Source organism: Papio anubis, chromosome 8 (assembly GCF_008728515.1).
Source record: "Papio anubis isolate 15944 chromosome 8, Panubis1.0, whole genome shotgun sequence".
Lineage (NCBI taxonomy): Eukaryota > Metazoa > Chordata > Mammalia > Primates > Cercopithecidae > Papio > Papio anubis.
The window spans coordinates 8,282,868-8,333,786 of record NC_044983.1 but is presented as its reverse complement, the minus strand read 5'-3'; the positions used below and the strand labels follow the sequence as shown (position 1 = coordinate 8,333,786).

Sequence of the window (50,919 nt, the reverse complement as noted above, 5' to 3'; positions counted from 1 at the left end):
CTGGTCTGAGGAACCCAGTCTGGGCCATGGATCTCTGTTCACTTGCCCTTGGAACCACCGATCTCCCCTAAGCCTCAGTTTCTCCACCAGAAAACTGGGACAGGAGACTGGCACTTGCCCGGCCGCTGGGGGTATGTTATTACCATAAAAAGAGCAGACCCTGGTTTGATTTTGTGGCCCTTCCATGACTTCATCTGTCTGGGTCCAGTCTCTTCTGCAGAAATGGGCCCAGGATGCCAGCCTTGACGCTGGGTAGAGAAAATTCAGTGACCTCATTTATAGGAACCTTCCACGCCCCTTCCTTGCCACTCTCTCTTTTTTGCCCTGGATCTTCAGAGATTCTTGAAGTCTGGGTCCTCTAAGAAGCAAACTGGACCTCTCCCCAGAATCTGCTCCCACCCCAGCCGACCCCACCCTGCAGGAGTCAAGGGGCAGCGGCCCACCTCTCCCTCCTCTCCAAGAGCCCCAAGAACTCCTCGGGAGGGATTTCTCCCTCTCTGGCTCCGGCGACTGCATTGCTCACCCTCCAGGTCCAGGTGGGAGAACCAGACAGGCTGTGATACTAACATCCTGTAAATCAACGAGCAGAAACCTGAAACTCCACTGCGCCGTGTTTAAACATGATCTGCTCCCAAACAGCCCAGCAGGCCTTGCAGAAGAGACCCGATCTTGCGTCACCACAAGCATCCTGTTCAAGACATCCCTCCCAGGCTCTCAGGCTGAAACGCCTCCCCACTTGCTGCGACTTCCCAGAGCCAAGGCGCTCTGCCCCTCGGGTGGCTGGCTGACCCCGTGGGACACAGGCAGCTGCTGACTCACCGTCCTCCAGGGAGAGCAAGGGCATGGCTCAGCTCCCCCGAGCCCCTAAGCCTCAGGGGGACGTCCTTCGGAGGAAAGTCAGGCCAATGTGGACACCGCCTCCTTCCCTGCCACTGGCTCAGCCACCCTGGGCTGCAGGGCTGGCCACCCTCCTCCGGACAGTCCTCGGGGCCACTCTCCTTGGCCTGAGAGCCTGAGGCCCCAGTCCCTTGGGCAGGAGCCCAGCCTCCTGAGCTCCAACAGATGGTCCATTTGCACAGAGACCTGCCACCCTGGCCACTCTCCCCAGAGGGAGCTGGATTACGGCAAACCCAAGAGGATTAGTGCGGGAGGCCATCTGCAGAGAGGATAATTAGCTTAGTGGGGTTACACGGATTGTTCCTGGCCCTCTGCCCAAGGGTACACTTGTCAAGACTGTTAAACACAGCCTGGGGGCTTGCAGAGGAGCCCTCTGAGCACCAGCAAGTCCCACCGTGTTCCAGCCATCTGGGTGGGCCATGACAGGCCTGCAGGACTGGGAGAGCGCCCCGCCACCATGGTACTGGGCAGGAACTCCAGGTCCTGAGTGGGGGACACCAGGGAAAAGGTGGGGAACTGTTTTCCGTCTCCCAGAAGAAAGCAGAGAAGGAAACACGATGATATTGCGTCGGACAGGAGGCAGCACATGAAGGCCTAAAAGAAGCAGCTGAGAAGTCAACCCATCCTCAGCTGTTTTCTCCGCCAAAGTCGAACAGCAGCTTCCCCTCGGAGGGCCCTCCTTCTTCATTTCAGACAACAGGGATCATTTTGGTTTTAGGTTGGCAGCGCCTCTGGGGAACCACGGGAGCCTGGAATTTTCAAATCAACTCTCTTGAAGGGCTGGAAATTTGTTTTTTGTTTGTTTAGAATACACGTGTTTAGGTGCAGGGCTGCCTGGAGGCAGGGGACAAACTGTGACTTCCAGTCTGGCAGTTTCCTCTTTCCTCCCTAGAAATTAACTAGGTGGAAGGGCAGCCTGTGGAAGTTGTGGGGACTCAGGATGTGTTGCCATCAAGAGGCAAAGATTTAGTGTATGTGTTGTCCGCATTGAACTGATCGGTTCCACAAATGAAATCACTTAAGGCTGGCTTCTGGCCAACAGACACAGCAAGTCATTCCCAGTGATCAGATGTGCGTGGATGTGGGCTCTGGGGTGCAGACCACACTGTAGGTGAAAGATAGGCTTGCCCAGGTAATTGTAATAAGTTAGCACAAGCATCGTCAAACACAGTAGTGATCAGCTGAAGTCCAGATGCTTCATGCAGAGCACGGAATACAAGCAGCGTAAAGGCATTTCAGATGATGTATGTTTGGTTCACACGTATTGAGCACCTACCTGCAAAGTGTACAGCAGTCATTGCTATTCAGTAAATGCCAGTTCATCCAAATCCATGAACAAGCATAGAGTGGCAATAAAACATTTCACTAGCTTCTTTTCCCCAAGGGAATGTGGGGAAACATTGTAAGTAAAGGGAAAATATAATTTGTTCACTGTCCACACTTATAAAGTAAGGAGAGTATACTTAGTGGCCTCAAAGTGGGGTTACAGCGTATTTTATCAGCTAAACTAAGGCACTTTGGGGGAGTGAAACAGGACATTATCAATTTCATCTGGAAGACAGGAGTAAACTGCGACTGTCCCCAGGCAATCAGGACCCAGGGTTACCTTACCTCCAAGAATGACCAAGTGTAATATCTCTGATTTTGTGGGTTGCATGGTCAAATAGCCTTTGTACTACAGAGAACCTACTTCAATGATTCAAAGCTGCAAGACAGTAGCTAGAACTTTTGAACCTGAGCCTCAGAGGTCTTTGTACCAACCAATAAGAGATTCATGGCTCTATGTTTCCCAAACACCTACTATGTTCCACCTGCCCTCTTAGCCACTACTGAATAGGCAAAGAAACCTCAGAGAAGCCAACATCAAATTGGAGCTGCAAGAGATAAGCCAGCAAGTCAAATACCAGTCCTAGACTTTGACAACCCTTCTGAGTGGCTGAAAGCAGAACATGTAAACTGACTATTATTGACAGTAAGTGCTATAAATATTCCAAAGCTGGAAAGCCTGTCATGATTGGAAGGAGGACACCATTCTTGAAGGATGATAAGGAGAGGGCATTCTGATCCAGATGAAGCAGCGTATCTGTGCATGAATTTACACCCTCTGCTCCAATTTCATAGCCATGAGGGACCAAATGAAACAAAGGAACAACAAAAAGATATAACTAGGGTTTCCCCCTACACTCCCCAAAAGGCAAACATCTCTATTGCCCAAAATTAGAAGAAAAGCACAAAGCAGTGAGTAGGGCTGAGACCACAGGCTGGTTGGGCTCCTGCATACCTTTCGGACACAGAAGCTGTAAAAGGGAATGCTGACCCCTGTGTGGGGCATGGCTTTATGATACTAGATGTCTGCTGGTGGATCGCGGTTGCCCACGGGTCACGTGGCAATGGTTGAAGACATTTTTGGTTGTTTCAGCTGGAAGGGGGAGTGATACGAACATCCAGTGGATAGAGGCCAGGGACACCGCTAAACACTCTGCAATACACAGGACAACCCTCTGTATAACAAAGGATTACCCAGCCCCAAATGTCAGCAGTGATGAGATTGAGAAACCCTGGTTTCTAGGAAGCCATTGGTATAATACACACAAACTATCTGAAATATACTTGTGCTACTCATAATCTGGGCTCTGCATGAAGAATCAGGACTTCAGCTGAAAACTACTGGGTTTGATAACCTTTATTCTAACTTATAAAAATTACCTGGTTTCTAAGAAGCCACTGGTATTATAAGTAAGAGGAATCAAAAAGATTCAGCCGCATGGCTGGTGACCGGGTCTAGAATATCCCCCAATATATTTGCAGAAGAAAAACTCCCAAAATGTCACTAGGAGACTCGATTCTGACTAGGGAACTGCATGAGGGCTTGCCACAAAACTACTACCCAGGGAGGGTAGCAGACAGAGGGGGAGAGAAAACAGAACGAAAGCAAACCCCCTACTGTAGGTGGGCCTGAAACCAACATTTAAAATCACATGACAAACGTGATGTAAAGAAAGACAGTCAACAAAATCAGCAATGAGAACATGAATTCACTCCAAATGAAACTAATTTCATGGGATGGTCTGACAAAGACTTAAAATGTGCCTTATCTGGAGATAGAGAGGGGTAGACAGGAGTGCTCTGGAGGAGAAAGGCTTCATAATTATCATACAGCAGCCACTGTCTAGAGTTTCAAAAACTGTAGGCGGTAGGTATTATTATACCACTTTCTATGTGAGGAAACCGAGTCATGGAAATGAGAACTAATTTCCCAGGGTCATTTGGCTGGTATGTGGCGGAGCCAGAATTTGGGTCTAGGCAGTTTGGCAATGGCCTCCACGGATCTCATCAATACACTGTGCTTTGGGTAGAGAGAACAGTATAGCCCCAAGAAGGGATTTTATTAAAGATATAAGAAAGAGAATGAAGCATCAAAAAGGGAATGAAGAGAGAAGAGTCAAGAAGTAGGAGGGTACAGCAGTGTGAAAACAGGCTAAGCGTGTTTGCAGGGTGCGGGAATGGTAACCCAGCCATGGTTGCTGAGACACCCAGGAGAAGAAAAGGGAAATGGCACCAGTTCTTGGCAGTGCAGGGAGCCCTGGTGGCCTTCAAGAGAGCTGTTCAGTTGAGAGGAGAGGGCAGAAGAGAGACTACAGGTGAGAAGGTGGTGGGGAAATAGAGGCAGGAATTACAAACCTTTTGTTTGGGAAGTAGCCAATGCAAGGCGGGAAAGAAACAAGATGGTAGCCAGAGCAGGCAGCCTGCGCCTGCCTAGGGACAGAAGGAAGTGGCCAGTGATGGGGAGAGACTGAGGATGCAGGAGGGAGGGGACAATGCAGGTCCTAAAAAGGTGAGAGGAGGAGCCACAGCTTGTCACTGGGGCTTGGTTCCCGGGACCGGTATGTAAACCCAGCCACGGGGCATTTACGCACTGAGTAAGAACTACAGTGGGCTCCACATCACCTGGCACAGCCCAGGACAGTGCAGCCTCTGGACCGTCACTTCCTCGGCTGTTCTCAAGGGAATTCTGCCACCACAGGCCCTCCTAGGGATGGGCTGGTTTTCCACAAACTGCCGCTGCCAGGCCATCATTCTCACACGTGGGCACAGCCCCTCCTTCCTTCAAAGGGCACACCCCCCTGTCAGGTTCCACCACCATTGGCAGCTCCTTGCTGCTGTTGTCCTCGGACCTCATGGACTCACTCCCTCATTCATGAGGAGTTTGGCACCTGGCCGTGCAGAATCTCCCTTTCCACTTTAGAAATGCCACTGTTCCTTGATGCCCCTATGTCTGTGTGGCACCCAGCCCACAACCTGGCCTCAGATCCCCTCAACCCAACACCCTCCATCCACACTCCAGCTCACCAACTCACTCCCCATCTGTTCCCCAGGCTTTATCACCCAGATGTGACCAGCTCTAGAAGCCTGAACTCAAAGAGCTCAGTCTCAGGCCACAGTCTCCTATGCATACAGCTCTCTCCTCTCCCGCTCTCAGCACAGGACTGCCCGGTAGCCTTTCAGCCATGCTGCTCCCGTGCTTTCTCCTGCTTCCCGGCTCTACCGAGGCTCTCTGCCTAGCCCCATTCTCATGGGACACACTTCATACACTCTCTTGCAGATCAATGCAACGACCTACCTTCCTCTCCTCCACTGCACCAGTTGGAAGCTTCTGGAAGAATTTGCTCACTTCTGTGGATTTAAGTTACTTCAAATTCACGGTCTCAGCATTAACTGAGACTTTGATTCATTTCCTCCATGTTTTTCTCATTCCCTGGTTCAGTCTTTGATGCTCTTTTCAAGGTTTCTCTCATTCTCTGGTCAGGTCCAGCCCTCACAGTTGCTACTCCAAATCTTCACCAGCTTCCCCGAGTCACCGTCTCCATGGACCTTTGGGCAGGATAATAGGAGGTGAGCTATTATTAACATTGTTCCTCTGCTAGTTGCAGAGGAATAGCAAATCTCCCTGAAAGAAGCTGCTCTGTGTCCCGTTATAGTTCTGTCTCTATGATTGCCTTTACCCAGACACCACAGTAAGCAACATTCTGCAGTCACGTGAGCTCAGATTGACTTCAACAGGAAATCCACCAAGTCTTTACTGCAGAGCTGAGGTGGCTGCTGTGGTTGGATTAGGAGTTTTGTCTTCTTGTTGCCATCTGGATTCTTCTCTTTCCTCCCCTTCCACACCCCTCTTTACTCCTGGATGGGAAAGATGCTCATTTTTCTCCTCCTTACTTTTGAGAAAGCTCCCAGCTGCAGGCAGCCAGGCCATGCATGAGTGGCCTCTACAGGGCACCATCAATGGGGGTGTGGCTCACAGGACCCCTCGGAGCTCCCCGCTGGACACGGCTCCCCAAGTGTCTGATCTCTAAGGCCAGACCAATCCTGGAATGAGTGGCAGGGCTTTAGAACAGTGCTTCTAGAAGGAATTGCAGCTAACAGTGAGTTGTGGGCAGTTTGTTACCTACACAAAATGGGATAAGGACAGACATCGTGGGTATGCATTGAGAAACTTAGAACAATTTGACTTTGTGGTGATATCCAAGTGCAAGGACGCTTGGCTCACATTTTGTGTGTCTAATACATTTTTAATAATTCCTTTCATTGTATTCTTTTAAGTACTGACCGACAATAGATTCACCATTTTTAAACCCAACAAATAGGTTCTTCTTTCCCAGGCGTCATTGGAGAAGCACATATCTGCCCTGGGAGCCATCATGTCTTTCCCCTTTCTTTGGAGGGAGCCACCAACCTGGCTCACACCTTTACAAGGCTGGCACCCACACTGCAGTCGGCTTCGGCTCCCATAACACAGGACCACAGACCGGGGGCTTAGATAGCAGAAACGTATTTCCTCACAGTTCTGGAGTCTGGAAGTCCGACTTTAGGGTGTTGGCAGGGCTGGTTTCTCCGGGAACCTCGCTCCTGTCCTGTAGACGGCCGTCTTCTCCCTGCGTCCTCACATGGCTGTCCTTCTGTGAGTGTCTGTTTCCTAATCTCCTCTCTTTGTAAGGACATCAGTCCTATGGGATTAGGGCCCTTCCCATATGACCTCATTTTACCTTATTTACTTCGTTAAAGACTCTATCTCCAAATACAGTCACATTCTGAGGAATGGGGGTTAGGACTCCAACATGTAAGTTTGGGAGGACATGATTCCCCCCTCACACCATGAGTTCACAAGCCCCGTCCTCCCAGCTTTTCATCCTCTCTGTGCGACTCCCACGGTCCCCAGCAGCTCAGCTCTCCCCTTTCAACAGAACCACAGGTAAGAGCGGACGCGAGAACCTGGGCTCATTTCCGAAGTGCCCGACCAGTTGTAAACTGGTAAACCCCCAGGGCTGCTGCTGGCCAAATTACTATCATCAGGGGATTCTTTCTTTCATTAATTCAACAAATATGGATCTGGTTTTTGCTTATGTGTCTGACACTGTTCTAGGCACAAGAGATACCAAATAAACATGCAGTGCTCTCACGGGCTAAGGTTCTGGGTCTCCAGTTCTTCCTTTCACCTCTCAGGCTCCCAGGATCGCTCCCTCCTTTCCAAAGGCTGCTTCAGGCCAACCCTCCCCAGCCACTGACCTCCCAGCCACAGCCTCCCCTCCAGGAGAGGCCTTGACCAGAACTCCTCCAGCCAGTGTGCCAGCTCTCCCAGGCATACAGAGGACAGGCTTCGATGAAATTACGTTTCCACGTGGGTCTGAGTACTGCAGGGCCACTCTTGGAATCACTGGTGTCCTGTTCTCTATAGATGAACCTCCAAACCTCTGTAGACCCACCCCCGCCTCCACAGTGACATCATCTCTGCTCTGTTTTGTAAAGTGGAAATCAGACTGAGGTCTCTCTCTTTTCAGAGATTCAGGTAAACAGGCTCCAGCCCCATCTTACTGGATAGGGAACTTGGCATCTCTCTGCAGATCCATGGGGGCATTTGGGGGTTAACGCTTTCACCTAGTTAGAACCAAGTCTGGTTTACTATGGCCAAATTTCTCGTCTATCATCTGTTGGGATTAGGAAAGGCAGCTGAGGTTAGCTCACAGCCCTGCAACGGAGGACCTTTGGGGGTGACCAGTATGCAGCCCTGCACACCAAGCCCTCAGGCTCAACGCTCCGTGCATTGAGGAGTGTCCTGGTAGCATCTTTCCTAAAACTCCCTACTGCCTCCACTTCACTCTTGCCTCCAACCTCTTCACTAAGAACCCTAATTCCCCACCTCTCCTACCCTCCTAGTGTCCTGCCACATCTCTTTTCCAACCAACATTTCCTTATCCCCAGGCAGAAGGTCGATGCCACTGTGGCAGAGGGTGTTGGCTGTCCATGTGACTTCTCTACCTCCTTCCTGACTGGAGAAGCTACTTCTGTCCAGATATTGGAGCCTCACCCCTTCTTACATAGAGCCCTGAGCCAGCACTGGCTCCAGGAATCACCCATAGCCATCCTTCCCCAACCAAAGAAGCTATTAAAAACAAACTAAAAACCAAAGCTATTAAAACAAGCCATTAAAAAGAAACTATTAAAAACAAAAGACTCTCGCCGGGGTGCATGCCCTAGCGCTAAAGCTCACTTCCACACTGCACTTTCCCACACTAAAGTGAGGGTGGTGCTAGGGATGGCTCCTCTCAACCTTCTCCCACCGCCCACCTCTTTGCCCACCTCACCATTGGTCCCATCACCCTCCCACTTGCCCTGACTCCGGGCACAGTGATCCCCAGCCAGGCCCAGGTAGCTCATCTCCTCTCTCTCTGCCAGACCCTCAGTCCCCAGTTAGTCCTGCTCTATGTCAGGTGCAGAGTCACCTTTTGCAGCCAGCTGTCACATCTGGGTCAGGGCCCACCTCTCCTCCATCCCAGTCCCCTGAGGGTTCTGTCTTCACATTCCAGGTGCAGGCTGGTGACATGGTGTACTCCTCCCTTGTCCTGGGAGCTCTGGACACCTGCCTGGGTGCTTTCATTCGACAAATACATTGGAAGGGTCAACTCCATGCCAGGCACTGCTCTGGGCACAGGTCCCCGCAGGGAGCAAAGCCAGGACCCTGCTTTCCTAAGTAACACCCTAGTGGGGAAGACAGACACAAAGTAAACCAGTCCAGGGCCAGGGGTACCCTGCTGGGGAGGAGGATGAAGCTGGATGGGGAGGTGAGAGGAAGGGGAGCTGTTGCAGAGGCGTGCTCAGAGGATGCAATCTGAGGATGTGACATTGGATGAAGGCTTGGCCAAAGTGAGCTGGCCAAGCAAGCACCAGTGTTCTGGACAGGAGAAAAAGGCACAAATGCATGAGCAGGAGCACGCCCACAGCATGGAAAGTCCAGCAGTGGGGATTCAGCAGAGGAGATCACGCCAGATGGTGCCGGAAGTCAGGGCAGCGTCATATAAGCCCTCACAGGCCATCTCTGTAGCTCATGCTCTTAGCAGTGTGGCTACTGTTAAGGGCTCAATAAACATTTGTTGAGTGAGTGAATGAATGAACGCCTGCTTTGAAGCATGCTTAGGTTGACTGTGTCCTGAAAATGGCCTTTCTGGACTGTTTATCTTCCCCTTGCCACCTCCAGGGGCCTGGGCTTATGGTAACCTGGGAGCAAGGCCTATGTTCTGGCTGCTCCTTCCCCAGAGAAATGAAGGTTGCCGACCTGTCTAACAAGCTGCGAGCTCACAAGTCCAAATTGATGTTCTGAGAAAGTGTCCACCATGGGGTAGACTCGAGTTTCAGCATGATGATTTGTCCCTGATGGGAGTTCCTTTTACGTTAATGAGAAGGCTTCCCAGCCCCCACCCCCATGCTCCCACCCTCCCCCAGTCCTGGAAAAGTCTCCCAAGATGACGGCCTGACTGTCCCTTTCTCAGGGATCTGAGAGGAAGTAGGAGGTGCAGCTCACATGGGTGACAAAAGGAGACATCCTGAGGCCTCAACGCCCCCACTTCCTGGCTCTGGCAAATCACTTTACTTCTGTGAACGAGAGCCCCTTGCTGCCTGGGCCACCTCACAACCTCATTTGACCCAACCTGAGCCAAAGCAATTCAGGCCTATAGCACCTAGTGCAGTCATGTGGAAACCTAAGCCCAAGCAACAGCGGCTCAACCCAAATGTGGGTGCTTCCTTCTCATACATCATGGAAAGTCCAAGAGTTAGGAATCAGTGACCAGTGCAGCAAGCCTTGGCTGTCACCAGGGACCCCGGGATGGGATGCCCATTCATGTGCTTGCAACATGACTGCCAGAGCTCCAGCAATCATCCCAGCATTCCCTGCTGTAGGAAAGAAAGGGATAAAGGGTAAATGGGCTTCCCAAAGCCCAGAAAAGTTGTCAAGGATCATGTCACATGACTAGTCCAATCTGCAAGGGAGGCACCGAAATGTCATTTTTTTTTTAACAGTGTACATTGCTGTTGGCACCGCCCCACACGCACACAAAATGGGAATTCTCTTGTAAAAGGACTAGGAGAGAACAATACTGGATGGATCACAAGCAGTGTCTGCCACAATCCACCCTCTGGAGTGACCCTTCAGCCATAAACATCTTTTTCATATTCACCTACAATTGGCCCTTCCACTAAGGAATAGACAGGGTCTCTGGGAAGGCTCTCCTCTCTATCAAGTCTAGATATGGTCCTTGTAGTTCTAAAAAGTCAAAATCGAAGAGTCTGTGCCTAGCATGTCCCACACACAATGGCAGAAAAGGAAGGGAACTGTAGTAAAAACTTCCTTCAAGAAAAGAGAACTGGCCAGGCATGGTGGTTCACACCTGTAATCCCTGCACTTTTGGAGGCCAAGGCAGGCAGATCAACTGAGGTCAGGAGTTTGAAACCAGCCTGGCGAAAACCCCATCTCTACTAAAACTACAAAAATTAGCTGGTCGTGGTGGCAGGTGCCTCTAATCCCAGCTACTTGGGAGGCTGAGGCAGGAGAATCGCTTAAACCTGAGACGCAGAAATTACAGTGAGTGGAGATTACACCACTGCACTCCAGCCTGAATGACAGAGTCAGACTCCATTTCAAAAACCAAAACAACAACAACTATTAAAAAAAAGAGAGAGAGAGAGAGAATAATGGGAAACACTCAGTAGTCACTGGGCCATGACAATTATCAAATACTCTTGAACAGAAATAATGAGGGATCTCTGTCTTGGCAATGGATTACATTCTTTGGTTAAAACCAACCTGGCCAATTTGGCTCCAGCTTCTGGGTGAATCTCCCTTAAGCATTAGTCCTCCATTGCTTTTTCTCTGGAAGGTTCCTCTTGGTCTATTATAAAGCTAGCCCGGTCTTCCTAGTTTTGTCTCAGAAGAGTGTTTGGGAGGATAACCTTCTTTATAAATGCACAGCTTTTAAAGCCTACCTCTTATTCATTTGGGTTTCAAGGTTCTCAAATAGTTTCAGAGATTTAAGAGTTAAAGGATGTTGAGGGTCAGGTTGGGCTTTCTATAGTGAAATGGTTCTCTCAAAACTTAGTTCACTTTAGTTGTAATTGCTTCCAGTTGATTTCATGCAAGTAACACGTGGAACCAAAGATCTTATCCAGGCATAATTTTTAGGGCTGAAGCTGCTTGTCTTTTACTTATTGGACATAGCCACTGTGCAATCCCCCATTCCCTAGCACTTAAAATATAGCTACCAACTTGAGGTAATTTCTAAACCAATAAGCTCAAGCTAGAAGGTTAAAGCCTATCTTTGCCAGAAGACCATTGCTTTGTCTGATGAGATAGCTCCTTTATCCCACTGTGGCTGCCATTTTGAAATCACTACTTACACATTGTTCAATTTGGGGTATAGAAGCAGTTGGGTTGCGTTGATCCTGCAGGACTCCAAATTGTAGTGTTCTCCTCTGTACACTTAGGTTTATAGAAGCTTATGCACAATAGCTAAAAGGTGGAAGCAACCCAAGTGTCCGTTGATGGAGAGGTGGATAAACATAATGTGGTAAATACATACAATGAAATATCATCCAACCTTTAAAAAGTAGACAATTCTGACACATGCCACAGCATGGATGGACCTCGAAGACATGATACTAAGTGAAATAAGCCAGTCACAGAAGGACAAATGCTGCATGATGTGTGAGTACTGCAAGCACTCACTTATATGAGGTCCCTACAGTAGTCACATTTATACAGACAGAAAGTAAAATGGGAATTGCCAGAGAATTGGGAGTTAGTGTTCAATGGGTACAGAGTTCTAGTTTGGGAAACTGAAAAGAGCTCTGAAGATGGGTGATGGTGATGGTTGCACAACAATGTGAACGTACTTAATGCTATAATACAGCACATGTAAAATGGTTTAAATGGTACATTTTATGCTATATTTATTTTGTCACAATTTTTAAAAGTCATCTTAAACAACATATGAACAACAAAAATTGTAGTGATTTCAGTCAATATAGATTACAGATCACAGGTAGAGGATGTGTCTTCTAGAAAAGCAGTATTTGGCCAGGCATGGTAGCTCGTACCTGTAATTTCAACACTTTGGGAGGCTGAGGTGGGAGGATCACATGAACTCAGGAGCTCCAGACCAGCCTAGGCAACAAAGTGAGACCTCATCTCCACAAAAAACAGAAAATTTAAAAACATCAGCCAGGTTTGGTGTCATGCTTGTGTGGTCCCAGCTACATGGAAGGCTGAGGCAGGAGGATTGCTTGAGTCCAGGAGGTTCAGGCTGCAGTGAGCCATAATTGCACTACTGCACTCTAGCCTGGACAACAGAGCAAGATCTTGTCAAAAAAAAAAGAAAGAAAGAAAGAAAGAAAAGGAAGGAAGGAAGGAAGGAAGGAAGGAAGGAAGGAAGGAAGGATGGATTTCTATCTATTTCTGCTTGCAGACTGTCCCACCCTAGTCCAGATTTATTTATCTGTCTCTGAACTTAACTGCTAGCAATCTGGATTCTTCCTACCATATTCTGCAATGCTACAGCCTTGGCTAGTGTGTGGTACATGATCCAAGGTACAGCAGGTGACACAGTTTTTAAAAATGTTTTCAAATGCATCACAAGGTCACTAGCTTTTAGTCTGTAATGTTTGATATATTAATATCTCTCTACCTACCTTCTTCATTCAGTCCCCGTCAAATATTAGCTTCTTTCACTTATGGCACCCCACTTCTGGTACCATAGTCATAACTTAGGAGATGTTAGAGCTGTGAGTACCATGACTTAAGTATGGTGGTTTAAACATGAAAGGGTTAGTTTTTGTCATCTGATGAGAAGTCCAAGTATAGTCACTGCTGGTATTGGCTCAGTGTCCCATGGTGTCAAGGTCAAGTCCTCTCTGATTAGATTGGTCTTTTCCCTTATGATCCTAAATATGTGCTGAGGCCTCAGCTATAGTGCCCATGTCCCAAGTAGGAAGAGAAGCAGAAAAAAAGGCAAAAATGTGTGTCCCAGCTGGGAATACTCTTCCTAAAAATCTCTCCTGATATTCCACCTAAGAAGTCCTGCTTATATTGGGAGTAATTTTATCACAGGACCACTCCTAGCCAAAATAGAGGCTGAGGAAGGTAGCTTTTGGCTGAGCCTATTGCTCTACCTGCCTCTCCTCCACAAACTATCAGGGTCCATTAGGAAGACAAAAGTAGAGAATAAATATTGGAGGACATAAGCATTCTTTGTATCTTCACTAAAGAAACTCAGGTTCGGCTGGGCGCGGTGGCTCAAGCCTGTAATCCCAGCACTTTGGGAGGCTGAGACGGGGGAATCACGAGGTCAGGAGATCGAGACCATCCAGCTAACACGGTGAAACTCCGTCTCTACTAAAAAGTACAAAAAACTAGCCGGGCGAGGTGGCGGGCATCCGTAGTCCCAGCTCCCAGTTCGGGAGGCTGAGGCAGGAGAATGGTGTGAACCCGGGAGGCGGAGCTTGCAGTGAGCTGAGATCCAGCCACTGCACTCCAGCCTGGGTGACAGAGCGAGACTCTGTTTAAAAAAAAAAAAAAAAAGAAACTCAGGTTCTCTTGACACCATAAGCCAACATTTCCCAGCTGATCTGTCCACTGTCCTATTAGACTGCTTTCACCTTTTCCTTGGTCATTCTTAGTAGGTAGAAATACTGTTTTGGGTTGCTTTATTATTTTATGTATTTCCTTTAAATTTAAATATGTTGTATTTGTAAACAAAAAGTTACTTGTAAATAAAATGTTACTTGTGCCATATAAGTCCCTTAGGGCAGTATACCAACTAGGGTCCTCCAGAGAAGAAAGCCCAGTGGGATGGATAGATTGATAGATTGTAGAAAGATAGATGATTGACAGATAGTAGTTAATTGATGGATAGATAATTGATAGATAATAGTTAATTGAATGTTAGATGCTAGATAGATAGATGAAATAGATAGATGATAGATAGATGATAGATGATTGATAGAAAATAGATAATTGATGGATAGATGATTGATAGGTAGGTAGATAGACTGTAGATAGATAGGTAATAGATGATGGATAGATAATAGATACATAGATGGATGATAGATGATGGATAGGTAGATAGATGATAAATGATGGATAGGCAGGTAGATAGATAGATAATAGATAATTAGGAGATTTATTTTAAGGAACTGAATTGGCTTGTATGATCACCTTAGCTGGCAAGTCCAAAATCTGTAGGGCAAGCTTGCAGGCTGGAAGCTCAGGATGAAGTTGATGCAACAATCTTGAGGCAGAAATGTTTCTTTTTCATGAAATCTCAATTTTTTAAGGCCTCCTTTGAGGCAGAATTTTTTTTTCCAGGAAACCTCAATTTTTGTAAGGCCTCCAATCAATTGAAGGGCTGGAAAAAATTGAGGTTTCCTGAAAAAGAAATATTTCTGCCTCAAGACTTCAGCCTTACTCACAATATTGTGAGCAATCTCCTTAACTTAAACTCAACTCATTATAGATGTTTACCGCATCTGTAAAATACCTTCACAGCAACATCCTGATTCATGTTTAATTAAATTCCTAGGTATGACAGCCCAGTCACATTGACACATGCAACTGACCATCACAGGCAGGTAACATGATGCAGATGAAGCAGCACTAATACCAGATCAGAGGCTTCAGTTAGAATCCTGACCTTGATACCTGACTACTGATGCCCCCTTTGCTTCTCTGAATCTCATCTGTTATCTGGAAAAGTTGAGGGCTTGGGCAAAAGGATCTATGTGCTCGCTTCCAGATGGAATACTTTCAGATAATGTGACCATCCCAATATACCTTCTTATACTTCCAGCATCCAAGCTCACGTCTTAGCAGGGGCTCAATGATGATGACAATGAAGATGATAAAAACCGTATTGACGATGATAATGATGATAGAGAATAAAAAGGGAAAAATTCAGGTCAAATCTTGCGTGCAACCAAGGATAGTCAAAAATCCCTATTGTATAGATGATTCTTGTAGCTTGAAGCAAGTGGTGAAGTAAACTCTGCTTTAGCACTAACTAGAAGCCTAAATGTCAAGCCCTACCTGGAAAACTCCTGAATCCTGCAGCAGGGTTGATAGTATGGCCAATTGCTAAGATTAAGTGATTTTTGCACAAGATATTTAATCCCTCTATGTTCAATTTCATCATATATCGAATGGGAAAGTTAATAATTATATTCATCTTATAGAACTGTTGCAAGGATTAAAAGAGATAATGTATCTGAAGCTCTTGAAATAGAACTATCTACTAACAAAAACCACTCTTCACTGTTGTTTTGTAACTCTGTGAGGTTTTTATTTCATTTTTATTACCAAACAGGCCGTTAGGATAGGTAAACTGAGATCCAAATATTCATCCCACACACAGTAAATGGGAAAAGACACCACAGATGCCACTAAGCTCAAGCCTGCCAGGCCATGTGACTTTTGCATGGCTCTCAGAAGAGATTTGAGAATGCCCATGTTTCTTTAGCAAGAGAACATTGGATGTGGCCAAAATGAGTCAAGAACATGGGTGGGCTCTGTCCATAACCAGTTGTTGCCATCGACATCACTTTGTGATTCTTTTGATTATTCACCAGTAAACTTGTACTGAGTCCCAGCCACCATCCAGGCCTGCAGTGGGCACCAGGGCTCCAGAGGTGACTAAGCCATTGTCCATGCCCTTGCAGGACCAGCAGGCTATAGGGGGAAGCCACCATTCAATCAATACACAAAGTGCAATGTCGTGAGAGCCATGACAGAAATGAGCACAGCCATGCAACACACAATTGTGCCTACTATGTGCCAGGTATGTACAGCGGTAAATAACACAGTGATAGATAAAACAACATGCCCTCTTTGTCTTACAATCCAGGAGAAAGCAGCATTAAAACAATCACCTACATGAAATGAAAAAATTACAACGTGCAAAGTGCTACCGGGGGTGCATTTAGTGCTACAAGAGCACATGACAGGGACTCAGGAAAGATTTCCTTGAAAAAGGGATGATTAAGCTGAGACATGAAAAACCAGAAAGAGTTATCTAGATAGCAAGGGAAGAAAGAGCATTCCAGGGAGAGAGGACAGCAGGCAAAGTCCTGGAGGGAGTGTGGGTGAAGCCAAGGCCAGTGGGCGAGAGGCCAGTGTGGGCTGGAGAAGAAAGAAGGTCACACAAGGCTGGACAGCCACATGAAGGCCTTGGGGCTTATGAATGAGCAGCCATGGAAGGCTTGGATGAAAGAAATTGACATAGTCTAATTTCTTATACACATGTATCTGTGTGTGTAGAGAAAGGGGAGAAGGTATAATTTACATAAAATAAAATTCAGAGATCTTAAGTGAGACGTATATATACCAGGGTAACCACCTCCTGAAACACGATGCCACACAGCAGCACCCTATCGAGTGCTCTTGTCAATACCAGTCCATAATTAGATTTATTTTTTTAGTTACCTCTGGTAACAGTGTGGAGAATGGATGGTGTAGGTGTGGGGGTGGGGGCTGGCAAGAAATGGCAATGAACTCTACTTGGGGTGGCAATGGGTTACAGAGAAGAGAATGGGCTCAATAAATGTTTAGGAGGCAGAGTTCCCAGAGCTTCAAGGCAGCTAGAAAGGAGTGAGGGCGAGGAGTCAAGAATGAGGTCTAGTCCGTCGGGCATGGTGGCTCACACCTGTAATCCAAAAGCTTCTGGAGGCAAGGCAGGGGGATGGCTTGAGGCCAGGAGTTTGGGACCAGTCTCGGCAACATAGTGAGATCCCGACTCTACAAAAAAATTAAGAATAATTATCCAGGCGTGGCAGTGGGCACCTGTAGTCCCAGACACTTGGGAGGCTGAGGCAGGAGGATCACTTGAGACCAGGAGTTGGAGGCTGCAGTGAGCCGTATTCATGCCACTGCATGACTTAAGCAGTGAAGGGCACCTGATGAGGAGCCAGGGTTGAAGAGGGATCTGGAGGGTTTTCCAGAAGAACTAAGTTTCGTAGAGGCTGTTTTGTGGTGTCAGTTAAGAGTCAGCCAGGTGAGGGGGTTTAGAAGTGCATTTAGGGAGGACCTTGAGAATGGATGAAGACCAGGCAAGCAGAACCAGGGGTCAGGAAGGCGTTCCTCACAGCCTTGTGCCAGAACCTGGCCCCCGCCTGCCTTAAGCAGACCTGAGACTTCTCAGTCATGTGAGACAGTACATTTGCATTTGGCCTAAGGTCAGGCTGAGTCTCTGATAATTGCAGGAAAAAAGCGCTATACTAATACTGACTCTGAGAAAACGGAGCAGGATGGGACAGGGGATGAGAAGGGGTTCTAGGCTTGGGGTATGGAGCCCTATCCCAGCTGCATCCTGCGGAGGTCCTGGGGCCACAGACTTGGGAAGGACTCGAGTGAGGCGCTCCACCTGAGGGCCGAGGCATAGTGACAGCCTGGGGGACACACCCAGCACTGCATTCAGGACAGCCCCTGCCAGAGGAGCCTGGACATGGAGACCCCTGTCTGACCCTGGATTGGGACTCCTGCCAGTGACACACCCCAAATGCTCAGAAGCCCCTGAGGACCCCTGGACACCGCACAGGCAGCACAGGCCCGCAGGCATTCGTTCTCTGGGGAGAGGTGTGGTGTGTCACACACCCCAAGACGAGAAGGGGTGAATGCCTCCACTGTGTAAATGTGTGAGTCATTTGCTGTGGATGGACATTGAAATCACGTGGTTGTATAAAGTCATTCAAGACTAGGTGGTCAGGAAGGGCAGTGAGGGCGCTGAAATATCACCATCATGATGGGAGGAGGGTGGGCTGGGCCTTGACGGAGTCACATGGCTGAAGGAGGATGACAGTTCAGGGTGGCTGGAGCCTCTTCCAAGACAACCCACTGGGGAAATGGGGTGACCTGGGGAGCCAGGAGTCCTGGGCAGCTGCTCGCCAACCCTAATCAGTAGGCCCAGCTTTTCCTCACTGGGACTCTGGGCAGTGAGGCAGAGGAAGGACTTGGCTCTCAGGCGACCGGTGGGTGCCAGGGACTTCCAGGACAGAGAAAAGCAAGGCTGGCCCAGAAAAGGAGCAGACCCCTCCCAAACATCGCCTTCGGGGGCTTGGGCACTACACTTGGGGACACCCCTGAAGAGCTGTTTGCTGCACCCCAAAGCAAAGTTATGACGCCAGAAACAGGGCCATGGATGCTACTGGCCAGTGGAGGAGGTCGGGGAGGCCAGACCCTAATAGGAGGAGTCAGGGAGGACGTGGAGGCAGCAAGCAGGGGCAGTCTCTTCCGCGGAGACAAACACGGGCCTGTGGGTGGGCAGGAGGCATGAGGCTACAGTCAGAAGAACATGAGGATGATGGGCAGCATGTGTGCAGGTGTGTATGTGTGTGTGCATGCATGTGTGTGTGTGCGCGCGTGTGTGTACACATGTGTACCTGTGTGTGTACCTGTGTCTATGTGTGTGCAAGTGTGTGTGTGTGTGTTTACAGGAAGCCTCAGGATGCTCACTTCCTGAAGGAGAACAGGTTATGAGGGAGAGGCAAGGGTTCCAGTCCCTGAGCAGGTGCAGGTGACGAGGCCCAGAGCATCGCAGGAGGGGCCGGGAGGAAAGAAGCCTGGGAGAAGCCATTCATGACTTAACAAAGCTGGCACTGGCCACCCCCAGGGTTCCGGAAACTCTGAGTCAGTCTGGCTCGGTCTCCTGGCAACCAGATGCAGGGGCCATGGCACTCTTAACACCGCGGGGAGTGAAAGAAGTCTTCCAATCTCAGGTGAAGGAAGAGAAAATGTGGCTTTTAAATAGAAACTGGCGCACCCTGGGCACATAAGGAGGTGGGCACTGGAAATGCCTCTTCAGGAGACCCTGGGGCAGCCACCCCGGCTGGGCATAGCACCTCTGAGGTGCTGTGATGAGATGTGCGGGCCCAAACTCCAGGCCAGGGCTGACCAGCCCCTGGACCTTGTGGGCTGTTTTTCAAGCCCACGTGCAGGCCCAGAGGGGGCAGATCCTGCCTGAAGGGAACTGAGGGACTGTGCCTGCCTCCCTTGGGACCCTCAGGGTCCTGTGAGCCCCTGTGTGCAGGGAGTGTGCTGGGGGAGGCTCTGTTGCTTTCTAGGGGGTGCTGTCTGGATTAGGCAGAAGAGTGGTGGCTGTGGAAGAGGAGTCTCTGGGGGCCAAGGACATGACTCTGGGCCTCCCTCTGTCACTAAGGCCACCATGGGTCCTCCAGGTCCCTGGGATCCTCCCAGCCAGAGGACTCCTTTCCCCAGGAAAGCAACATGCCTGCGTGTGGTGGGTGGGTCTCTGCATCACCCCAAACATTTTTTTTGCCACTTTCTTTAAGTGCCACTTGCTTCTCCTACATCTGCTGGTGGCCTATAAGAACTTTCTAGAAGGGCCAGATGAACTCTCCAGTAAAATAGGTTTTTACTTCTAGGCAGGGAAAAAGTTTGCCTTTTCCTCTTGGCCTGTCAGTGTATCTGAATTTTCACCAAGCAAGTCTCATTCCTTCTGCTCATTACATCACCAAGATCCCTCTAGGTCAGTCACTAACACTGTAGTATGAATTTCATTGTCAGTCACTAACACTGCAGTATGAATTTCATTGTCAGTCACTAACACCACTGTGTATGAATTCTATCATTGTCAGTCACTACCACACTGCAGTAGAATTTCATTGTCAGTCACTACCACTGTAGTATGAATTTAATACCGGGTCACTCAACACTGTAGTATGAATTTCATTGTCAGTCACTAACACTGCAGTATGAATTTCATTGTCAGTCACTAACACTGCAGTATGAATTTCATTGTCAGTCACTAACACTGTAGTATGAATTTCATTGTCAGTCACTAACACTGTAGTATGAATTTCATTGTCAGTCACTAACACTGCAGTATGAATTTCATTGTCAGTCACTAACACTATAGTATGAATTTCATTGTCAGATCAATGCCTGTAGTGCAGCTAGTTGAGAGTAGGCTGAGGAAAGTCAAATTTTATTTTAGGGAAATGGGGGAGGGATCATATTTCAGAACCTGAGGCCTGAGGTACACAAACCCTGGACTACAGTGGCCAGCATGAGAACTCTTAGAGGAAGGAAAGTCCTAGAAGAAGAACAAGTCCCAGGAGCAAGAGGGAGTGCTGCCCAGAAATCAAAGCACAGCTCTTCCCAGGGTGCGCGCGTATCTAGTTCCTCTCAGGGCTATGGAGCACCATTGTGGGGGACCTGGCCAGTATGTCTTTACCTAGAAGAGATGCATTTTGACCTCAACCCATGTCATACCCCTGCAATGGTATATTCCCGAAACCCTGTGACATCATACCCTGCAACTCGATATATATATCATACCCTGCAGCCCCATATCGTACCCCCAACCCCCACATCATACCCCACAACTCCCATATCATACCCCACAACCCCCATATATCATATACCTCCGAACTCCCATATATATCATACCCATAACCCCATATCATACCCTGTCCCCTCTATATCATACCCTCCAACCTCCATATCATACCCCACAACCCCATATCATACCCCACAACCCCTATATCATACCTCCAACCTCCATACCTCCATATCATACAACTCCCATATCATACCCCACAACCCCCATATCATACCCCACAATCCCCATATCATACCCCATAACTCCCATATCATACCCTCAACCCTATATATCATAATTTCTACAACCCTAATTACATTCCAACCCCATCATACTTACAATCCCCATATTATACCCCACAACCCCTATATCATACCCCACAATCCCCATATCATACCCTGCAACCTCATATCATACCCTACTACCTCCCATATATACCCTCCAACCCCCCACATCACCTCACAACTCCTATACTCCCACAACCTCCCCATATACTCACACCCTCCTGCAACCCTATCATACTCTCCTCTCGTAGGTAATAAATCATGTCGTACCCCACAACCTCCTATATATCTACTCCCATACCCCCTGTAGATTACAATTTCTGGCATACACCCTCCAGATTATACCTCTACAACCCCTTTATGTCGCATTCCTGCGAGATGCCTCCTCCTCCCTATATTATACCTCTGTAGCCCTTTATATCACCCCTTCTAACTCTATATATCAAACCTTCCAACCCCCATATCATACCCCAAAACCCCCATATCACACCCTCCAACCTTCATATCATACCCTGCAACCCCCATATCATACCCCGAAACCCCATATCATACCCTGCAGTCCCCATATCACACCCTGCAACCCCCATATCATGCCCTGCAGCCCCCATATCACACCCTGCAGCCCCCATATCACAGCCCCCAGCCCCATATCACACCCTGCAGCCCCCATATCATGCCCTTCTGTAGCCCCCATATCACACCCTGCAGCCCCCATATCATGCCCTGTAGCCCCCATATCACACCCTGCAGCCCCCATATCACATGCCTCCTGTAAACCCATATATCTGCTCCTGCAGCCCCCATGTCATAAGGCACTCCTGCATCCCTATATCATGCCCTGGGCAGGTAAACCCTATATCATACTCCCTGTAGCCCCTATAAAGCCACTGCAGCCCTCCCCTATATATCATGCCCTCCCACCCCCATATCACACCCTGCTGCCCCCATACATGCCCTGCAAACCCCATATCACACCCTGCTGCCCCCATATGCCCTGCAAACCCCATATCACACCTTTCAAGGCCATCACGCCTGCAAACCCTCCTATATCACCCTGCTGCCCCCATATCATGCCCTCTGCAAACCCCATATCATACCCTGCGATTCCCATGTCATGCCCTGCAGAGACTGCCACAAGGTCGGGAGCGCCTGAGGAGGCTTCTGAACTGGGAGGAGTTTGACGAACAGAGAGACTCCCGGAGGAGCATCCTGCTGGACACCCTCTATGACAGCATAATCTTTGCAGTGGGCAAAGGCTTCCCATGGGTGCAGGTGGCCCAGGTGGTCAAGTTCACGGAAGAGCTGCTAAGAGAAACCAAAGGTAAGGGGCGTCCAGGGCAGGAGTCAGCAGAGGCTGGTGGGATGGGTGGGTGCACGTAGGACTCCCCTCCCATTCACAGCCCTGGCAGCCTTGGAGGAGCCAGGGCCCCTTCCTGCCTTTCCCTGGCATTGGGCCTCCTCACACGCTTGAAAATATGGTCTCTACCCAGGCTCCCCAAACAACCTCTCTGAGTCTTCACTGGTCTGCCTGACTGTAAATCTGAACCACTCCAAGCTGTTGGCACAACAGCCAGGGTGTTCGCTTTTGTTTTGGTTTGGTTTGGTTTTGCTTAATGTAAATCAAATGTGTCACCTTCCCCGACTTAAAACCCTTCATGGACCCTGAAGGGCTGCATGTTGTTCCTGGTAGGAGATCTGGCTTTGCTGCAAGTCCCAGGGGAGTCCTGGAGCTTGCTCATGCACAGACGGGGGATGCAGTCAGGCGGGTGCACGGAAGCAGCATTGCTCCCACCCTGGCCCTGTGCTGGGCTTGCATGAGAAAAGGACCTGGTGGCATGAGGAGCTGTGGTCACTCCACCCACCTCTTGGGCAATGAAGTGCAGATTCATTCATTATGTAAATACAAGCGGCAGGCTCTCTGTGGCTGCCCTCACAGTGGTGCTTCATTCCACTGAGAACCATCCGTGGGTGCTGAAAGTAGTGGGCGGATGCTTGATGAGAAATGGGATACTTCCATGCTTTCTAAGAACCTCTCCCACAGCATCCTTCCTAGTGACAAAGAGAAAGGAATACTCTTACAGGGAAGAAGCTGACAGCTGCCTCCTTAGTCAAATGATCCAAGTGGACATTGTCAGTAAGAGGCCACACAGAGAATCCCATGTGCCTGGTCGGATGCAGCGAGAAACCAGCATCCTCCCATTATGGTTCCAACAAAGACTCACGGCCCAAATCTAATCAAGAGAAAACAGCAAATTAGGAGCATTGCTCAAAGTAGCTCTCCTGCCAGATCCAAACACTCAAAGGCCATAAGAGCCAAGGAAAGACTGATAAACCTTTCCAAACTGAAAGAGGCGAAAGGATGTGTTCAAACGTGACCTGTGGCCATCTTTTTGCTATAAATGAGGTTATTGGGAGAACTGTGGAAGCCAGAGTGAGGTCTGGGGACCCGGCGGTAGTGACACGTTCAGGGTGAGGGTCTGGATCGGATGGTCGTGATGATGAACGTTCTTGCTTTAGAAGATATACGTGAAATGATGCTTCGGTGGGGTGTGTCGGGTGGGGCACTTCTTTTAAGTGGACTGGGAAGAGTTTCTTTCTACTATTGTTGCAACTTTTCATGTAATTTATTTTGCTTCGAAATTATTTTTCAAAAAAGGTATAATAAGATTTTTTTAAAGCGAGGCACATTAGAGGTCTTCCCTGGCTTTCTGGTCATAATCTCAGTAGCTGCCAATCACACAGGCTGCACGATGCTATGTCTCTCATGCACAAGGCGCCATCCTCAAGGCAGCCATAACTCATCACTCAGTACTGCTGGCAGCATGTCAATGTCCTTCTCTAATCTCACCACTTCTGACCATCCCCAGGGCCAGTACCATTTCCACCCCCTTCTCTTGATTGGTCCACTACTTTCAAATCTTGCATTCTGCAACTGATTTACCAAACTGCGAGTGCTTTTTCAGACACACAGAATGTCCCATGGCACCTCTGTTTGAAGGCATCCAGTGCTCCCAGCCTTAGGCACACCTGGGTCAGCCTTTCTTTAATCTCTTCGGCTGCCAGGTTCTCTTCCAATTCTCTCCTGCCAGGCTGCGTTCCTACCCAGTGGTCCCAGCCTAAAGGCTGGAGCAAGACATGGCATCACTCACAGGCTGGACTCAGAGATCCTCGGGACATCTCATCCCCCTCCTGCCATCCCTAGCCCCGCGGACAGGGTATCTCTCAGGGTCCTGCCTCCCCACTGCTCACAGCCACATGTGGGTACCAGAGTTCAATCCTGGTGTCTGAGCTCTGGAGGGGTTCGTGGCCAGAACAGACACTGACAACCAGGAAGAGGGATGTCAGCCGCAAGCAAGCAGGTGGGAAGCAAACTCTTTCAAGTCCCCATCAGAGCCTTCACAGGCCAAGCCCTTGGAAAACAGTCGAAGATGATGCAAACCCAACTTCAACCCAAGATGAGGGCGCCCTGGAGCTTTCGGCACTTCTGGTTGGAGCATGCCTTACCAACACAGCACAGCTATGTCTCATGGACTCTCCAACTGAGTGCACGGAAAACTCCTCTCCCTGACTACAGGGAGCCCCTGGATGCCAACTAAGCTCTTCCAGCTTCTGCTGGCACCCCCTAAGGGACAGGGAATCCCTCCTCCTCCTGCACTTCATTCCCTACATGACCACACTCATCATTAGGAAGTTCTTCCTTGTATCTAGCCTATAGCTGCCTTCTGCCCCTCTCCAAATCTGTCTTCCAGATTCTCAGCAGCCTGTGGGCCCTGAGCATATTTATTGGGCTACATATAATGCGACTAGTACATCTTTCCATTTGGACTAGACATCCTAGTACCTTTTATTATTCTTTTTAAAAATTCAAATATTTACTGAAATAAATAAATATGCTAGCTAAATTTCTGCTACATACATTTATTTAGAGCTTCCATAAATCATATATATGCCATTTTATTTATTTAACATATATTCATTATTTACCATAGTTTAGTCTTCAGACGCTGTATATAATGAGTCAAATATGCCTGTGTTTACTACCACCCATACCACGTCATCTCTTTTTCTATTTTAAAATGACATCCTTCCCATAGACCCTGCCCCCCACCACCTCCTAACTAACCTCTGCCACCCCTCTCGCTGCCCTCATCCAAGTAGCCTTGTGTTTTTCAGTATTAGTCTTAACATATGGCATCTGGATTCAAACACAGCAATCAGTGAGGTGGTCAGGGATGTGCCATCTCCCCTGTGCTGGTCATGATGCCCCTGTTTATATAGCCGATGAGGGCATTGGCTTTATCAGCATCAGGTACACAGATTGGCATCAGGCTGGCAGTCCACTAAAGCCCCTAACCATTTCCCCATCCTGCCCTTGTGCGATGGCGATTTCGAATGCACTTGCAGACCCTCACAGTCACCCCCACGGATGCCACCTCGTTCACACTGGCCTTCCTTTCCTTCCTCCTGAAATATTCTCCGCCTTAATCCTGGCCCATCCAGCTTAGGAGTTTCTCCTCTCACCTTCGTATCATATGAAGAAGTGTGAGGCATGGTTGATACAAACATGGACTCAAAACAAACTCTTAGGTGGGCTTCCCGTGCCTGAAGTTAAACTGGCTGAAAATAGACATCAGGAGGTTGGGGGTTCAGAGGGAAAATTCAGGTCCTACCTGGCCCCTTACTGGGTGCATGATCTAGGGCAAGTCTCATCCCTCTGAGCCTCTGTGAACACATTTAGAAAAATGGGGACGCAGGATCACTCTCCTCCTGAGATTGTTAGAAGGATCAAATGAGACCGTACCTTAAAGCCCACAGCATGGCGCTCAGTGCCTGGGAAGGGCCCAGTGAGTGGCACCTTTATTTTTAGGAGACACAGGGACCTGGGAACTTGAAGGAGCAGGATGTGATCCAGAAACCTGGCATAGTCAGGGGTCGCCTGCTTCAGATCAGCCCTAGCAAGAACAAGGCCCAGTAGACACATTCCAAGGCCCCTTCTCCTCAGCCCCTGCACTGCTCAGTGACCCTGCACTGCAGGAGATGGGGCAGGGTCAGAGGCAGGACCAGGAAGTAATTTAAAAAAATAAAAAGCAAACTGCAGATTTGTTTCAGGAGTCAGGAGCGAGACAGAGGCAAATGAGACTGTCCCAGTTCCGCCCAGGGGGTGACTGACCCACCAGGAGAGCTGGCTCCTGAGAGCCATGCCAGGCTGGCTGCAGTGCGGAGAAAGTAGGCAGCCGAGTGCAGCTGGAGCACCCCAGGATGCAGAGCCCCACGAGAGCCAGGCCTCCTGCACCTCGGCTCACCACGGTGCTGGTCAGGATGGTGCCTGCTGTCCCTGAGCCAGGAGGCTGGCCCAGGTGGTGTCCTTGTCAGCACCTGTGTTCTTACTGCCTTGCACAGGGACACTCATGAGAACGTGAACAACCCCACAGTCCCCCAGATGCAGAGGGTAGAATTCCAGCAGCACCTCCTTCCCCAGGTCCTCCTCACTGACAAACGCTGCCGTCACCTCCAGGCCCAGGCTGAGCCCTACATGTTTCTGGGGCCCCAGTTTTGCTATTTCCTAACTGTGGGACCTTGGCCATTCTCTCTGTGCTTCAGGTCACTCATCTGTAAATTTGGGACAAGAACAACATCCGCTTCACAGGCTTGTTGAGTTCATTTATGGCCCTGGAAAGGTGACCAGCATAGAGGAAGCCCTGAAAGTGTGCACTGGAGTCTGCCTGTATGTTACACCCACTTGCAAGGGTCTCAGGCACCCTCCTGGGCTCCACTGTCCACCGGGAACTTTAGGTCCTCTGCCTGCCCCACCTGGACAGCAGTGGCCTAGGCAGTCCTGGGGCACCGCTCGTGGAAACTGCAGCCTTGCCTCCCCCGGCTTTGCTCAGTTGTTTCTGCTCCAGTTCTGCCCAACCCCAGCCCTAACCTTGATCTTCTCTGGTGACATCCAAGTGGCACTGCGCAGGTTTGGACCATAGGCTCTGAGTCACCAGCCCTTATCTATCCTCCATTCCCTCCTCTGCCCTCCAGCCCCGGGTAAACTCCCCTCCTGACTAAGCCTCTCCCTGTCCTTGGATCGCACCACCCAGAGTTGATCTTGGCCCCTCCAGTGCTGGGCCTTATGGGCTAAGCTTCTCTCTACAGGCCATGGCCATGGCCTGGACACCTCACACCTGCATTTCTGCAGCTGCGTTCCCTCTGGGCCCTGCAGGCGTGCCCAGTCCAGCTCCTTTCCTGTGATGACTGTCTCGTCTGTCCTTCTCATGCCCTGCTTCACCAGGCCATCCCCCTTCCCTCTCCACTCAGACCACGGGCCTCCCTGGAGTCCTTAGCTGGAGAGTGAGAAAGGCCTGGCCTGGAGAGGCTGGAGCTGTGGGAGAGGGGTCTGCACCCTGTACATCTTTGTCCCCTCCGACCCCCGAGTGCTGAGTGACGCATATGGCACAGAATAGGAGTTGAAGGAAGAAACAAATGAACGAACCAATAAATGAGTCGATTCCTGATGCCCATGGAGACAGAGAGTTCAAGATGCGCAGAGGAGGCGAGGGCTGGCCTCCAGTGACGCTCCTTGCCCCAGTGACTTGCTCCAATGCCTTGCCCCAGTGACGCTCCTTCCACACTGCACACGCCACTGATGTGAGAGGCAGCAGAGCAAACTCTGCAGTCAAGAGGTCTCAGTTGAAATCCCACCACTGTCACTTCATTGCACAGCCTTGAGAACATTAGTTTCCCTCTCTGTGCCTCTGTTTCCTCTTCTGTAAAATGGGGGCAGTAACAGTTCCTACTTACAGGAAGGAGCAAATGAATGGGACATGCAGCACTCGCAGCAGGGTGAGCAGCACATAGTAAGTGCTTAATCAATGTTCACTACCATATGCCTGGAGGCGACACGGGATGGTCCCATGTCCATGTCCACCCATGCCCAAGACTCGCCAAGCAGAGAGAAGGTGCCGCTCTCTGCAGTCATGGTTCAGGGCAAGAAGGAGCTGCATGCGGGCCATCAGGGCGCTCACTGTCTATGCCCTTTCTTGCCTTCCCTTCATCCTGCAGATGGGTTCAAGGCATGGGCCAGCAGAAGGGGGGGCTGGACCACCTCTGGCCTGGACTCTAACCAGCTGCCCACACTCATGCTTGGCCCTGGGCACACGAGGGAGCCATCCTTGCTGCCTACCAGACCAAGAGAGCAGGAAACTGCTGTCCTCAGGAGGGGGCTCTGGTGGCCAGGGGCAGAAAGAGCTGGCGTAGGTGGCAGGTCAGGTCCCTGGCACATTCCAGCTCTTTCCCACCTTGCATCCCACCCTGTCCTCCTCTTGGCATTATGCCTATCTCAGAATGTGGGTGCAGGCAGCCAGGGCAGGGGCGGGGGTTCTGTGTCTGTTTCGGCTAAAATCCGTACTGGGCTTTCAGTCGTCTTGGAAGGTGGCTCCTCCAGGGATGTTTTCGTTGCTAGTCTGGAGCTAAGGATGGTTGCGTTGTGTTTGCATTCTAGATAAGAAAGTTGGCAGTCGCAGTGGAGGAGGGTCATGTTTGCACAGCAGTGATTCAGAGCTCTGCCAGGACAGCGACCAGTGCAGCCTATCTCCCGGCCCAATCAGGCCTTGGCACGGGGAGGGAGGGGGCCCTTTCTTCAAAAGCTTTGGCTTGCCCTGGCCTGGCAAATGTCTCTCCAGGACATTCTGCTCCCCACACCAGGCCAGAAGAAGCAGTCCTTTCCTTGTGCCTTCTTGGCCAACCTCCAGGAATCTCTGGGCAGGCCATATCCAGCCGTCTCCCCGGGGCCAAGGGTGAAGCCACCAGCTGTGACACAGAGCGGGAGTCTTCCAGCTTGGGACATCCTGGTGGGAGAAAACCACAGGACGGGGGCACAGTTTGCCCACCTTGTCTAACCCCGGGGAGGTTCAGGAGAGGAGAGGGATGTGGGGGCCTTGAGGAGCCGCAGAGATTTAGGGTACCCAGGAAGCCTGCACAGGAGGCAGGGAAGGTGGGGACAACCTCCCCTGCTTCAGGCTTCCCTTGACAGAAAGCTGAGCCTGGGGGTGTCCCACTTGTGGCCACCTGGCACCTGTAGGACCTCCCCAGCCCACCACCGCTCTGACCTCTGTGCCACTCCGCCCTTCATCATCATCACGTGTGACAGGCACGGCCTCTCTCAGACGCTCCATCAAGACAGCTGAAGCAGGAAGAACCTTTTCATATGGCCAGGCCCCCAAATCCCAGGCCTGGCAGGAGGTGGGCTTTGAGACCGGTCAATGGAGGCACAGGGCATCCGGGTGAGTGCCTGGTGAAAGGCATCATGGTCCTGGCATCTGCAGTTCCACCCATGGTCACTCCTGATTCTAAAGGAAATGTTGCCCAGGTAGCCTAGGACGGGAAAGCAGCCACCTGCCCACAGCAGCCTGGGCTGGCAGGAGGCAGTGACTCTTCCAAGCTCCTGGCACAACAGTTCTTGCTGGGACAATCATGGCCATGCCTAGGGTCTGCCCAGCAGCCCTGAAGTACTCCGCCCTCAACTGGGGAGCCTCCAGCCTCTCAAGACCCGCAAAGCAGAGAGAAGGTGCCACCCCCGTGAAGCAGAGAGAAGGTGCCACCCCCGCGAAGCAGAGAGAAGGTGCCACCCTCTGCAGCCTGGGAAAGGCCTCCAGGGACCCTCCTTCCCAACCAGAACCTGACGCCCCTCAGGCGAGACCTGGAGGGGCCTTTAAATGAGACTTCATGATTGATGGATGGTGGAAGTCTCCACAGCAGCTCTAGACTGAGATCTTAGAGGGGCATTTCTTGGGACAAACGGGCAACTCTCCTTGTGTAGATGCCTCCCTGTGGTATTAGTTCACCAGGGCTGCCGCACAGAACCACGTACTGTGTGGGTTCAACAACAAACATTCATTTCCTCATAGTTCTGGAGGCTGGAAGTCCAAGGTCAAGGTCCTGGCAGGGCTGGTTTCTCTTGAAGCCTCTCTCCTTGGCCTGTGGACGGCCACCTTCTCCTCCCATCCTCTCGTGGTCTCTCTCTGTGCACCTGTGCCCCGGCATCTCTGTGTGTGTCCATGTTTTCTCTGCTTATGATGACAGCAGTCCTGTTGACTGAAGGCCGGCCCTAATGATCTCATTTGACCCTAATCAACTCTATAAAGACCTTCTTTCCAAGTACGTCCTGACATACTGGAGGTTAGGACCTCACCACGTAAACTAGGGTGTGAGCAGTCCATCTTACAACACTGAGGGAGGTCACCACTCCTTGGGTGAGCCAGTGTCAGTAAGTAGGCCAGAAATCAAGACGGGGCCATAGAAACCTTCCCCTGCCTTCCACAAGAGACCATCCATCCCACAGAGGGAGGCCTTGTGTGTCATGTGCCTGGCCTTTTACACAGCTTCTGTAATTGTCATTGCAGTCTGGCATCACAGGTGCCATTTGAAAGATGAAGACACTGAGGTCTGGAGAGATTAGGTAACTTGCCCAAGGCCACACCTCGAGTGACCGGTGTCGGGATTTGAACCAGGTCAGCGCCCACCCAGCCGCGCAACTTTTCATTTTGACCACGGGGACCTGTCCACCCGTCCAGGGGTGCAGGAAGGCCTGAGAAGCAGGCAGCCCAGGAGAGCCCCCACAGCAAGTGGGCTGGGGCTGCGGAGTGCAGACAGAGCAACACCTGGATGAGCCAGGACTGACACCTACTGACTTCCTAACTGGGTCACCCAGAGCTGTTCACAGGAGAGGCTGGGATCCTGGCCCCAGCAGGAAGGCTCCAGGATGGTGAGTGGCCCAGGCCCAGCTGGCAGGATGAGTTGTGCCCTTTGGCTAAGGTGTCCTGGCCTGGATGTGCCACCTGTGTGTGGGCAGATGGTACACGTTCTCTTAGGACCCCTTCCCACGTCTGAATTCTCAGGTTCTTCCCCCATCAGCTGGACATACTGGTCAGCCTTGGAGTTCCCAGCATTAGAGGGGACAAGGTATGAGAATGGAGTAGCCGCATCTCGGGCTGGGAATGGCACTGTGTTCCTGAGACGGTGGGACTGCCCGGTTGCTTTCATCTCCGGGGGATGATGACCATGAGGATGACAAGGACCCCAAGTCAGGGCTTCCCTCACCAAGCTCGAGTCAGCTGAAGGGCTTGGCCAAGATGCACTGGCAGTGCCCCCGTTGTGGCTACAGGGACTGTCAGCTCCATGGAAATCCCCATAGCTTCTGAGAGTTGAGAGGGGCCCCAGAAGTCTCCGGATCCAACCCCCACCTGACACACACATCCGGGAATCCCGTCTCTCCGGTGTCTGAGCATCCGAGGCCCTCAGCTGTCAGACTGATGGGGAGCACCTCCTCACTTCTGGAGAGGAGACCTACTCTGCCAGTGAGCAGCCGGTGCTTCTGGAAAGTTCTTCCTGCTGTTGTACTGAAAGCTGCCTCTTTGAGCCTTCTGCTGGCTGGCCCCTGTTCTGCCCCATTCTCCAGCAAGCCCAGAGTGAACCCAAATCCCTGCACGCTAAGGAGCCGGCCTTCCTGTGAGGCTAGGCAGGAGGTGACTGCAGCAGGACAGGAGCCCCATGCTTCCAGGAGGACCAGGGAAGGGATTGATGATCATAATCTCAGCCATAGACATGGCACACTGAGCCCTCTGCCCATATCATCTCATTTGATCTCCATGGCAGTCTTGGGTGCATGGGTACTGTTGTCCCCATTTCACTAACACAACTGAAGTTCAGAGAGGTTAGGTAACTTGTCAATCATCACACAGTAAAGCGCAGAACCAATATTAACCTTGGGTCTTCCTGGCCACAGAGCCTATCCCTTCTGCCAAAGCTCTTTCACATGAATCATTCTAGCTTCCTGATTCCTGAGAAATGGGGGCAAGGATTGGTGAGGTGCCAAGTCTGCTAAGCGGACCAGGTAGGGGGACCATTGTGGACAAAGAGAAGGGTGTGGACAAGAGCCCATGACAGTCTTTAAAGCATATGGTCCTGACCAGGCGCAGTGGCTCATGCCTGTAATCCCAGCACTTTGGAAGGCTGAGGCGGGTGGATCATGAGGTCAGGAGATCGAGACCATCCTGGCTAACATGGTGAAATCCCGTCTCTACTAAAAATACAAAAAAAATTAGCTGGGCGAGGTGGCAGGTGCCTGTAGTCCCTGCTACTCTGGAGGCGGAGGCAGGAGAATGGTGTGAACCCGGGAGACGGAGCTTGCAGTGAGCCGAGATTTTGCCATTGCACTCCGGCCTGGGCGACAGAGCGAGACTCCGTCTCAAAAACAAAACAAAACAAAAAAAACATGTGGTCCTGTGCTTGCCCTCTGAACCCTAGGCAAGTGACCAAAAAGAATGTCTTTAAAAGGACAATAAAATATTTCTAATCCTAGTGTTTGAGTAGATTTTCCCTTAATATGGCTATTGGTTTATAGTAGACCCCTCTAATCCACCATCAGGAATATATTTCAACACCCCCCATGTGGTGCCTGAAACCGGGGATAGTACCACACCCTATATCCACTACTCGCAAATTTATTTCTCTCCCTTCATAGTTTCACAGATAGAAGATTTGTTCTTGGCCGGGCGCGGTGGCTCAAGCCTGTAATCCCAGCACTTTGGGAGGCCGAGACGGGCGGATCACGAGGTCAGGAGATCGAGACCATCCTGGCGAACACCGTGAAACCCCGTCTCTACTAAAAAATACAAAAAACTAGCCGGGCGAGGTGGCGGGTGCCTGTAGTCCCAGCTACTCGGGAGGCTGAGGCAGGAGAATGGCGTAAACCTGGGAGGCGGAGCTTGCAGTGAGCTGAGATCCGGCCACTGCACTCCAGCCCGGGCTACAGAGCGAGACTCCGTCTCAAAAAAAAAAAAAAAAAAAGAAGATTTGTTCTTAGGTAGTTCTTAGAAACCTCAGCATATGATTTTCTTTCTTTCCTTACAAAATCAAGAAATTTCACCTTTTCACTGAAAGGAAGCACTTGGTAGCTTATGTTTGGCATATCCAAACTGCCAGCATCACTACTATTGCACTTTGGGGCCATCATTAAGTCAAATAAGGGTGACTTGAGCACGAGCGCTGTGATAACTCGACGGTCCTTTTGATACCGGAGATGGCTCCTAAGTGACCAACGGGAGAGTGGCGTTGACAGCAGGGGTCCCCTGAAGGAAGGAGTGATCCACGCTCCATGTGGGACGGAGCGGGATGATGCAGATTCCATCATGCCACTCAAAACGGTGCAACATCTAAAACTTACAAACTATTTATTTCTGGAAATTTCTACTTAATGTTTTTGGACTATGGTTGGCCACAGGTTACTAAAACCAAGGAAACTGGAGCTGCAGTTAAGGGGGGACTACTGTATCTTAACCAATTGAAAAGACATAGTGGATGAAACCAATATGGCAGTTCCTCAAAAAGGCAACCATGGAACTGGCATATGATTCAACAATTGTTCCTGTGGGTACACACCCAAAAGAATTGAAAGTGGAGACTCGGGCAGGTGTTTGTACACCTAGGCTCATAGAAGAATTGCTTACAATAGCCAAAAGTGAAAGTCACCCAGGTGAGCATGGATGGATGAATGGATAAGCAGAATGTGGTCTATCCATACAATGGAATATCATTCAGCCTTATAAAGGAAGGCAATTCTGCCCCATGCTACAACATGGAGGAACCTTGAAGACATTATATTACATGAAATAATCTAGATGCAAAAGAATAAATATCGTATGAGTCTGTCTGTGAGGAACCCAGAGTAGTCAAATTCATAGAGACAGGAAGTAGAATGGGGATTGCCAAGGGCCGGGAGGAGGGGGAGTGTGGAGTTAATGTTTAATGGATATGGAGTTCTAGTTTGGGATGATGAGAAAGTTCTGGAGATGGATGGTAGTAATGGCTGCAAAATAATGTGAATGTTCTTAACGTCATAGAACTATACATTTAAAAATAGTTAAAATGGGCTGGGTGCGGTGGCTCACGCCTGTAATCCCAGCATTTTGGGAGGCCAAGGCAGACGGATCATGAGGTCAGGAGATTGAGACCATCCTGTCTAACACAGTGAAATCCCGTCTCTACTAAAAATACAAAAAATTAGCCAGGCATGGTGACACATGCCTATAGTCCCAGCTACTCAGGAGGCTGAGGCAGGATAATTGCTTGAACCCAGGAGATGGAGGTTGCAGTAAGCCGAGTTTGTACCACTGCACCCTAGCCTGGGTGACAGAGTGAGACTCTGTCTCAAAAAAAAAAAAAAAAAAAAGAAAGAAAGAAAGAAAAAGAAAACAGTTAAAATGGTCAATTTTAGGTTATAGGTTATATATATTCACAACAATTGAAAAATTAAATTTAAATCCAAGAATGCTAGTGGACATATTGTAGTGCTGTGTATTTCATATATCTTCCATTCACTCCTAAAAAATGGCTGTGGTGTACTCTCCTTGGAGTTGGAGGATCTGGATTGAGAACTGATTTCACTACTGAATAGCAGTAGACAAGCCACATGCATGCTCTAAACCTCAGTTTCTTCATCTGCTAAATGGTGTCAAACACCTATTTCATAGGTTGGTTGTGGTAATTAAATGAGTTGATGGATAATGTAAATGCTTTATAACTGTAAAATAACATGCTAATGTAGTGGTAGTATTATTTCCTGAGAGCTTAGCACTGGGCAGCAACCACAGGTCCAGAGCTCTCTGGGAAGATTTCCCATTATCTGCCCTGTCGTTCTCATAAGCACCCACATGCTTTTCAGTGCAAGAATCTAGACTTGGGTCTATGGCCATACCACCTTGAACATGCCTATCTTGTCTGGTCTTGGAAGCTAAGCAGAGTCGGACATGGTTAGTACTTGGATGGGAGACCACCCTGGAACACCTGGTGGTATTTAAAAATTAATTAATTCAATAAAGTAATAGTAAGAAAAAGAGAATCTTGATTTGGATTTGGGAAGTCTGGCCCATCTAGCAGTTTCTTGCCATGGAGACATCCACAATAGTGGGGAGAAAGAGGATACAGCACAAGGGCCTGTTGAGTTATGTAGTAAGTAGGGGCCTCTTCCCCTACCCTCTGCACCCCATAACTGGGGACCTAGCCCACTCCCAGTTGTCCTGTCCCCAACACAAGATTTAAGGCCACCAACCTCCTGTGCAGTTGAAAACTCGTATGTAACTTTGGACTCCTCCAGAATTTACTTACTAATAGCCTACTGTTGACCAGAAGTCTTACTGATAATATAAACAGTTGATTCACATATATTTTGTATGTAATATGTATTATGTACTGTGTTCTTACAATAAAGTAGGCTGAAGAAAGTATTAAGAAAATCATAAGGAAGAGGAAATACATTTACCCTTCATTAAGCGGAAGTGGATTATCATCAAGGCCACTATTCTCGTCATCTTCATGTTGAACAGGCGGAGGGGGAGGAAGAGCAGGGGTTGGTCTTACCGTTTTGGGGGTGGCACAGGAAGAAAATCTATGTGTAAGTGGACCCGCAGGAGCATCTGGAGGCCAAAAGTTAGAATTCAGCCAGGGACTCCTTCCTCTTGCAGTTCCAACCCATGTTGTCCCAGGGTCAACTGTAACAGCTATTGCAAAACATTCTTTGGAAAATGTGACCAATGGGATTGGAGGTCCCTTGCAGTGTCCACCTCCAAGAATCTACAAAAAGACCTCAAAGCTGCTTGGAGCTGGATGGCCTGGAGTTTGAATTCCAGCTGAGGCACTTACCACCTGAGTGGCCTTATGCAAGCCCCTCAGCCTCTTTGAGCCTCGGTTTCTCTCCCGGGTGAAGAGGGGTTGGTGCCTGTGCCAGCCTCACTGTGCTGGGAGCTGGGAGACTGAGTGACCTAGAGCATGCATGGCACAAGGCAGTGGGCGCTCCCTAACTGAGGGGAGCTCACCTGGGCAGTACAGTCCCTGGCACCCAGGGGTGAAGGAGTTTACTAGTAGAGTCTCCCCAGGAGCACAAAGGGGGCAGAGGGCAATGCGGGGGGATGAAGGATGCGGTTGGGTGGAGATGGTGGGCCCTTGCTTTCGTCTGCTTCCCACCATACTGGGTCAGCCCCGGTAGGCGCTCAGGTGTTGGGAAAGGTGAGCAGTGCCAGGCTGTAGCTTGACTTGGTTCCTGCCCCTGGGAGGCAAGATGGGGGAACCAAACTGGTTTATCGGGGTACCTGGGTCCTCCCGCTCAGACACACCCAGAAGGAGCAGCCTTCCCCATTTCCAGCCCCACAGGGACATGGCGCATCTCCCCTTGCTCGCCCAGCCCAGACTCCAGGTTTGAGGGGCCAAGGAAGCCACTGGAGCCTCCTGGTCCGAGCGGTTTCTGCCCTGATCGTGGAGCTTCTGCTGACATCTGCCCAGCAAGCCTCCCCCGCCCTTCCCCTCCTCATTCCTCCCCTCCCCCACTCCCACTGCATCTCCTCACAGGTGCTGGCCTCCAGGGGCTTGGGGACCATCTTCAGGAAGTTCCCAGCAGCCAATGCAAATGAAGGCCACTCCCTGTTATTGAAGAGCAACTTGCAGGCACAGATCTGTCCGCCCTGCAGCCAGCGGCTTCTCCCTGAGACTTAATCCCTCTGCTTTCTGAGTCACCAGGAACTTCTCAACCCGAGGCCCAGGGAGTGTGGTCCAAGGCCAAGAAAGTATGTCTCATGAGCGGGCTTCCAACAAGCTTTGCTGAAACCCAGAATCAGCCAAGAGTGTCTGGGGGCCGAAAGTTAGAATTCAGCCCAGGGGCTCCTTCCCTGTTGACCCAGGACAAGGTCTGCACTTGGTTTGTACGACCTCTTAGGTGCAGGCCACAGCCCGTGGCCATAGTAGGGCATCGGCCAGGATGACAAGCCGCCAGGAAACCCTGGCTCAGCACAGCTGCTGAGCGCATTCGCGCTACTGAGCCTCACGGACTTCTCCTTTCAGATCTGGGCTCTGTGTACAGCTGCTGGGGCTGAACAGAGGGGCTCAGGGGCTGGCTTTCGCCAGTGAGGCAGACACAGCCACCCACAGCTGCAGGATGCAGGTGACCCCACCCCATGCTCCGTCAGGCCAGGCCTGGCTGGAGGAGGAGGGCACCTTCTGGCCAGTTCAGAGAAGGTGTGGAGTCACCTGGTGAAGCTCACACACCGTTGCCCCCACACAGGCCCCGAGTCCAGCTTGCTGATCAAAAATGATGGCCTCATGTCTGCTCACCCTCTGGGATCCCTTGATGGGCAGTCTCTGCTGTCTTCCACGCGGTCACCATCTTCCCTCTGGGATGGCCCCAACCTCTCATGTCTGGCCTCAGTACCTCTCCACCAGGTTCTTAACCCTGAGGAATTTGATAATTCTATGTACGCTATCCTTGGAGGTCCTCGTGTTCCGTGATGAAGTCAACTCTTTCACATGGCACACAGGGCTGTCATGAATGACCCTGTCCACACTGACCACAAGCCCTGGGTCCCCCAGCTCAGTCCCCAGAATCCTGCTTTGCCTCCTGGACAGCTGGGTGTGGCCCTGTGCACACAGCCACGCCGTGCCCCACTCGCCCCAGGCCTTCACCACTGCTGGCCCCTCTGCTTGGGGTGGCCTTTCCCATCGGCCTCTGGACCCCTGCCTGGTGCCTCCGACATGGGGCATGTGCAGATCCCCTGGCCTCTCAGAGCTCCTCCTTCTCTCACTGTGTCCCTGCGGGGAAGCTCCTGCCAACTGACAGCAGGCCTGCGTGCTCTGACGCCCAGCTCTGCGTGAAAGGACAGGAAGGGACACAGGGCATTTGGGGCCAGGCGGGTCTTTGCTGTCTGGAGGGCAGCAGCAGCCAAGAGCTTCTGGTCAGTGAAGCTGGACCTGGACCCTGCCCTAGGCTGATCCCCTCCGAGGCCTTGGCCCTTCCTTCCGACACAGCTTGTTCCTCCTGCTGCCAGAATTGGCTCCCTGGAACCTGGCTCCACTCACCCCCTACCGGCTGGAAACCCTTCTGCCATGTCTGGGTGGGCCTGGCCTGTGGCGCCTGTTCTGCCAGCCCAGCAGCCTCCATGGTGAAAGCCTTGGCCACAGGCAACATCCCCCAATGCCTGGCACATGGGAATGTTCCCTAAATAAATCCTTTTGTGTGTGTGAGAGACAAGATCTCACCCTGTCGTCCAGACTGGAGTGCAGTGGCACGATCTGCAGCCTTGACCTCCTGGGCTCAAGTGATCCTCCTATCTCAGCCTCCTGAGTAACTAGGACTAAAGGCATGCACCACCATGCTGGCTATTTTTTTTTTTTTTATAGTGTTGGGGTCTTTCTATGTTGCCCAGGCTGGTCTTGAACTCCCAAGCTCGAGTGATCCCCCTGCCTTGGCCTCTGAAAGTGCTATGCCCATTCCCTTGTTTTCATTCAACAAGGCTCTCCTTCTCTGCAGCGCACCTCCTAGGGGCTGGGCACTGCTCTGGCACTTGGTACCCAGCAGTGAACAGAAAAGATGGCCTCTCGCTCTCTCACAGCTTGAGTGCTAGTGGAGGGAAAATGACCAAGAACAAATCACATCAGTAAAATGCGCAAGATCAAAGACCTTGATGAGTACTCTGGAGAAAGACTCCCTCGGGGGTACTGCCAGACGGTGACCCTGGGGGTGGGACCCCTGCAGGGCAGGGCATGCTAGGGGCTTTCAGGGCTTGGCCTACCCAACCTCATCTCCAGCCAGGCAGCTCCTCGCCTGCAGATCTCCAGCCTGCTGACTGCCTTCCTCCCCCACCTTTCAGTCCCTCAGAGGGCCATGCCTGCTTCAACCACAGGGCCTTTGCACAAGCTGCTGTCCCTCCTGCCTCGCTCTTCACCACCTCTTTGCCCAGCAAACCCCTTTGATCCAGTCCATCCCAGCCCCTTTACTGCCTCCTCAGGGAAGCCCTTCCTGACCTTCTTCCTGTCCTGTGTGCTGCCAGTCCCACAGAGCCCTGTGCAGAGCTAGATATCTGTGCATTTCCTCCCCAGCCCTCCACCACCTCCCTGGAACCTGGAAGAGTTCTTGGCACAGGGAAACCCCGAATAAGTATTTGTTGACAGAATGAATGAACACCTCCACCTTGACATATTAGAGCTGGTTCATTTACTCTGTAGACTTTGACTGGGCCCCTCCTGTGCACAAATCCCAGTGCTGGGGGCTGAGAATACAAAGGTGGCCATCATTTATTCAACTGTCTCCTCTTCAAGACTGGAAGCTCTCTGAGGGCAGGGGTCATGTCAGAGGTCAGCATCTCACCATATGGTATTCTCTCTGTTGGTAGGCCCACTGTCCCTCAAACATCCCCCGTAAGAACCCGGGGGTTGTGCCGGTTTCTGTCTTGCACACCCTACATCTGAGGATGGCCAGGTCCTGCCACTCAGATCTGCTCCTTCTGTGCACTGCCAAGAAGACAGAGCCCTGGTTCTGAGTATGGCATCCATCCAAGGCCCTTGTGTCTGTCTTCCACCCACCTCTCCATGCAGCTCTTGCCATCATCTGCCTCCACCTTTAGGTGCCAACGACAACAAGCCTCACCTTGCTCCCACCCAGGCCAGGCTGCTTCTTGCTCCTCTGCTGTCACTCAGCTGGGCTGTGAAGTGGCCCCACCTCTGGGCCTGGCTCAGCCTCACTCTGGGATGCAGCTCACATGTCGCCTTCTCTAGAAGGACCCGGTCCTGAAGTCCATGCTCTTCTTCACCCAACTCTGTTCCTCTTTACTATGCACTGCCATTATCTGCTTGTGTCTCTCCTGCAAGCATCTGAGAGCAGGAGATATGACTTATTTGTTGTCAAGTATTGCCAAAATCTTGCATAGTGCCAAGTAATTAATAAGCAGTAACAATTTATAGGTTCAGTCACTATTTGACAAACTAATCTTGGGTGAATGGAAGGATAAATGTGTAAACCGAAAAGTATCTGAGACAGGTCTCAATCCATTTAGAAGGTTATTTTGCCAAGGTTAATGACATACCTGGAAGAAAGATCTGTTCCTTTCTCCAAGGATAATTTTGAGGGCTTCGATATTTAAAGGGGAAAGTGGGCTGGAGGGAAAAAAGGAGGGTATGGTGATCCACATGTTGCAAGAGAAAAGGAGCAGGTGGGGAATAATCAATTATGTGTTCCACCCTTGCTCAGTAAATTGGCACCTTATATAAGATAAGGTGAACATAGAGTAGCTACCTGTGGAGATATTTAACCTTTTATTTGTAGCTACCTGCTTAGGAATCAAAGGAAAGGCAGTTTCTTGTGTTACTCAACTTTCAGGTTAATTTTTTTCTTTTGGCATAGTGAATTGGGTTCCCAAGTTTTTATTTTCCTTTCACAAATGGATAGAAGGATGGGTGAATAGATGGGTGGATAGATTGAAGAATTAATGGATGGGTGAATAGGTGAATGGATAAACAAATGGGTGGAAAAATAGATGGGTGGATGGAAGAATAGATGAATGAATGGATGGATGGATGGATGGATGGATGGATGGATGGATGGATGGATGGATAAGTGGAAGGATGATGGATGAATGGATGGATGGGTGAGTGAAACAATGGATGAATGGAAAGATGGACAGAGATGAATGAAGGAAGGAATAGAGGGAAGGCTCTATGGGGGAGGGCAAAGGGGAAGGGAGAAACATATTTTTGCAAAGGTAGAAATAAATTCTTTCTACAGCATTTATTGCTGGCTTGCATTAGGCTCTGTATGAAGCTGGACATCTTACCCCATTTGACCCTTCCAACAAGCCTATGAAGTCAGTATCACTATTCTGAATTTTACATTTGAGGGAAAAAGGCCCAGTCTCATATCTAAGAGGGACAGAGTATCTCAGATCTCCAAACCCGGTACCCTCACAAGAGGAGTGTAACCCTTCGGCTTCAAGCCTGCTGGTTTGCCATCACAGAAAGGAGAAGTACAGCCTCCAGTCTGTAATTCTGCATGGTGGAGCAGTCCCTCCTTCCCTCCCCCAGGAGGCTGAGATTGCCAGAATCCAGGCGTCACTCCCAGCACATCCTAACATGGCTCCAAGTGGAGTGGTGCCCCTTTTGCTAATATTTTCCCAAGACCATGATGTCTCCACCCTCTGGGTACTTTGGGGAGATTCAAGGTGAATATTTCCATTCAGAGCAAGACAGCCTCAGGGACCAGCCAAGAGGGAACATGAAGGGACTGGGGGTGGGGGGACTTCAAAACAACCTTGTGGGCAAGGCTGAGACAGTCCCTGCTGAAGGGGCATGCAGCACTCTAGCCGGGGGTGAGGAAACCGCATAGCGCCCCATGGAGGGCTCACACAAAGGAAGAGCAAAGGAAAGGGTCTGTGGACAAGCCAGGTCCCCCACTTCGGGGAAAAGCCTGGCTCCTTGCCTACAACATGCTACTTTCATTGTCAGCAGAGGGAACTGTGGAATTCTCCAAAGTGCATGATCTGGTGGGCGCCTGGCCCAAGCCCTCATTCTTCAGAGGGGGACACTGAGTCAGGGAGCAGGATAGGCTTGGCCAAGTCCACAGTGCAATTCCAGGACAGTGTCTATGAGAACCCAGGTCTCCAAGCCAGGGCCGTGCTCTCCTGCTGCCCTTGACTTGCCTGTCTCTCTGCCTGATGTCTGCTCATCTACTCACCAGGGTAGGCATGTAATTCAGCCACGACCCTTCATGAACCACCTTCTCTGTTGAGAACCAAGTAGATGATGGGAGAGCCCTGCCTCCAACCACTGTGCTGAGCACCTGAAAGAGTTGTGAGCAGGAGGAGTGAATGGGAGAGGAGGAGAGAAGAAGTGGGGAGATGGGTCACCCCCCGAGGAGCACTTCCCAAGTGCTACCTTCAGAGCCAATCCTTTGCACGGGGTAAATAATATTTTCCCAACTCTGCAACACAAGCCACCAGCACAACAGTTGCCTGGGCATCAATCACCTGCTTCCACTCTTTTTTTTTTTTTTTTTCTGGCGGGGGGATGGAGTCTTGCTCTGTTTCCCAGGCCGAAGTGCAGTGGCATGATCTCGGCTCACTGCAACCTCCACCTCCTGGGTTCAAGCAATTCTCCTGCCTCAGCCTCCCGAGTAGCTAGGATTACAGGCACCTGCCACCACACCCAGCTAATATTTGTATTTCTAGTAGAGATGGGGTTTTGCCATGTTGGCCAAGCTGGTCTCGAACTCTTGACCTCAAGTGATCCGCCCGCCTCAGCCTCCCAAAGTGGTGGGATTACAGGTGTGAGTCACCGTGCCCAGCCACCTCCTACTCTACTCTTATGGGAATTTCTTTTCTACATTCTCATCTCCTTCCTGAAGAGAAGTAGAAACAGGATAAAGCACAACTAAAGTAAGTCTTTAAAACAGGCATCAAAAGACAAAATACTGGCCAGGTGTGGTGGTTTACTCCTGTAATCCCAACACATTGGGAGGCCACGGCAGGAGGATCGCTTGAGCCCAGGAGTTCGGAAAAACAAACAAAAAAGACAAAATACTGGTAATGATAATGTGATTATACTGAGATCATAAAATCATATTTATATGATTATACTGGGGTAATTATGTAAGAAAAAATGGGATAAGTGTAAGTTACTGCAAGTAAAAAAAGAAACGTGGTACACTCCATATTTTTCAAGAGCTAATGCATGGTAATAAGAATTGCAGTTAGAGCAGGCACAGTGGCTCACGCCTGTAATTCCAGCACTTTAGGAGGCCAAGGCAGGAGGATCGCTTGAGTTCAGGAGTTCAGCCTGGGAAAAATAGTGATAACCTCATCTCTACAAAAAATAAACAAAATTGGTCGGGTATGGTAGCATGTACCTGTAGTCCCAGCTACTCAGGAGGCTGAGGCAGGGGGATTTCTCGAGCCTGGAATTTGGCGGCTGCAGCGAGCTACAATCGCACCACTGCACTCCAGCCTGGGTGACAGAGTTAGACCCCGTCTCAAAAAAATAAATAGAAATAAATATTTTTTAAAATGCGGTGGGGACATGGGCTCTGTGACCAGGCTGTCTAGGTGCAGAGCCCACATCCACTGCCTGGCAGGGCAGCTCTGTCCCACTCCCACTCTGTACCTGGCCCCTGTGCCCACAGGCTGCTCCATTACTGAGGCTGTGACGATCCTGGGGAACAAGCTCAGAGATTACCAGGACCATTTCAACACCACCCACCTGCTGGCCCTCTGTGACTACTTCCACCATACCTTCATCCGCCACTACAAACTCTACCAGTATGTCCTGGGCCAGGACCAGCAGGTCAGCCTGACTGTTGCCCACCTGGAGGTGTGCATGCCACCCCAGCCCCTCCCGCTGGCCGAGGGCATGGACAGGGACTTGTGGACCCACCGGCAGCAGGTGGTGGCGCTGACGGAGGCCGAGGCACAGAAGCGCGCCGACGTGCTGCTCCTGAAAGAGACGCTGCTCCTGGAGCTGGAGAGCTCACTGCAGAAGGTGTTCACTGCTGCTGCGCCTGCGCAGCCTGGCCGGGTCCTGGAGAGACAGGTGAGGCTCTGACCACCTGCCATGGGTGGGCACCTGGGCCAGCAGAGACATCAGCCAGGTCTGGCGGCACTGCAGATGGGAGCTCCTCGTTGGCACCCACGGGAGGGGGAGAGATGCAGGGAGGAATCAAGAGTCTACCACGGGTTTCTCGGTAGACTAAAGGTAGAAATTCATGTCCCTGTTTTAGTGATGAGACGACTGAGGCTCAGAGAACTTTTCAACTCGCCAAGGCCACCAAGCTAGCATGAGGTAGAGTTCACATTTGGACTGAGGCTGACTGACCCTGAAGTCTAAGTTCCTTCCTCTGTGTCATTGATCAGTGACAGATTCCACCAAGAGAGGCATGAGAAAGACTCCAGCTTTGGAACTGCTGCAGATTCTCCAGAGCCAGCACGCCCCCAGGCTAGGGGAGAAGATGGAGGAGGCAGGGACATGGGGACAGCTCGGGGAGGGTCATGTGACCAGGGAGACAAAGGGCGGAGCTGGGACCGGGGGAGGACTTGGGAGGATCTGGTGCCTGGATCTCAGACTTTGGGCTGCCCTCTTGGAGAGTCTGCCAGACCACTGGGGCTCTAGCTGCCAGCATTTCCCATGACCAGCTCTTCAATGACCGTGACGACCCCAGCCCCAGGGTAGCTGACTTCTTGAGGGCCTGGCCAAGCCTACATTGGTTTCTTAGCTATACATAGGCACTGAAGTCATCATTGTTGCATCATCTTTGAACATACTTTGAGAGACAAGTATGTGCATGTGTTTCAGGCATTGGGGTCGGGGAGTTGCAGGGCCTGTGAGTTCCAAGGGATTTTGGTTTCTGAATCATCAGCTGAAGAGCAAATGGCCTTGGGAAGTATTCCTTTAGGGTTATACACACACACACACACACACACACACACACACACACACACACAGGAAAATCTCTACAGAGCAATGAGCACAGCAGCCTGGATGGTGCTCATCTAAGGTTAAGTCTGCAGACAAATAGCACATCAGGGGGCCATGAAATCTTAGCTCATGAAGACATTCAATAAAGACCCAACAAAACCCCTGCAACAGTCTACGGACCTTGCTCTAGCACACGGGGTGGGGCGGGGCATGGCCACAGTGGCCCAAACGGCCCCGCACGTCCCACAGCTGTTCCTGCCTGCTCCTCCCAGCTCCCCGCCCAGCCTCCAGCATGGCACTGCTGGCCCCAGCCTGGCGGAGCTGGTGAGCCAGAGCTCCCTACACCGTGTACCCCAGCTATTCACCTGAGATGGGGCACTCAAGGGCATAGAACAAACACTGCGCATTCTCCTATAGCACAACAACCTTCCCCAATAATTTTTTCTACAAAAACAACCAAGAGGATATGCTGGGGCAAATGTGCAATTTTGCATACCTTTTAAGTGAATGCAAGATCTCAAAGAAATGCACTACGGACAACCAGTTGCTTCCAGTGTGTCTCCTGACAATAGCTCCTCTGTTGTGTGGTTGCTCGGGCAGGGAACCTGGAGAAACACACGTCTGTGTCTCCAGGCTCTGTTGGCCATGACTCTGATGGAGCTGACGAATGGGGTTTCCTGTTTAACTCGGTGGATGGACGGTGGCTGAGTTTCCATTCTTCCTATGGCTGGCTGGTTGGATGACACGCCCAATCTCTGAAGCCATTTCCCCTGTCCCCTCCCATGAAGCTGCCACTAGAACTTTGAGAGGTGAGAATGAGGATGGTTGGGGGCGGGGTATCCAGATGGAGCCTGCATTGACCAGGAAGTAGGGTCTATAGGAAATACAGCACTGGCCAATGGGCCCAGAACAAATGACACACTCAAACAGCCTGGCCATCACTCTAGGCCAAAAGAGAAAAGGGAGGGAGTGACTATTGGAATCTAAAAAGAGAGCTTTAGTTATAGGCAAGGGTTGAGGGACAGGAAGTGTGACCACCCATGGTCCGTGGCCATGGCCAGCCCACAGCTGGTCAGGAGAAGATGAAGACCTCCCCACCCTCAGACCTCCCACCCCTAGTTGACTGAAGTCAACCAGAAGCCAGAGGTCAAGGCAGCCACGGCCCATGGGCAGGGTGAGATGGGTGGACAGTGGACACATCCTCATACCCGCAGTAGGGGCCGAGTTGAGAACCAGATCTGGTGAGACCTCCCAACCCCGCTCACCGGCCCTCCCCGTTCCTTCCAGGAGTTGGAGAGCCTTGTCCGCCAGGTCATCCACATCCAGATGGAGCTCCTGCAGGAGCTGCTGCAGTGCAAGATCCAGAACACGTTCGCCATCTTGGACCTGAAGCTTCAGAAGAAAACTCTGAACCTCAACGCCCCCACCCCTAACCCGCCCCCCATCACCAGTCATGCAGGCCAGGAGGAAGCCCTGAAACCCCACAGAGTGAACAAAGAAAAGAAAGTGAAGGCAAGGAAGTAGAAGGTCCCGACTGCCACATGAGACTGACTGGGGACTGGTCACCCACAGCCATGAGCCATGCAGCATGGTGAGTTTAGCACCCACCCACAGAGAGACTTCTCACGATTAAAAGAAACAAACCCGTGCCATCAACTGGTCTCTGTCTTGGAAACCACCTGCTACCACCTAAAATCCAATCCAAATGATTTCCCCCGATGGCTGTGCGCCTCTGCTAAGCATGGAGCTTTGCTCTGGGGGTACTTATCACATGCTGACAAGTCTGAGCTCTGCTGAAGATGGAGCCACCCATGGGTGCAAGCTGGTAAGAATGAGGGTGCTCCACACACCAGCGAAGCCCTCCAGGGAATCCCATGCCATGTAACAAGAATCTATCCTAGGATTCTTCCTCCTGACATTTAAACCACAGGCTTCATTGCATGCTGGGTGTCACACAGCAGAGAGCAGAAGCCCTCCTGCTTCCGTGCTGTTTCCCAGGGGCATCGTTCCTCTTATGCAAACAGTGGCACACGTCCTGGAGCTGTTGGTTTGACAGATGACCATGGCCCTTGAAATCAGAACGGTGAGGGGGTCACCACATACTGCCTCTTCCCAAGCCCAAGACTGCCTCTGTCCTGCTCTGCCATTTGCCTGCTGCACCCCTTGTGTCCAATAAGGCAGGCCCGTGTCATTAGCTCATCCTGCCCATCTCTCCTTTGCCACCTACTTTCTAGTTTATGCCACCTGAGGTGCGCCTGGTGTCTGTGTTTCCAGGCAGAGTCAGCTGCCTTAGGGGGTCGGGGGGACTTAGCGAGGGGTGCCCTGCTGAAGGAGAAGAGCAGCCCTCTGCAGCCCTGGCAGAGAAGTCCAGGACACAGGAGCCCCCAGCATAGGAGGCAGCCCTGCTGGGAGCCGCACCTGAGACTCTCCTCCCATCTCACCCTGATGCCACGGCCAGGTGTGTTGATCCCCAAGAAGCTTGATGAACTGTTTAATATCTCTTGGGATGGAGGAAGGAGGTTCTGGGAGTTTCTTAAATTTTTTATTCCTTCCTTCCTCTTTCATTCCATAAACATTTTTGAACAACTATATCTACTGTATGGATGAAACAATTATGGTCTTGAGAGAAGTGTGAGAGCTGCCATCGGATTCTGTCTAGGGCCTCACCAGGGTCCCAGACACCCTCATGGCCAGCGTGGATGGGTGTACTCACATGTGTGGGTGGGAGATGGTGGAGGGGCAAGTGGGTACAGCTTCTACCCAGGCCATGTGTCAGAGACCCACACCTGGCTGACTTCACATGACTTCCATGACCATTTGGTGGCATTATACCAGTGTTGGGCCTGCTTTGGCATGCACGCAGATTTGCATTGTTCAGTGGAGTTCGCTGAAGACTTGCTCTAAAAGAAGCTGGGGGAGGTAGGTAGCTCCCCACCTGTGCTTCAGCTCCTGCCATGACTGCATCTCATGGTGTGGGACTCTCCTGGTGTGTAGGCACATGGGGTGTGCCGTGAGCAAGTTCTCACCTACGTTTGAGGCTGCAACTGGAAGAGGCAGAGCGCTGACCTGCCTCTCCCTCCTAACACTCTCTTGACTCAGTGGAACCTTTCAAAAACAGCACCCGGGCCATTCCTGAGATACTGAAATGCAGGCAGACACAGGTAACTGAGGAGACCCAGCTCTTCCCATGGTGGTGGTGCTGAGAGAAGGACACAGCACCTCTGCTCCCACCAACTGCTCAGCGCCTCAGCCACTTGCACAACCGCAAGATGCATGAAGCCACTAGGCTCTGGGGTCAGTGGGAAAACTGAGAGAGACAAACCAGGCACGTAGGCAGTATGTCCAGGAGCTGGGAGGAAGAAGTGTTCACAGAGGGGAGTCCCCACGGCCTTGCTGCGTTGACTTCGCTACTTACCACTTGCTACAAAGCTACAGTGGTTTAGTTATTGTTTGCCACTGCATTTTCATTTTTCAATAAACCCTTTTGGTAGCAATGAACTCAACAAAAAAGGAAAGTGCCTGAGTAATGAAAATGTAAATATATTGACTTTCTCTTTCCTAAGAAAGTTAATTATGAAACTGTAACAGGCACAAAGTTGTTCTCTGCATCTACCATCTGCCAAGAACCACAGCAATACCACTGACTACCAAGAAGTCTGCTCAAAAAGTGTCAGCAGCCACCTCAAAGGTTCACAGGAACTTTAAGAAGCCTTTCCAGGACAGGCGTGGTGGCTCACATCTGTAATCCTAGCACTTTGGGAGGCTGAGGCGGGTGGATCACCTGAGGTCAGGAATTCAAGACCAACCTGACCAACGTAGCAAAACCCTGTCTCTACTAAAAATGCAAAAATTAGCCAGCCATGGTGGAGCATGCCCGTAGTCCCAGCTTCTCAGGAGGCTGAGGCAGGAGAATCGCTTGAACCCAGGAGGTGAAGGTTGCAGTGAGCCAAGATTGCAACACTGCACTCCAGTGCTTGGGTGACAGAGCAAGATATCATCTCAAAAAAACAAAAAAGAAGAATAAGGCTGTCCAGAACCCAGAATCCACAATTTAACATGCACAGGGGCAACCGAGCAGGTGGCAGTTTAAAATCGAGCTTACTCTGTGTTCTAAGTTTTCTTATATGTAAGCTGAAAATAAAGCAGTGGTCATTTATTGGATAGCATCTCAGCAGAATTTCACATATGGTGAAACAATGCCAGTTTTAGCGTCACCAGATGCATCAATTGAAACATCAATCAATTTCAATAATGGTTCACTTTATTCATCCAATTCTGGCAAAGTAAAGTTTTTGAGAATTCATTCTGGTGCGGGTGAAACACCTCTCACTACTGCAAGTACTATTGGAACTTCACTTAAAAAGTTCAACATTCAAGATAAAAGCACTCAATTGTAAGATGATTAAACAAATATAAATGTTTGTAGATCTTAGCACCTTTGTCAAAGCAATGGTCTCACTAGTGTTTATAAAAAACAGAACCTAAGGCACAGAAATGTATTTAGAATTGGCTGTTGGGCATACATTAAGTCATAACTGCACCCAGAGGAACAGAAACTGGAACTGAGGATGGAGAGGGATGGAGAAGGCGCTAGGCAACCTGAAAGGACAGAATCAGGCTCCTTCTGTCAAGACACTGAGCCTCACAGACAGTTGCCGTTCATTTCACAAACATTAATTGACCAATTATCTGTACCAGAGGCTGTCAGGCACAGAGGACTTGGCAGTAAACAAGCCAGACAAGGTCCTCGCTTTTGAGGAGCTCACGTTTTAATGCGGGACGCTAACAAGTAATTGAACAGAAGCAGTACTTGGGAACAGGGATGGGTGCTGTGAAGTCCAGAAGCAGGTATCTAACTCAAGTAACTCTGGAGTGTCAGAAGCCTCCCTGGCAACACTATTCCACAGACATGTAGAAAGTGCCTATTGCATGCCAGATACTGGGATGGGTCTCATATGTAAGGATACAGAAAAGACGCATCAGTACCCTAAAGGAGTGGGGGCAGTCTGGTGTTTCTGATGGGGGTTCCCAGCCACAGCACCTCCCCCTGGCCAAAGGGTGAGCCTTCTCTCAAGTGGACCAATCATCGTGCTCCATTGCCCTGGGCCACAGTGATTGGAGCAGACATGGGCACATGGCCCAAACTGGACCAATCAAAGTACCCCATCTTCAACCCACCCACCACACCCCCAGCCAGGATGAGTGATTCTGGGGGTTTTCTTTCTACTGCTGCCAGGGTTCTCTTCCTTTTCGTTGTGAGGCTTTAAGGATTACAGGAGGCCAGAGCAGCCTGTAGCTGCGATTCCAGCATTGAGAGAAAGAAGCCAACAGGCAAAGGGAAACAAAACAGAGGAGAGATTGATTGAGAGATTGCTTCCTTAATCCAGTCGCCCTGGAGGCAGCTCCACCTGTCATCCAGCGTTTGGTTGTGGGTGCTGATGCGCACACACCCAGTATTTGACTGAGGTCAGTGAGACAGGCAGGGCAGAGAATGCTTCAACCATGACAGACAAGGAAACTGAGGCTCAGACAGGTAGAAGGATTGCTCAAGGTCACTTGACTAATAGTGGGAGAACCCCAGGCAGAAGCACAACTTTTACCCCCCAGATGAGGGCTCTTGCCCCATCCACTGCCTCCAAGAACATAGCCCCTGGGCAAGTCCGTCACCCTGTCCACCTATGTAATGGCCCCTGGGTATAAGGTACCCCTTTGTTCTGGACTCCGAGGAAGACCACAGTGTCCACTCTTGGATGGAAAACTATTCCGGACCCAGAAGCAGAACTTCTCCTCTGAGAACTTGCACATGAAAAGCCAAATGAGGAATTTGAGCAAAACAAAACAGAAGTTAACCATCCTCCTAATACCCTCTTCAGAATGCCTGCCCCAATAACAATGTCCTCTGACTTGGCTCAGGAGGGCATTGGCCTTGCTAAAATGCACTGAGTCCGAATCTCACCCATGAACCTTTCATCATCCGCACACCTCATGGTGTTGCTTAAGAAGTGTCCCCCAGAGAACTCAGAGGGCTTTCTGGTGCTTCCTGTTAAGTAGTTTTCTACCTACTCAAAAGGCTGAGAACACAGGTTTTTCCCAGGGCCCAGATTTTTGAAATGAGAACCAAGGTAACCTTGTGTCCTTCCTGCTCAATATTCTAGGAACATGGCTTCCAGCACCTGGGACCTGAAACATAGGTTTTCTAAACCTAATCTGAACCTCCAATACCATGAGGCTATGTTATTCAGGCCCCATAATTTCAGAAGTGTTTCTCAGGAGGCTGGCCTTGCTGTGGGTTTCAGGTTTCCAACAGAATCTGGAAATTCACCTCCCTTGACCCACAAAGTGGAGGAAGTGGCACAACCCAGGGCTTCTCATGTCAACCGGCCTGAGTGTATTTTTCCTGAGGACTCCAAATGCCTCCGATGTTTATGTGAATGGGTTTAGACCAGACAGGTAGACGAAGGCTTTGGAACTTTTCTGGCAAAAGAACAGAGCTTTAGGTAAAAGTTGGCTGGCCCTGCCCAGGACTCTGCAGGAAGCACTAACAGGCCAGTTTCAACTGGCCAGCCAGGCACCCTGGGTGTCCTGGGGACACTCACGTTCAGACTCTGAACATGGTGGTGGGAACTCACTGCCCAGAAGGAACCTCTGCCTTCAGACTCAGCCAGTTATAGACAGGTGGCTTCATGTGCAGAGCAGAAACCTGAGACTGCAAGCTCTTCAAAGGTCCCTGTCACCCCCAACCCCTTTGTGGGCCACCTCCT

At 50.4% G+C, this 50,919-nt stretch overlaps 1 protein-coding gene across 1 annotated transcript; it reads left to right on the top strand.

The window, feature by feature from the left end:
* Positions 1 to 18,383: 18,383 nt before the first annotated feature.
* C8H8orf74 (chromosome 8 C8orf74 homolog) lies at positions 18,384 to 45,814 on the top strand. The gene is made up of 5 exons (XM_009212513.4): positions 18,384 to 18,525; positions 18,797 to 18,984; positions 22,019 to 22,214; positions 42,870 to 43,276; positions 45,446 to 45,814. The coding sequence occupies exons 1-5, from the start codon at positions 18,384 to 18,386 to the stop codon at positions 45,680 to 45,682; spliced, it is 1,170 nt and encodes a 389-aa protein (XP_009210777.3). The 3' UTR covers positions 45,683 to 45,814.
* The last annotated feature ends 5,105 nt before the right edge of the window (positions 45,815 to 50,919 follow it).

Coding starts and splice junctions, on each gene's coding strand:
- C8H8orf74 (XM_009212513.4), top strand. CDS start 18,384: ATGACGCCAGAAACAGGGCCATGGATGCTACTGGCCAGTGGAGGAGGT. Junction 18,526..18,796: donor AGACAAACACGGGCCTGTGG/GTGGGCAGGAGG, acceptor GACGAGGCCCAG/AGCATCGCAGGAGGGGCCGG. Junction 43,277..45,445: donor GCCGGGTCCTGGAGAGACAG/GTGAGGCTCTGA, acceptor CGTTCCTTCCAG/GAGTTGGAGAGCCTTGTCCG.